The sequence below is a fragment of the Syzygium oleosum genome, unplaced genomic scaffold (assembly GCF_021117445.2).
Source record: "Syzygium oleosum isolate NSW1041296 unplaced genomic scaffold, Sole_v2.1 Sole_v2.01, whole genome shotgun sequence".
NCBI classification, from domain to species: domain Eukaryota; kingdom Viridiplantae; phylum Streptophyta; class Magnoliopsida; order Myrtales; family Myrtaceae; genus Syzygium; species Syzygium oleosum.
Window position 1 is genome coordinate 18,942,568 of NW_026607485.1, and position 72,089 is coordinate 19,014,656.

General features: G+C 39.7%; 2 protein-coding genes, 1 long non-coding RNA gene and 2 pseudogenes across 3 annotated transcripts; 3 read left to right on the forward strand and 2 right to left on the reverse strand.

Annotated features, from left to right (window-relative positions):
- Window positions 1–8,922: 8,922 nt before the first annotated feature.
- On the reverse strand, window positions 8,923–32,097 carry LOC115666070 (wax ester synthase/diacylglycerol acyltransferase 4-like; annotated as a pseudogene).
- LOC130137614 (uncharacterized) lies at window positions 21,572–22,150 on the forward strand. Its single transcript, XM_056309299.1, has one exon. The coding sequence runs from the start codon at window positions 21,572–21,574 to the stop codon at window positions 22,148–22,150; it is 579 nt and encodes a 192-aa protein (XP_056165274.1).
- Window positions 32,098–37,385: 5,288 nt separating the features above from the next.
- LOC115683512 (uncharacterized) lies at window positions 37,386–45,449 on the forward strand. Its single transcript, XM_056320963.1, has 9 exons — window positions 37,386–37,404; window positions 41,271–41,460; window positions 41,560–41,622; window positions 41,853–41,919; window positions 42,057–42,157; window positions 44,056–44,100; window positions 44,199–44,501; window positions 44,582–44,684; window positions 45,076–45,449. The coding sequence occupies exons 2-9, from the start codon at window positions 41,326–41,328 to the stop codon at window positions 45,156–45,158; spliced, it is 900 nt and encodes a 299-aa protein (XP_056176938.1). The 5' UTR covers window positions 37,386–37,404; window positions 41,271–41,325; the 3' UTR covers window positions 45,159–45,449.
- Window positions 45,450–59,148: 13,699 nt separating this feature from the next.
- LOC130139884 (uncharacterized) lies at window positions 59,149–60,004 on the reverse strand. Its single transcript, XR_008817937.1, has 2 exons — window positions 59,750–60,004; window positions 59,149–59,619 (listed from the first exon to the last, which is right to left on the reverse strand). It is a non-coding gene; the product is annotated as an uncharacterized LOC130139884 (long non-coding RNA).
- Window positions 60,005–62,858: 2,854 nt separating this feature from the next.
- On the forward strand, window positions 62,859–66,898 carry LOC115662595 (wax ester synthase/diacylglycerol acyltransferase 7-like; annotated as a pseudogene).
- The last annotated feature ends 5,191 nt before the right edge of the window (window positions 66,899–72,089 follow it).

Below are 72,089 nucleotides of genomic sequence, written 5' to 3' on the forward strand. Positions count from 1 at the left end.
CTCATGAATATCACCAGAATTGCATCCACAAGGTCATCCCATTTCCTCATCCATTTCTCATCCAAGTACGACCAACCATACCTCATTTGAAAGTTCATGATATGCACATCATATTCTCAAAAGGCATCGAACCACAATTTACACATTCTCAAGTAGAAAAAGAGGGATTTTCACAACTGTACAGAATCGACCAGTTTTGCACTCCCGACGAATTTAAGATACCAGGTACAATAAATCACCTTAAAAAATTCTGAGATTTAAATATGTGTTAGGAGAGACCCAAATGAACAACTTTCATGAAGGACTCGAAGACTAAAAACCTTGGTAAGTATTTATTTACTGCAGTTCAAGACGGAACAAAAACCGTTCACTGAACCAGAATTATTGTCTCCCAAAGGTGGCTTTATCCAAAGTTCAAATCACCTCTAAAAATTTTGGATTTAAAATATGTTGTAGAGAAGGATGTATCTAAGAAGTTTTATGAAGAAAGTTTCCTCATAATTGTTCTAAAATTTTGTGTAGAAAATCGAGAAATAGAAAGGTCACTGAAATCGTATAGAAAACAGCTTGAGCACGGTGAGGAAAATGGACTATCGTCCTATCCAAATCACCTTAGAAAAATCTGAAATTAAGATATGTTATAAAGGGAAGGATTTCAAACAACTTTTGTGAAGGACTCAACTTAAGATTTCGACTTTTCAAAATGGAACAAAAATGAAGAAGATCGAAGCTCCAGGCGACCAGATCTGCCCTTCCTAGCTCCTCATGCACTTTTCACTCCTTTTTGCATTCACAAGGCTCACGAATCTGTCTTCTCTTCCACAGTAAACCAACAGCCAACTAACAAGCACATAGAAATCCTAAGCTCATCGCCATTTTGCACCTACTTGGTTTGAGAGATTCGAAACTCACATGCAAGGCTCACCGAGCTTAGATCTATGGTTAACACACCCTTTGGACTCTAGAATCACACATGCATCAGCACTACCATGCTCGATTCTTTCCATGCAAGCTCAAACAGCAACTTCCATTCATGTACCAGCCATAAAACTTGCAGAAACACACATGCACACACCAAGGAATACCAGAATACGGGTAGATGGAAAGGCTTAAAATCAAGCCCAAAATTTCCTTGCCTTGTTCTATGACTTTGGGGGATCCACGTGTGGTATTAAACACAGCTCAGGGGCTGTTCTTGGTGAGACAAAATGGTGAAATGAGGCTGTGAGGAAGAACAACAGCTGCTGGTCTGGTGAGGGGAAGGCGACAAAGGAGGAACGGTAGAGGATGAAGGTGAGTCTTGAGAGAATGAGAGCAAAGTGAGCTAAAGAAGATGGAAATGAGGTAATAAGAGGGAGTGAGGGGCGTGGGAAATGAAGAGTCACCGGTGGGGGGTCTAGAGAAGTATAATCATGGGGAAAAAGGGTTATATCTAGGTTTAGGTAATGATTATGGGGTTTCTTGTAAGACCATTTCTGTTAAAAATTCTGATTGGGTAAGTGTGAGTAGCATACTTGAGTGTCTAGGCTGCCCATAGCTTACAAATAAATAGGACAAAAGGATAGGACAAATGAATAAGACGAAATAGCGGCCCGGTAGTGAAAGCAAGAAAAAGACCACATCTTCCCCTCCTTTCATGCAGATCACGTCCAGCCATGCAATAGGGTGTTTTATATTTTAATACCTCTAATTAGATCATTTAATAAAATTTCCATACCCATAACTTTTTATTAAATCAATCTAATACGAGCGGTGCCTCTAGTATGTGCCAATTAAAGTTCCTTCGAGTAATCCCATGAATTTAAATAACTTTGGTGTCCCAAGGATCTTAAATCAAGGTCCCTCGATTAATCTAACACGTCGAAAAGATTGTGCTTTGTTTATCACTAATTCCACTCCATATAGCACCTTAATCAATTAAACAAAATTCGGGATGTCACAAGGAACCCCTAGGCAAATTCAAAGTCCTACAGGCGAGGAGACCCTAGGCAAATTCAAAGTCCTACAGGCGAGGAGCCCCTAGGCAAATTCAAAGTCCTACTGGTGAGGAACCACTAGGCAAATTCAAGTCCTACAGGCGAGAAGCCCCTAGGCAAATTCAAAGTCTTACAGGCGATGAGCCCTTAGGCAAATTCAAAGTCTTACTGGTGAAGAGCAACTAGGCAAATTCAAGTCCTATAGGTAAGGAATCACTAGGCAAATTCAAGTCCTACAGGGGAGGAGCTCCTAGGCAAATTCAAAGTCCTACAGGCAAGGAGCCCCTAGGCAAATTCAAATCCTACAGGCGAGGAGCCCCTAGGCAAATTCAAGTCCTACTGGTGAGGAACCACTGGGCAAATCCAAAGTCTTACAGGCGAGGAGCCCCTAGGCAAATTCAAAGCCCTACTGGTGAGGAACCACTAGGCAAATTTCCAAATCCTCAGGCGAGGAGCCTCAGGTGTTCATGGTTCGTGGGTTCGTCCTTAAACCACGAAATCAGAATAACCATCACAATCATCACCACCATCAATTCATGCCCTTGGATAAATAACAAAGAGATGCTCACAAACAGGTAAGTTTCTTTCGCTCAATCATTAAGAACCTTTTAAAATATGTTCTGAAAAGAGAACCTTTGGATTAGATCACGAATTTCAAAAGCAAGATCCCTAATCAGTTGTTGTGAAATTTCCACCTTATCTTGTTCATTGAGTCAACTGAAAACTCAGGTGTCACATTGTCTTAGAAATTAACCTCTAACGAGCTCAATCTCAAAGAGGGGCAGCTGTTAACACTTGATTTTTAGCTTATTTTTTTTCATATTTTCAAAAGTCTCAAAATTAAGACTAGGAATCTTGGCCAAGCATAGAAACCTATTTCTAAACAAAAAATATTTTGTTAGTATTTTCCTGCATTTTTCATTAATTTCTTTTAGTCAAAATAAGTGAGAAAATCAAGAAAAATAGCAAATGGAATCAGAAAATTCCATAAAAATAGTCATTAGTCTTCTTTTAAATCCAATTTCATTAATACATCATCAATTTTGAAAAATCTCAATCAAGTATATGTTTTTCCCAAAATTAGGCAAAATTAAACCCGAATTGAACCAAAAATGCAATCAAATCTTTTCTAGTCATTTTTAAGTCATGGTGTCTTCACAAGAAATGATTCTGAGACCTTGAATTACATAATGATCGGTCCAATTGCACAATTTTTCAAAGAAATCAGAAAGCCCCAAAATTCAATTGAAAATTAAGAATTTTGAGCCCAAATTGGGAATCGTGCCCAAAATGAAATTGTCAAACCATGAGATCATCATTTTTAGGGTTAATCAGATGTGGGTAATTCAATTTTGGCATCAATTTTTTCCTAATCAGGTCATTAGGACATCAAATTGAACAAAACCCTATTAACCCAAATACAAAAATGAAAAAATCTTGGACACGATTATCACAAAAATTGGAAAAAAATCACATGTTTGGGTTCAAAATGTGATGAGGAATTCAATTTTGGGGTTTAATTTTGAAAATTGAGTCAAAATTGAGCTTAATTAGCGAATTTAGACCAACCCGGGTCTGCCGGGTCGACCCGACCCGACCCGGGTTGTTCATCTTCTTCGCCCGACTCATTCAAAGACCCATTAAACCCAGAAAAAAACATTTCAAGCCCGCGACTTCACCAGCCTTAATCCCACCACAAAAACGTGCGAAATACCGATTTGATAACTAGATAATCCCCAGCTGTCATCGGTTATTCGGTCTAACCGATTCAAAGTCGGTTCTAACCGATTCAAAGTCGGTTCTAACCGATTCAAAGTCGGTTCTAACCGAATTTGGGCGGGATTTTTTATCAACAAAAAGTTGAAAAAACTGAAGATGGTAGAGAGAACGTGTTCGAAGATTTGCCAGAGAGAGAGAGAGAGAGAGAAAACTGGCGAAACCAAAGAGAAAAAGTTAGAGAGAAAGGGTCTGAGATTTCCACTCGAGCGTCTGGTGCCGCCCTAGAAGGTGGAGCACCGGCGAATCGGGGTTTGGCTATAACTTCTCCTCCTTGTTCCAGTCAGATCGACTGGTCCTGAAGGTCTAAAACCGAGACTTTTTCGATCAATCCAGAACCTTCCTGGCGAGACCGAAGCCACCAGCATGAAGATCAAATGTCAAAGAAGACATCCACGAGCGCTAATTAGCTCGGGAACTCTATTTTGATCCTCATTGAAGCAGGTAAACATTACTCACTGTCACAGTTTTTTCCAGAAATTCCAGAAAATATGATATGACTCAATCTTGATATTCATGTTATTTTAATCATGATTTTGTATTTCTGGATGTTCAAAACTTGTTTCTAATCACGTTTTATGTCGTTCGATTGCATTTTGTTGGATAAACTTGCATAAACCGAACCGGTTGTCCATGAACCATCTCGCCGGAGTTCATCCAATCCTCACCGGAGCATTGCCGTGGCCGTAGGGCCATTCAAGTTAGCTTCCTTGACCTTGTTTGATGTTTTGTTAGTGATTAGAATCGAGTTAGATGGCTAGGGCGTTCTATATTGCAATTTGAAGGTTCGGCTAGTAAGTTTAGAACAAATTGCGAGTAAGGTTTTTCTGACTAGTTGTTCGCCGACCGGCGAAGGTCCGACGGTTATTTGGTTAGTCTAGTTTGGTAGAGGTTGACATGAGCTTAACACAGAACCAAAAAATTAGTCATAAAGGTCACCGGAGGCTCGTCGGCGATGAGCTCAAACCGACGGTCTCGAAAACAACAAGCCCAGAATCATGCCACTAGGTGTTCGGGGAAATGCCCCAAAGAGATCAAGTCAAAGCGGTGCCGTTTTGGGTACCGTATTCGCTGGAGAAGGTGACCAACGACCGTGGAATCGTGGTATTTCTCGCATACCCCGATTAGGTTTCTAGTCTACCTACCAACAATGATTAATGGCGACTCCAAAATCACAAACTTAGACTAAATAGGAAATTACCATCCGTTGTCACGTGAGGTATGATCTGAGAAAGACCCTTACACGGAAATACCTCCTTAGCGCGCAAATCCTGAAAGTCCAAAAAAAAGCGCGGCGCGACAGAAAGCACGGATAAGTTGTCCTCTGCCTTTCTTTTCCAGTTTGCCCCCACTACAAGAATAGTGATTGACCATGATTATATGATCATCAAGATGCAGTCACATGATTACATAATGTAATCTTACCATAAAACAACAAGAGAACCACCTCATAATAGCAAAAATCTCGGAGGATCAAAGTAAATGGAGAAAATATAAGACAATCAAAAGATTTTTTCCCTTCAACACATGAAGAAAAAGAAAAGGTTGACTGAAACCTAATTCTTGTTATCTCTCTTCTTCTTTTTCTTGCAGTTAGGAATTCAGTAAGAGTACCAAGGCTTGTGCCAGGTCCACAGAAAGGTCAGGATACTAAATAGGCCACTCATCATCAATTGCTATGTCAAGCGACTGGAGAAAGGTTCGGGTCCTAGGCAGGTAATCTTTACTGCTATGTCAGGCAATCAAAAATAGGTCCAGGTCCTAGACAAACAACTTATTACTCTAATAGGCAATCAAAAGGTTTGGTCCTAGACAAGCAATTTTCCCATCAAGGCGACCGAAGAAAGGTTCAGATCCTAAATAGACAATTTGTTGCTCTGACAGACGACCGGAGATAGGTTCAGTTCATGAATAGGCAATTTCTCCCATCAAGGCAACTGAAGAAAGGTTCGGATCCTAGACAAAAAATTTGTTACTCCGACAGGCAATCGGAGATAGGTATAGGTCCTGAAAGGCAATATTCACCATCAAGGCGACTGGAGATAGGTCCGAGCTCCAGACAAACAATTCATTGCTCTCATAGGCGACTGGAGATAGGTCTGGGTCTTGAATAAATAATTTTCAATGTCAAGGTAACCGAAGATAGGTTCGGATGCCAGTTCATGCCTCAAGTTATTCTACCAATTCCGTAAGGTAAGTGATCCCAAGTCTGTTTTATTCGGTTAAACATGCATTATCCAAAAATGGGTTCCATGTTTCCGACAAAATATCATTCATTACATTTACATGGTCAAAATTTAGGTATCAGTTTGTTTTTTAATACAATTCACCTTCAAATAGGGAGAGCTATTGACACGTCAATTTTGACTACCCATTTAGTAATAAATTGTATAGATAATTATGGGTTAAACTTTAGCTCCCTAAACACAAAAATAGTATAATTAAATTGCATAACATATAGACATTAGAATCATTTGCATTAATAGCAATAGAATTTATTAAAATATATTTTCCTTAAAAAACAAAAAGGAGAAGAAAATAATTATTAAAAAAAAATTAAAAAGGGCCGGTTCGAACCGGCCCACCTGGGTCCAGCCTTTTCCTTTTTCTCGGGAAAAGTAACAAAAAAGTCATAAATATATTGCATTGGTACCAATTCAGTCCTAAACTTTTCAATTTGAACAATTTAGTCCTAAACCTTTTTACACTAGTACAAATTCAGTGCATCCAGCCAATTTAGGCCAAAAATCATTGACGTAGACGTCAGCTGTCCTACATAGCACGGCCGGCTTTGACGTGGACAATTTTTAATATTTTTTGAATTTTTAATACTTTTTTCCTTTATTCTTTTTTTTTTCTTTTTATTTTTTCTATGCATTCTCCTTCCTTGGGCCTGTGGCTGGTGGCAAGCGAGGGCCGTTAAAGGCATCACGGGCCTTGCCGACCACAAGGGAGGGCTGCTCTCACCAGATCCAACGAGAGTTGCCCTCGCCCAGGCGCGAGGGTCCAGCTCTTGCCCTTTCCGGCAAGGGCCGCCGTCCCCTGTGGCCGGCCGGCCACCAAGGGTTGGTCTTTCTTTCTTTCTTTCCGCGGCCCAGCCCTTTTTGTCCTCTCCTTTTTCCTTCTCAACCCAGCCCTCCCACACGCTTGCCTCTCTCTCGTCTTCTCTCCCTCGCGAGAACAACAAATAGAAGGAAAAGGTTACGACAAAGCAGATGACAGCTGCGATTCAGAGAAGTGGAAGCAATGACACATTGCCACGGAAAACTTACAACCATTTTAGCCAGAAATAGACCTAACTCAGCCACAAGAAATGGATTGGCTGCAGGCGTGTACAGAGGCAAGGATGGTGCGCTGATCGGTGGCATTTTCGAGCTGAAAATGGAAGGGAGAGGTAGCTGGCTTCGTTGACCATCTAGAACCGCTCTGGAAGGATGGTAGAGAGAGGACTAGTGACAATTTTTAAAGAGAGAGGAGGGGGGTCGAGGAGGGGGGAAGCCATGGGAGAGAGAACAACAGAGAGAGAGAGAGAGAGAGAGAGAGAGAGAGAGAGAGAGAGGGTGAGACGGGGAGTGAGAGTAAAACTAGAGAGTGAAATACGTAGCTCGGTGTTACTGGAGCCTCATCCGACGAACGCCGGCACCCGTGGCTCCCTTGTCCTGGGGTTCACACCTTCGGTAAGCCTGTTCGCTTCGTTTGAGACTCAATCGCATTTTACCCCAAGGATCCTAGCTCAGCGACACCACAATGGCCACGAGTCAGACTCGCTTCCTAGCCACTGTCGCGAGCCAGGTAGGGCCTCTTTACCCGAGCGCGCAAATGTGCTCTATTCTGCCCTGTTTGGGGCTCGCCGGACCAAAACCTGCAGTTCTCCGACTTGCGCGAGTTCCGACCCCAACAACATCGTGCTTTGCTATTGTCAAATCTTTGTTTATTCTTTACTGTCTATCTCAGTCCTCGTCTGGGGCTTTTGTTCGTTTCTTAGACGGTGCACGCCACCTGCTCGACGGAATGTCTAAACGAGATGCTTGTTTGTGTTTTTCATTTACGGCCGGGACTCACTGTTTTTCATTTATGCCTTTGCTCAGCCCGAGCTGAGTTCTTGTCCTTGTTGTTAATTTTAGGTGTGGGCTCAGCTTTATTTTAGTATTGGGTTTTATTAATTTTGGGTTGGGCCGGCTCGAGGTCCGACCCAAGTCTGTTTATTTTATATATTATATTATTATTTTAATATAAAAAAATTTTAAAATTAAAAAATTGAAAATTAAAGAATAATTCCGAAAAAAAATTATTTTTCTAAAATTAGAAAATTGCTAAGAAATTAGGTTTTGGTAGATTTCCTTAAAAACGTGCGAAAATCTATGATCGAAAATATTGTGCTCAAATTGAACAAGCTCTTAGGGTTTTACAATAGGATTTTGGGTGTTCTTAGGAACGAATGATATATTGTTGTTTGCGCATTTCTATTTTGATTATTGCTTGACTACACACTTTCGATACATTGATTGTTGTTTCCCTTTAGCCTAGCTAGGAATAGGACTTTAGGATTCACAACTGGTAAGATTGTTGCATGAACACTTCAGTTAGTGATTGAATAAGGTTAGGTACTGAAAGGGCACTAGTTAGATAATTAGTGTAACCAAGTCTCCGAACTTATTGAATTTTCGATTGATAAGAGTAAAGTAATTTTCTCGTTACTTTACTTGGATATCTAATTGACCCATCAAAAACTGATTAGTGACGACTCCTAATTGAAAATCGTTTGTATGTTAAAAACTTAAACCTTAAATCATGAATTGGTATGGGCTTGGGAGAGCCCAAGTTAAGTTTAACCTTAATAATTCATTAGCCAAACCCCTAGGCAGTGCACCGATCCTACAGATCCAGATTAATTGGATGGACTTCCTCGGCCACATAGAATTCACTATAAAGATAAGAACCACTTGGTCACAAAAGAGTAAAAGACCAACCCTTGGTGAAATGTATTTCGCTTATTCCCAACGAAACAGACTATATTGAGTTCCCACCATAGAACTCAACAGTTACATTTATTTGCAGTTGTCTTATAATTTGGCCCCTCAAGACTCGATTTCTTGATTCGTCCCGTTAACAAGATCTTCATAACGAAAGATAAGGGAAAAAATCGTGTTTCATCATAAGGCGTTGAACAGTGGAACGATGGGAATGGGAATGGCTTCTACTGCTTCCCACATGCATCGTGAAGGATCATGTCCAAAGCATCATGCAGCGAGCGGGTGTACAATTCAGAATCTATGAACCCTTGCTCAGCTCGCACGACTACTCTCAGATTTCCTGCATAGCTGATCATCGTTATTTGGAGACTCTGCAAAAACAAAGCACGAAGAAAGTATTTCATGTATTCGTTACATCGTTGGTACGAAGAAGCAAGCCACTCACGATTCAGTCCAGCGAGTATGTGCTGTGGAAAATAAAAAGAATCAATTTTTTGAATTCAAAATTTTGTCGACTCTTAAAGATGGGATAGGAGCGTAACTGTTGCATAAAATGTTACACATTCGTCTTTAAATCCATATGTGTCCTTAATATCGAAATCTGTATCAATACTTCGGAAGATGATGCATGTAACGACCGTAAAATTGAGGCCTAGTACCAATAAACCCTAGGTAATTTTGTGCTCCTGGGTAGAAAATCAAAATTTGCAATAATTACATAAATACCTCGGGTGAGCCGACGACTGTGAAGTACATGCCTTTTGACGGGATGATTAGCCAGAGACAATTTCTCCATTGGCCCTGTAACGTTGGAGATGATCAAGCTCGAGTTTCTCATTGTCCTGTTAATGTGCCTTGCTACTTCCTGCAATGATTAAACACATTTCTTACATGCAAACAAGCATAAATTTTTGTTAACAATAATAACAATAAGGGGTAACGCTAGGTACACTTAAAACCAATTTACAAAATATATGACAGACTGCAAGAAATTATACAACGAGATTGTGCTATGTTCAATACTTTTAATAACTTGTCACATCACTTACCATATCATTATTGTAAATTAGACTTAGTCTCCGTTTGTTTTACAGAAAATATTTTCCTCAATTTCAACGTTTGGTTCGCTTAAAAAAATTAGTCAATGGAAAATGTTTTCCAAGTAAACGGAAATCCTATGCTTAAATTCAGGAAAATGATTTTCTCTTTTGAAAAATCAAAAAACATTTTCCAAAATATGACTAAGTATCGGCGCATAGACCCGAAACTCTACACTTGGGCATGAAAACCCCAACGTTGGTTCTCGGGTCCCGACTTTCATGACCAAGTCTCTAACGGTTGGGCCCAAGTACATCGAGGCCGAGTACAGGCCCCCAACAACCACTCCCAGGTCCATCGAGGCTGAGCCTGAACCCTTGGTGCCTGTGCCCGATTCCCTAACACCCGAGCCCGAGCCCATAAAGGCCGTTCTTAAATCCCCGACACTCGAGCTCTAGTCCACAAAGGCCATGCATAGGTGTTGACACCTAAATTTTAACTAGTCATTTAAGAACAATCGCATAGAAAATTAGGGATTGATTTTTTAACCCCTAAACAAAAAATATAATTAGATGGCATTGCATATAGATATTAGGAGCGTTTCATTAATAGTTAATTAGGCCCATATAGTTTGCACATTTATCGGACATACGGCAGATGGACTCGAGCGAATGATTCTGAGCTTAATTCAATCAAGCCCATGACCAAAAGTCACATGTTTTGCACATGTGATCTTCGGTTGCAAGAGATCTTCTGTATATATATATTTTCTGCCACTTGGAGGACTGAGAAGGAAAGGAGATTCATTATATTTGGCCATATTGTCAGAAGATAGGAGGGGGTAATATCTTATCCGCACGTATCTTTAATCCATGGACAGTAATTGGCAATATATCTTTTGGAAATTCCATTAAAAAATCTTGGGCATCACGAAAAGATAAGGGGGAAACATTCTTCACCAAGGCGAGGGCAATATATCAGCAGATTTTGTTTCTTGGTATCTTTGTGCAAAGAAAAAATATATGAAGGATACAAGAAGAGGAAAGCAGAATCGGTCAACGTGGGGATATATAGTTGGAATTACGTTCTGGCGTCATAGGCGCAAGCGAAAAGGAAAGAAGCCAAACGTAATATGCTTTAAATATTCTTGAGTGGGTCTCTTTCTAAAAAGGCATAGGCATTCTCACTTATAAAAGGATCACGTACAGACAAGAATGGGGGCTTTTTCTTTTGGAGAGTTGGACATACGAGAAAAACACAGGTGAGATTGAGAGAAAGAGTTCGCTGCGTACGCGTGCTGCCGCTATGCCACGCTGCCCTTCCGCTGCGTCCGCGACGCCTTGCTGCCGCACCCGCGTCACCTGACGCCCACCGCCTCGCCGCCGCTGCTTCTGGAGCTACTGTGGCTCCTGCACCGATCTCCACCTACCGCCGCTACCACCCAACCATGGTGAAGAGCCGTTGTTGTTAGCTCGACGACGCTGCCGTCTCGAAGCCCTGCTGCCCCAATCCGACGATTCACTTTCGCTGTTGCTGTTCTTCGTGAGTCGTCCCTGTTGCTGTTCTTCGATCAGTGACGCTCTGCTTGTCACCGACACGTCAAGCAAGCCCTGACATTCCACGGTCAAATATCTGAGGAGTCAACCTACAAACAAATCATTCACTTTCTTGCGAAGCATCATCGCTGGTCATCCTCACCGCGATTTTTGACGTGAGCCACTCGAGTATCACCTGCCTTGACCGAGCATCAACGTGACCTTCGAGTAGCATATCGAGAAGACGAGCCCACTGTGAGCCGTGCCGTGTCCTCACCAAAACAGACCAGCAAAGTTTCTGTTTTTGCAGGTTGTTGATCGTCGAACCGAGCCACCACAACTTGTTGCCTTTGCTAAACACCACTGCGACACCGTTGCCGGTCCGTCCCACCGCCGCTCGTCCCGATCCGCAATCCCGATCCGCGAGTCCAAATTTGGAAATATCTCGAAATTAGGTAAGAATGTTATCCAATATTTCCAGAATATTTGGTTTCTTAATTTTCGGATGTTTGAATATTTCGTAAATAGTGCGTGGATTGCTAGATATCTTATGATAATATTTGCGATATCCGCAATATTCGAAAACACCCAAAATTAGGAATCATTCCTAATTTGGCAGCGTATCTGGACGACTATCCGACCTTATCCCTAAGGTACGATACGCGGCGATACGGAAAATCATTATCTTGTCCATAATCACTTGGATACAATAATAGATTTAATTTGCTTTCCAAATTTAAACAATCAACTTTCTGTCGATATCTATAACCCTATAGATATGACTGTTAGTTTGATTTCTTTGCCTTATATGAATTTGAAGAATCTTGCGAATTGCGTGGATTGTTTGAATGTGATTGGTATCTTTGTTTGATTGTTTTCCTTTTAAATAAAGAAAACCAAAAAAATTTGTTAGTTAGATTTAAATTAGAAATTTTGCATGCTTAGGGAATCTTAAATATATCCAAAAGAATAAGATAATTATTTGATTTAAATTGGGATTTAGGGTGGCATATTTCCTAGTTTAAATTAGAAATTGTTTTAATCTTAGTGGATTATTTAGGATATTTAATAATTTCGAATTTTGATAAAAATCCCAAAAAAAGAAGAATCACTTTAGGATAGATTGCATGTTAATTTGAGTAATTTTTAATTCCGAATTTCATTTGAAAATACCAAAAAATAAATCAATTGTCCGTCATTAGAATTAGGTCACGTCGTCGTATGACATATAGTTTGCATGTTAGGCTGCATTAATCGCATGTTAATTTTTGCACGTCATTACATATAGGTTAGCTTTCATTTAAATAAGCGAAAATCCTAAAAAATATTGAGTGAACTGCTTGTTAATTAGAAATCATATTAGGATTGTTGATGTGATTTTCTAGCTAACAATGCAGATGCTTACGTTGCTTCGAGGTAAGTAATTCTCCCAATCTTGCAATTTATTTAATGTTTTGATTATTGGGTGTTACTTTGGTGGTTTGCGCACCCGCATGATCACCTCACATGCTAGTGACTAAGTTAAAATGGATCCAGACTGCATGCATAAATATTTTTTGAAAAGAAAAGGTACCGAAAGGGCGTTAGACTAGATCTAGCGTAATCAAGTCCCCAAGCTTAGAATCTCTGGTTCGTAGGAATAAAACATATCTCCCTATGTTTTATTTAGGTTTCTAATCGACCTACCACAAATAGATTAGTAGTGACTCCAAGCATGAAAATATTTCCATGTTAAAAACTTAAATCCTAAGTTGCGAATTAGTAGGGCTTGGGAGGGCCCGAGTTAGGCTTAGTCCTAATAATCCATTAGCCTGAGAAATTTTAGGTCGCGACAGCTTGGCGACTCCGCTGGGGACTTGAGTTAAAACTCTTAGTGGACTTAGGCCAATTTTTCTTTTCAAAAAAAAATATTTTTTTGCTTGGCAGCGAGGATCCCAGGTACGTCCCTAACATTTTAGGTGTTAAATGTTTTTGCAGAATGGGAGGTATAAGGGGAGGCGTGATTGTTAACCTTTGTTTTGCAGCGTGGTGTTGGATGTATGATTTATTTTATGCACGAAGCGCTGTTTGATATAACTTGCTGTGCATGCCTTGCATTTACACTACACCGCACACACTACCCGCTGCCGGACCTGGGCGGCACAAGTTTAGGATGGTACTGAGACAGCGGACACCCCGACCATACCCGCGTGGTACGGGTCACCCTCCTTGGTCCCGAAAGTTCTTTCACGGTGTCATTGAGTTCCCACCACGGTTGCACCCTTTGCAACCCGGGTCGGCTCTTTGACTAAGCCGGAGTAAGGGGAACCCCGGCCTAACCACAACCATGATTGGTTTAGCCCGGTAATCCTCGTGTCTCCATTTTGCAAGCCAGAGTCTAGATAGAAATCGAACCTCACATTTCATGCGCATGTCTATGTGATTGCTATGGTCTTATCGGGTGAAGTAAGTTTTCTGAACCTTTATTTCGCAATTTATTTATGTTCCGTATTTTCTTTGGTCGGTCCATGACATTAGGTCGGTCGTGAGTCTTGGTCTATATACTATGGGAGGGGCAGACATCCGGATTCTTGATGCTCCTAAGAACGAGCTCCGTGCCTGGTGGAATCTACTCAGTCCAATAAACCGTAAGCTGATTGAAGGCCACATCGGAAGGCTACTTCCCTTATTGGAAGTCAAAGTCTGTACCGGCCTCGTTCGAGCATTAGCACATTTCTGGTGTCCCAAGACGTCTACCTTTATAGTCGGTAAGCATGAGCTCACCCCGACTTTGGAAGAATATAGCGTGATCATTGGAAAACCTTTAGGGTTGGAATTAGTTACACCACCTCTAGGAATCGATTCCACCTTAATGTTGTCTGAATTTTTGGGTGTCGGAAAAGATGAATTGGGAAAAGTCTTAAAAGAAAATCGTGGGACATGTTCCTTTTCGTACCTTAGTCAATGTTTTGATAAAGCCACATCTTTTCAAAAAGGCAGAATATTTTTGTTAGCATTTTTCGGGTTCGTGATTTTTCCCCACCGTAAGAATGCATGTAGTTCGTCAATTGTATGGTTGGTCCAACAAATCTGTCTTTGAAAGAATTTTGTCAACACCATTTTAGCCGAGACTTTCATTTCCCTCACTAAATTTAAGCAACATGTTGACAAAACGTTTCATGCCCTCCTTGAACTGTTGTAAATTTGGTTTTTGTCTCACATAAAAGGGTGCGGCGATTTACTCACAATATCTAAGCTTAGTGATTCTAGCCATCCAGTCTTGAGGTATAAAGAAAAACAAGGGGATGCACCCGATTATCATTACTCTGAGTGGATCATTTTCATGAAAAACGCTAGACCCCAAGGTTTCCAATGGCATGCTAACTGGTTCCAAGTCGAGGAAGCTCGGCTTACGTGTAATGGTATTGGACCGGTTCCACTCTTGGGTTTCACCGGTGCGATCGAATACTACCACGCCAGAGTGTCTCGTCAGTACCAGATTCTCCAAGGAATCCCTCCAGCACTACAACCAGAACTCCTCCAAGTCGACTTCACCAATGGCGATGAAAACCACGAAGGGACAGTAGCTCAGCTTAAGAAGATGTGGAAGAAGTGTCGCCTCCTAAGGATAGCCCGACCCCAAAAGGAGCTCAAGGGGGAACAAAAGTCCTACTTCGCGACGATCGAGTATATTCGACAGCACAAAGTCCCACAAGAACTACTCCCGAAGATACCCAAGGTGCCTCTCAAGCCCGCCACTCGCTCAGAGAACAACTGTCTCAAAAGGAAGGCCGAAGAAGCTCAAGAGAAAGCATCCAAGATAGCTCAAGCTTATGAGCAATTGAAGAAGGAAGTCGCCGCCCATATGTCTATGGATCAAGTCAAATAGAATAGCTTGAATTTTTATTCTCTTTTCAGTTCTAGTCTTTAGTCTTGTTTAGGAATTGAGTTTTTTTTTTAAGAGATTTTAAGTCATTGTCGTTGTAAAAACACAAAAAAAAAAATTCAATAAAAAGGTCATTTTTAATTAAAGCGTTCAGACCAATGTCATGGATCGGCATGTGATTCTTCTTGACACTTATGTATGCCTGTTTTATCCGTGAATTAGGTAATTACGGACCGATCACGATCGCCTATTCGTACGCGGTCGAGAACTAGAATGGCAGATCAAACTGACTTACGAGATCGTGTCGTTGGCATTGAGGACCAAATGAAGCAACTCCTCGTCGCAATGCAACAGATGTCCGCTGAGATCAAAACCCTTCGGCTGCCTCCCGTTCCTGCATCCCCTGAGGCATCAGTCCTAAAGCATAAAGGTGGAAAAAATGTCGATAGTGAGGAAGATGACGACCTTCCCGATTTAGTAGATGACCCCGTCCAGATTATCGTCAACAAGGACAAACCTGATGAACGGGTTAACATACTTGAAGAGAGAGTGAAGCAGTTGGAAGGCTCACATGATTCACCCTCAATTGACTTGTCTCTGTACTCACAGATCAAAATCCCGAAGAAGTTCAAGATGCCAGACTTTGACAAGTACAATGGCACCTCCTGCCCAAAAGCCCACCTGCAGCTATATCACGTACAAATGACACCGTACGTTGATAATGAACTCCTGATGATTCATGCATTTCAGGCAAGTCTGACGGGTCCTGCCTTGAACTGGTATCTCATGAAGAAGATAAATGGCCTCAAAACCTGGAAGGAAGTTAGCGAAGCATTCCTAAAGCAGTACAGGTTCATAACGGACATCATTCCCACCCGTGATGACCTCGAGCGTGCTCAGATGAAGAAGAATGAGTCATTTAACGATTATGCTATCAGATGGAGAAACATAGCCGCACAGATTATCCCAGAACCCATAGATAGTGAATTGAAGAGGATGTTTATTAAAACTCTACCGTTCGAATACCGTAATCGGATGGTAGCCACTCCGGCTGACAACTTCAATCAACTCATCCCTATAGGTGAACAGATTGAGATAGGGCTGAAAGATGGGTGGTTTGTGGAGCCGTCTTTCTCGACCAAAAGATTTGGTGCAAGAAAGGAGAAAGAGCCGGCAGCTGAAGTGAATGTGACTTATACCCAACCGGGCCGGCAGAATGCTAACCATGTCCCAGGAATCCAAGTAGCAGAAGCTCGACAACAAAATATGGGTCGTCAACCCTTTCAGAAGAAGAACAACAAGAGGTAATTCACCCCCCTCCCCGGGTCGTTGTCTTAAGTATTGGCGGTCCTCCGAAAGAAAGGCTTGCTTACCACTGAGCCAAAGCGGCCCAATCCTGAGCAATTCTATAACTATGACCCGTCTAAGAAATGCGATTATCATATGGGCGAGGTGGGGCACTCAACTGACGATTGTTTTACCCTCAAGCACAGAATCCAGAACCTCCTGGACACGAAGGCTTTCTCGTTTCAACTCGCTAAGCCGAATGTTCAGAGCAACCCACTCCCTGATCACGCGAGTAATGTGAATGCTATATTTAGTTTCGATGCTGGTCGAATAAAAAATGTCAAGCTGTACACCGCCGACGTCTACGGTGGAAGCCGAGTGATGAGGCGCCTCCTCTAACCGTCATGAAGAAAAGAATCTCTGAAATGGTGGAAGCCGGGATGATTGTTTATGCTGACCACACTGGCATCGTTTCCACTATTTCTGAAGTGGTTATTAATTGGGAAGAAGAGTTTACTACATTGAACACCGGGAAGGACAAGTTCGACCCTTTGCTTGAAGACATGCCTCCGCTCGAAGACGCATCCGATGATGAAGAGATCGTAGTAAGCACGCCTATAGCTGATGAAGGGATAGTGATCGAGATACCTCAACCATATGAATACAGTGATAATAAGGCAGTCCCTTGGTCTTACAGTCTCGATGTCGACTTGGTTACCAGATCTGGGCGTACCTATGGCCAAGCTAATGCTCAACCTGCAAAACCTGTTACTGATGAAGAAGTCAAAGAGTTTCTAGTTGTGATTAAGGCTAGCGAACACAACATAGTTGAACAATTGCGCAAGATGCCCACGCAAATCTCTCTCCTTGAACTACTCCAGACATCTGTCTAGCATCAGAAGGCCCTAATGAAGGTGTTAAGTGAAGTCCACGTGCCAGAAACGATCGATCATGACAAATTGGAGGAGTTTGTGGGTTCTATACTCCTCAAAGACCTCATAGCCTTCTCAGATGAAGAGTTCCCTCTGGAAGGGAGGGGACATACCAAAGCACTTTATATTTCTGTTAAATACAAGGCCTCACATGTAGCCCGGGTACTCATTGACAACGGATCAGCCTTGAACATCTGTCCTTTGGCGACTTTACACCGCCTCAAGATAGATCCTTCTAGGATAAATTTTGCGAAGACCTCTGTGCGAGCTTTTGACGGAACGAAAAAAGAAGTGATGGGAGAAATCCACCTTGACATACAGATAGGACCAACAATGTTCAACACCCTATTTCAAGTTATGGACATTCCCACTGCATTCAATTTTCTATTGGGTCGTCCATGGATTCATACTGCCGGAGCTGTGCCATCCAGTCTGCATCAGAAGGTGAAGTTCATTGTGGAGAGAAAGTTAGTCACAGTCCACGGTGAAGAAGAACACCCAATTTACCACGCGACTGCTATCCCTTATGTTGAGCCGGATTGCAAAATTGAATCGAGCTATCAGTCGCTCGAGCTCGTGTCGACCATACATGCGTCTAGAGGATCATCACCGCCCATTCCTGAGGTGTCAAATGCTGCAGTCATGGTTGGAAGAGTAATGGTGTCCCATGGCTTTACTCCGGGTGAAGGCCTTGGTAGGAATGATCAAGGTATCCGCCAACCGGTGGAAGTCTCTCAGAGGCCCCACACTACTGGGTTGGGATACCAGGGGTCAAACGAGCCAAATAATGGGGGACGTGGATGTGGACGTGGATGTGGACGTGGACGCAGTCGAGGTCGAGGTCGAGGAGATGGACAGAATAGTCAGCGATCCGAAGAAGAGCCGAATGGTGAAGTACGTGGGCGTGGTAGGTTGCTTCCACACATCCGTGCCACATTCCTAGGCCCTGCAAGAATGATGCATGAAGAGAAAGAGGTGATCGACACTTTGGGGCAACCGAGCGGCAAGTTTGATTATTATGTGAAATACTCGGCGCCCCCGAGCTTCTATGTTGACCCCTGTGACATTGTCCCGGATGGATGGGGAGGTATGGATGATCCAACACCTCTAATGACAGAAGATCCTGATGATGCAATAGATGGAATCACTACCTTGTTCGATGATCTCTTCATTGGAACTATCGAAGAAGGACCGCTGGAGGGAATGGGCACTGGCCCGCAAGAGTAACACCTTTACTTTTTTTTCGCACACTCCCCTGCGTGGGAATTTTTACTGCTTTCTAGGACTTGCCCTATTTCGGGAGCTGCTTTTTAGGATTTTTCATTTCTAGGTCTCACCGTTGCAATTTCCATTCAATAAATGTAATTCATTTGGAGATAATCAATGAAATTACAAATTATTTTCATTTTTGAGGGCATGTTGAGGTACATCAAACCAGCCCGGTGATGATATCCAACCGATAAAAGAAAAATATAGTCCAAGGAGAATTCTGAGGCCTGGGCTTCTTCATGCTTCCTCGTGTTAAAACTTTTTTGAAAAGAATTTCGAAAACAAGTCAAAAAAAAAATCAAAAGAAATGAAAATACACAGTTTAGCCCTGTTTGTCCTTCTGAACCCCCTACTTTATGTTTCAGGGGCAATCTTGTGACACATGAGGGTATGGAAACGATCCAATCTGATGAATTATGTGCCACCGAGCCTGATCTCGATGACACCAATGAACTCGAAGATTCCTCGGACCTTCAGCGTGATCTAGAGCATCATGAAAGACCTAAAGTCCTAACGGTAGACCAAACTATCACTGTCAACTTGAGTGATTCCGGAGAACCCAAAGAGGTGAAGGTAGGGGCAACCCTTCCCGAAGGTGAAGCGAAACGCTTGGTCCAACTGCTGAAGGATTACCAGGATATCTTTGCCTGGTCGTATACCGATATGCCGGGTTTAGACCCTTCTATTGTGGAGCATAGTCTACCTACTAATCCGGACATGCCGCCCAAGAAACAGAAGCTGCAAAGAACCAAACCTGAACTTTCAAAGAAGATAGAGGAGGAGGTCATGAAACTTTTGAAAGTAGGGTTTATTGAAGTCACCCGATACCCCAGTTGGGTGGCCAACATCGTGCCAGTCATGAAGAAAGATAGCCGAGTTCGAGTTTGCATCGACTATCGTGATCTAAACAAGGCCAGTCCTAAAGACGATTTCCCATTGCCACATATAGACGTTTTGGTGGACAGTACTGCTGGTTCGAGCTGTTTTCCTTCATAGATGGTTTCTCGGGTTATAATCAGATAAAAATGAAGGACGATGATAAGGAGAAAACAGCGTTCATCACTCCATGGGGGACATTCCACTATAAGGTCATGCCCTTCAGCCTTAAAAATGCCGGGGCAACATATCAACGGGCAATGGTGACGCTTTTCCATGATATGATGCATAAGGAAATCGAGGTCTATGTCGATGACATGATCGCCAAGTCTCAATCTGGGAAGAGTCACGTCGATACCTTGAAGAAATTATTCGAGAGACTTCGTGAGTTTAAGCTTCGTCTCAACCCAACGAAGTGCATGTTTGGAGCAACCTCGGGCAAATTACTCAGATTCATAGTAAGCAGTAAGGGCATTGAAGTTGACCCCTCCAAAGTGAAGGCTATATGTGAGTTACAACCTCCATCGACCGTGAAAGAAGTGCGAAGCCTCCTGGGTAGATTGAACTACATAGCCCGTTTTATTTCTCAGCTCTCCGAAACCGCTAAGCCATTCTTCAAACTTCTAAGGAAGAATGCTCAAGTGGAATGGGACGATGATTGTCGGGAAGCGTTTAACGAACTAAAGCAGTACCTGATGAAATCACCGGTGCTAGTCCCACCAATGTCGGGCCAGCCTTTGATCCTTTACCTCACAATTCATAGCGAATCTCTAGGTGCGATGCTGCCCAGAAAAATCCTGAAGATGGAAAAGAGCGAGCCATTTATTACCTAAGTAAGAAGTTCACCGTTTCGGAGTTGAATTATCCTGAAGCCGATAAGACTTGCGTTGCACTAGTATGGGTGCTCCATAGGCTGCGACAATATACACTGCATCATCAGACTTTGCTTGTGGCTGAGAACGATCCCATCAAGTATTTACTTGATCAACCGGCTTTGGTAGGGAAGTTAGCCAAATGGCAGATTTTAATTTCAGAGTTTGATGTCCAGACGATGCCACAGAAGTCAGTTAAAGGTCGAGTAATTGCTGATGTGTTAGCTGAAAATCCTGGAATCCCTGATGATGATAGATATTCTCCAGAAGATCGCATTTTGGTAATAAAGAAAGACACATGGACCATGTTTTTCGATGGAGCTGTAAACTTGGCTGGTTCCAGCACTGGGGCAGTTTTAATATCCCCAAATGGGCAACATTATCCAGTAGCAGCAAAGTTGGTGTTCCCCTGTACCAACAACATAGCCGAGTACGAAGCTTGCATCCTCGGACTCCAAGCCGCAGTAGAAATGGGGATAACCAAGTTGAAAGTGTTTGGTGATTCCGCTCTGATTATTCTCCAAATTGTAGGAGAGTGGAAGACGAGAGACACCAAACTAGTGCCGTACCATGAATACCTCGAAGAAATCATGGAGGAATTCGAGGATATCTCCTTTGAATACTTATCAAGATCCCATAATCAGTTCGCTGATGCACTAGCTACATTATCATCCATGCTGCAAGTGACTGGTGGATTAGAGGTAGAACCCTTGAAGATCGAAGTCCTGACAAAACCAGCCTACTGTATGATTGTGACCGAAGAACCTGACGAAAAGCCATGGTATTACGATATCATGAATTACATCCAGAGACAAGAATTTCCTGAGGGAAGCACCCCAGCCGACAGGAAGTACATAATGAAAATGGCTTCAAAATTCTTTGCCAGTAGAGAAAAGCTGTACAAAAGATCCTATAATTCGATCCTGCTGAGGTGTGTGGACGTAGCTGAAGCCACTAGAATCATGCAAGAACTACACGAGGGGATATGTGGTCCACACATGAATGGCCACATGTTAGCTAAGAAGATCATGAGGTTGGGTTATTATTGGCTCAGTCTTGAAAGTGACTGCATCCAGCATGTTCGAAGATGTCATTGCTGTCAGGTTCACGGGGATAAAATAAATGTTCCCCCGACGTAATTACATCAGTTGTCTGAGCCATGGCCCTTTTCAATGTGGGGCATCGATGTGATTGGCCCAATTAATCCCAAGGCATCAAATGGACACCGATTTATCTTGGTCGCGATTGATTATTTCTCCAAGTGGATTGAGGCGGCATCTTATGCAAACGTCACTGCAAGGAATGTTGTAAGATTCATCAGGCGAGACATAGTCGCTCGTTATGGTGTCCCCGAGGCTATTGTCACCGACAATGGGACAAATTTGAACAACAAGTTCATAGATCAGTTGTTCAACGAGTTCAAAATCCGGCACCTAAATTCATCTCCCTATCGTCCACAGATGAATGGAGCAGTTGAAGCCGCTAACAAAAACATCAAGAAGATCCTGGCCAAAACGGCTGAAAACTATCGTGACTGGCATGAAAGGTTGCCATTTGCACTAATGGCGTATCGGACTTCGATCCGAACCTCTGTCGGGGCAACCCCTTTTTCTTTGGTGTATGGCATGGAAGCAGTCCTGCCCGTCGAAGTAGAGATCCCTTCCCTGCGAGTCTTGTCTCAAGTGGAGTTGTCCGAGGCGGAATGGATGCGACAAAGGCATGAGCAGTTGAACTTAATTGATGAGAAGTGATTGAAAGCCATTTGCCACGGTCAAACCTATCAGCAGAGGATAGCTAGATCCTTCAACCAAAAGGTGCGTCCAAGACACTTCGAGGTAAATGATCTAGTCCTAAGGAAGGTACTGCCAGTCTTTCCTATTCCTGGGGGTAAATTTGCCCCAAACTACATTGGTCCATATGTGGTTAAAAAGGTGCTTCCCGGAGGTGCCTTGATTCTCGCAGAAATGGATGGTCGTGAGTTCTCCACTCCTGTTAATTCTGATGCTGTGAAGATGTATTACCCCTGATAAAATCTAACATTTTACAGCAAAAGTTTTCAAGTGTTTGGTTTTATATTCTGAATTGCAAACATTTCACTGATGAATAAATGGTTTCAGTTAAGAAGTATGCATTGGCTTTAAATTCTTCTTGATCATTTTGTCAGTCTGCATCATTGATTTCAAAAGGGGAATCTATTTGGACAATCCGATAACTCATTGAATGTGTTGAATGAGGTACATCGGGATGATGAAAGGCAAGCCCTATCCTATATACAGTCCCATGCACTAATCCCCAGTGAGTTGAGTGGAAAAATTCCATGTCTGCAAGGTAAAGGGTTCTCTCGCGAAAGGTACGGCGACCAAAACGTCAAGAGGCATTTCATTTCTCTATCCTAAACAATACAGGTTATCCATTGTTTCGCCACTTTGAGCCCAAACACTTGGTGAAGTTCTTTCAAATTACCCATGTCAAGAACCACCCCAAATCGGGGCAAACTGGAGGTAAGCTGACATCGCGAGGTGAGAAAAATGGATAGAAATTTTTTTTGCTCACACTTGCATCAATCTTCAAGTGTTGCTATTGCAAATGAACTCAAACATTAATTCAAGTGCCTTAGGCTGATGAAGAGCGGTTCTTTCTCTATCCTACACACTTTATCCATTGCTTAGCCCACTTGAGCCTGCAATTTCATTTCATAAAAACCCAGTTGGTGATCATCCCCCACACTTCGGCAAGGCAAAAGTCATCACTATCCACGCAGCATATCCGAAGCGCCGATAGAAGACAAAGACCCTGAAAGTCCAGATGTTAATCATTCGGTCAAAACAAGCCAAAGGGTGGTTGGCCAATATATGCATTGTAGACAGTGTGTGTCAAAAGTCAAAAATAAAAAAAATAAAAAAAAACTAGGGGGCATGAAAAAGCAGTGTGCCTGATAAAAGCAAGGCCAATGCCCATGAAAAAAAAATGAAGGAAAAGGAGAGAACTTCGGAGTAGAAAATGTTAAGATGTGTCAAAGTCATCCACAGTCTTAAGGAGTCAAGTGATAAGCTCTCGAGGCCAATGGAGCATCTACCGAGAAGACAATCCCTGGCAAAAAGAGGACCGGTGATAATGCCTAGATGATCACCAACTCTCACCCCAATTATACACATTTTGAGCCTAATGATCCATTCATTTCTCAACTCATGAGCCTAGCCTACGTTACGTCCCTTGTAAAGTCTCTTCAGATTAGGGCACTTGAACTAATGTAGGATTCAGATGTTTATAAGCTTAGCTCGAAGAAGTGCGAGCAAGTCCATTTCTATCTCATTTTGCAGGGTTCTTGACTTGTAAACCCGGAGACGATTGCGGAGTATTGTTCTTTCAATAGCCTTGACTCAAAAAGTCCCCTTTTGCTAAGCCATTGACCAAGCCCATGTTACGATCCTGACAAAGACCTCTCAGATTGGTAAGGTTGTACCGCTTGCGAGAATACTCGGACCCTTGTCCACATGATAAAGGTGAGATGGAGTGATTCTCATAAATTAGCCGCTTTTCGATGAAAGTGAGTGAAAACCCTTTCAGACCGGAAGTCCCTCATTTGACATTTTTAAGACACCCACTTGTGAGTTCGGATTGTCTTATCATGATTTTCCTCAGTGAAATTTAGTAATGCTGATTTGACAAAATCGTCATGCATGAAAACCAGTTGAATCTATAGTACATGAGCATATGCGTCCTTGATTATCCATGAATGCATATTACATGTTGCCCAAAACCGTGTCCAGCAGGAGACACGCCCTCAAGAGTCGGAGATTTCACCAGGTAAGTATATCTCTATCCCTTGGATGTTTGCGACTATCCAGGTATCCCTAACCTGTTCGAGCAATTGTTAGGTCCCATATTTGATCGTTTTGTTGCGATCTCTAGACGCCTCTAACGATATCTAGGCATCTATTGATCAAGTCTTTTTAGGTACCTATGATGATATCCAAGTACTTTGTCAAGAAACCCCTGAACATTCGGGCTAGCCCCTGGTTCAGCAATTGTTAAGTACCCGCTAAGTACCCGCGACAATATCCAGGTATTTATCGATCAAGTCCTTTCAAATATCTTAGATGATAACTAGATATTTTGTTAGGCACACTTTTCACATAGTCTCAGAAGATATTCCCCCGTGACGTGCCTATGAGGGAAGGTATAGGCACAGCGGCCAAATCTTTACAAATGCCTATGGCGATGTATAGGTATCTCGTAAAGGTCGGAATATTCTCCCAATCTCAGAAGATGTTCCCCCGTGACATGCCTATGAGGAAAGGTATAGGCGCAGCGGCCAAATCTTTACAAATGCCTATGGCGATGTATAGGTATCTCGTAAAGGTCGGAATATTCTTCCAATCTCAGAAGATGTTCCCCCGTGACATGCCTATGAGGAAAGGTATAGGCGTAGTGGCCAAATCTTTACAAATGCCTATGACGATATATAGGTATCTCGTAAAGGTCGGAATATTCTCCCAATCTCAGAAGATGTTCCCCCGTGACATGCCTATGAGGAAAGGTATAGGCGCAGCGGCCAAATCTTTACAAGTGCCTATGGCGATGTATAGGTATCTCGTAAAGGTCGGAATGTTCTCTCAATCCCAGATGTTCCCCCGCGGCTCACCTATGAGGAAGGTATAGGTGAAACGGCCAAATCTTTACGAATACCTATGGTGATGTATAGGTATCTCGTAAAGGTCGGAATATCCTCTCGATCTCGGAAAGTTCCCCCGTGTCGCACCTACGATGATAATTAGGTGCAGCGGCCAAATCTTTACGAATACCTATGGCGATGTATAGGTAGTTTGTAAAGGTCGGAACATGTTCCATTTTGCTAAATCTTTCTCTCGAGAACCCCAGATGATAACTGGATATGTCGAGCTTTCTTCGTGTGTCTTGACTGAATTGTAGGTCACCGGAGTTCATCAACGTTCATCAGGCAATACCTTTGGGATAGGGTCCAAACATTTGCCAAACAATCTCAAGGATCATGGCAATGCCTCAAATTACTTCACCACTCAAGTTAGGTAAGTAATTCCAGATATGTTTTCTATTTTACGCCATTATCCATCATGACATATTGCATTTCAAAATGGGACTCATATTCCCACCAAAAACAACATTCATTGCATGGTCAAAATTTAGGTATCATTTAGTCTTTGAATGCAACCTCTTTGAGCTCACCTTCAAAGAGGAGTAGCTGTTGACACCTAAATTTTAACTAGTCATTTAAGAACAATCGCATAGAAAATTAGGGATTGATTTTTTAACTCCTAAACAAAAAATATAATTAGATGGCATTGCATATAGATATTAGGAGCGTTTCATTAATAGTTAATTAGGCCCATATAGTTTGCACATTTATCGGACATACGGCAGATGGACTCGAGCGAATGGTTCTGATCTTAATTCAATCAAGCCCATGACCAAAAGTCACATGTTTTGCACGTGTGATCTTCGGTTGCAAGAGATCTTCTGTATATATATTTTTCTGCCACTTGGAGGACCGAGAAGGAAGGGAGATTCATTATATTTGGCCATATTGTCAGAAGATAGGAGGGGATAATATCCTATCCGCACGTATCTTTAATCCATGGACAGTAATTGGCAATATATCTTTTGGAAATTCCATTAAAAAATCTTGGGCATCACGAAAAGATAAGTGGGAAACATTCTTCACCAAGGCGAGGGCAATATATCAGCAGATTTTGTTTCTTGGTATCTTTGTGCAAAGAAAAAATATATGAAGGATACAAGAAGAGGAAAGCAGAATCGGTCAACGTGGGGATATATAGTTGGAATTACGTTCTGGCGTCATAGGCGCAAGCGAAAAGGAAAGAAGCCAAACGTAATATGCTTTAAATATTCTTGAGTGGGTCTCTTTCTAAAAAGGCATAGGCATTCTCACTTATAAAAGGATCACGTACAGACAAGAATGGGGGCTTTTTCTTTTGGAGAGTTGGACATACGAGAAAAACACAGGTGAGATTGAGAGAAAGAGTTCGCTGCGTACGCGTGCTACCGCTATGCCACGCTGCCCTTCCGCTGCGTCCGCGACGCCCTACTGCCGAACCCGCGTCACCTGACGCCCACCGCCTCGCCGCCGCTGCTTCTGGAGCTACTGTGGCTCCTGCACCGATCTCCACCTACCGCTGCTACCACCCAACCACGGTGAAGAGCCGTTGTTGTTAGCTCAACGACGCTGCTGTCCCGAAGCCCTGCCGACGACCTGCTGCCCCAATCCGACGATTCACTTTTGCTGTTGCTATTCTTCGTGAATCGTCCCTGTTGCTGTTCTTCGATCAGTGACGCTCTGCTTGTCACCGACACGTCAAGCAAGCCCTGACATTCCACGGTCAAATATCTGAGGAGTCAACCTACAAACAAATCATTCACTTTCTTGCGAAGCATCGTCACTGGTCATCCTCACCGCGATTTTTGACATGAGCCGCTCGAGTATCACCTGCCTTGACCGAGCATCAACGTGACCTTCGAGCAGCATATCGAGAAGACGAGCCCACTGTGAGCCGTGCCGTGTCCTCACCAAAACAGACCAGCAAAGTTTCTGTTTTTGCAGGTTGTTGATCGTCGAACCGAGCCACCACAACTTGTTGCCTTTGCCAAACACCACTGCGACACCGTTGCCGGTCCGTCCCACCGCCGCTCGTCCCGATCCGCAATCCCGATCCGCGAGTCCAAATTTGGAAATATCTCGAAATTAGGTAAGAATGTTATCCAATATTTCCAGAATATTTGGTTTCTTAATTTTCGGATGTTTGAATATTTCGTAAATAGTGCGTGGATTGCTAGATATCTTAGGATAATATTTGCGATATCCGCAATATTCGAAAACACCCAAAATTAGGAATCATTCCTAATTTGACAGCGTATCTGGACGACTATCCGACCTTATCCCTAAGGTACGATACGCGGCGATACGGAAAATCGTTATCTTGTCCATAATCACTTGGATACGATAATATATTTAATTTGCTTTCCAAATTTAAACAATCAACTTTCTGTCGATATCTATAACCCTATAGATATGACCGTTAGTTTGATTTCTTTGCCTTATATGAATTTGAAGAATCTTGCGGATTGCGTGGATTGTTTGAATGTGATTGGTATCTTTGTTTGATTGTTTTCCTTTTAAATAAAGAAAACCAAAAAAATTTGTTAGTTAGATTTAAATTAGAAATTTTGCATGCTTAGGGAATCTTAAATATATCCAAAAGAATAAGATAATTATTTGATTTAAATTGGGATTTAGGGTGGCATATTTCCTAGTTTAAATTAGAAATTGTTTTAATCTTAGTGGATTATTTAGGATATTTAATAATTTCGAATTTTGATAAAAATCCCAAAAAAAGAAGAATCACTTTAGGATAGATTGCATGTTAATTTGAGTAATTTTTAATTCCGAATTTCATTTGAAAATACCAAAAAATAAATCATTTTTCCGTCATTAGAATTAGGTCACGTCGTCGTATGACATATAGTTTGCATGTTAGGCTGCATTAATCGCATGTTAATTTTTGCACGTCATTACATATAGGTTAGCTTTCATTTAAATAAGCGAAAATCCTAAAAAATATTGAGTGAACTGCTTGTTAATTAGAAATCATATTAGGATTGTTGATGTGATTTTCTAGCTAACAATGCAGATGCTTACGTTGCTTCGAGGTAAGTAATTCTCCCAATCTTGCAATTTATTTAATGTTTTGATTATTGGGTGTTACTTTGGTGGTTTGCGCACCCGCATGATCACCTCACATGCTAGTGACTAAGTTAAAATGGATCCAGACTGCATGCATAAATATTTTTTTGAAAAGAAAAGGTACCGAAAGGGCGTTAGACTAGATCTAGCGTAATCAAGTCCCCGAGCTTAGAATCTCTGGTTCGTAGGAATAAAACATATCTCCCTATGTTTTATTTAGGTTTCTAATCGACCTACCACAAATAGATTAGTGGCGACTCTAAGCATGAAAACATTTGCATGTTAAAAACTTAAATTCTAAGTTGCGAATTGGTAGGGCTTGGGAGGGCTCGAGTTAGGCTTAGTCCTAATAATCCATTAGCCTGAGAAATTTTAGGTCGCGACAATAGGTCCTCGGTGCTCGGGCTCAGGTCCGCGATTAATTAAATGTATGTTCTAATTTTAAAACAGAAATTTGTATTTTAATTATTTTTTAAACTCGAATTTTTAATTATTCTTTTTTTTCTCTTTTTCTTTTTTTCTTTTCTTTCTTTTTCTTTGTCCTTCTCCCTCGACCAGTGGTTGACCATGGCGACGGCAATGGCTGGCAACTGACCATAGGTGAGGCCAAGGCCTCGCCAGCGATCGCAGTGGCCGGCCATCAATCGAGAAAGAAGGAAAAGGAAAGAAAAGAAAAAAAGAAAAAAGTTGAAAATTCGATTTTTTAGGAAGCTTTTAGATTTTCCCTGCCAAGTAGCGAAAAATATTTTCTAGTTCATTTTTAGGCTTCACCCAAACACCAGAAAATATTGTCATTTTCTTGAAAAATGACTTCCTGAAAAATATTTTTCAGAAACGTCACATTTTTTTGCGAAACAAACAGAGTATTAGAAGACCTAGCATTTCTGACTAGCTAATCGTCGCGATGTGTACATACCTCTGGGTTTCTGCATTTCTTCATAATCTCTAGCAGCATCTCTGTGAGGACTACACCGAAGGAGCTCCGTTTCCTCTTGATCACCTCACAAGCATTGTGGACAAACTTCAAAGGATCAGAGAACTGAGAATCGTCTGGTTTCACCTTTGGTATTGGCACATGCAAGAATGCAAAATTGTTTCCCCATGGTGACTTGGAATTAGGTCGGACCATGTCTCTCACCGACTTGTAATATCGCAAATTCCTCGTATTCGGCAACACCAGCGCTGTGGAGTTGGTGTTCGGATTTGAGTTTGGGCTCGCTCTTTCCATGTACAATCGAGTCCCAGGAAGATTACTCCTGCAATCATGTCGTTGACGGTCTATTTTATTAAATAGAAAGGTTAATACCATGAAAAACTCCAAACTGGTACACCTATGACAAATTTACCCCAAACTAATTTTTTGACCACCAAAAACCCCAAACCGGTACACTTGTGACAAATTTACTCTCCGTTAAATTGGATTAATACAAAAAAAAAAACCACAAACTCATATATATGAGGTAAACGGAGGGTAAAACCCCAAACTAGTACATCCATCGACTGCCACTTGTCATTTAACTCAGTAATTTGACGGTAAAATTTAATGAAAACTAATGGAGGGTAAATTTGTCATAGGTATACTAGTTTGTTTTTGGTGATTAAAAAATTAGTTTTTGGTAAATGTGTCACAAGTGTACCAGTTTTGGGTTTTTCACGATATTAACCCTAAAGAGAAAATTCAAGTGAAAAGGACGATGATACGTAAGTATTTTTCCCTCAAAGTGATAGCATAATTGATTGATTTTTTTTTTTGGTCAAGGCATAATTGATTGATTCAAAGCCTTAGGATTATGGGTTAATACCACGAAAAACCCCAAACTAGTACATCTGTGACAATTTTACCCCGAACTAATTTTTTGACCACCAAAAACCCCAAATTGGTATACCTGTGACAAATTTACCCCGAACTATTTTTTTTTATCAACAAAAACCCCACACTGGTACACTTGTGACAATTTTCTCCCGAACTAATTTTTTTACCACAAAAAACTCCAAACCGGTACACCTGTGATAATTTTACCCCAAACTAATTTTTTATCACTAAAAATCCCAAACTGGTACATTTGTGACAAATTTACCCTCCGTTAGTGTCCATTAAATTGGATTAATATCACGAAAAATCATAAATTGGTAAACTTGTGATAAACGAAGGGGTAAAATCCCAACCTGGTACACACGTCAACTACCATGTGTCATCAAACTTAGCAATTCGATAATAAAATTTAATGAAAACTAGTGAAGGGTAAATTTGTCTCAAATGTACCAGTTTAGGGTTTTTTGTAGTAAAAAAATTAGTTCGGGGTAAAATTATCATAGGTGTACCAGTGTGGAGTTTTTGGTGGTAAAAAAAATAGTTCGGGGTAAAATTATCACAAGTGTACCAATTTGGGGTTTTTTGTGATCAAAAAAATAGTTTAAGGTAAATTTGTCACGGGTGTACCAGTTTGTGATTTTTTGGGGTATCAACCCTAGAATTATTAATCAACTTCTGTATAATGAAAGAGTAAAAATGCCTACAGTTCCAACTTGACCCTATTTCAAGAAATAATGTTGCATTTGCATCGTCAAATGCTACTAAAGATCTTATCATTTGAGGTTGATTCCCGTCCACTAATGTAATATTGATATATTAGTCCGTCAAATGTCTTACTCGTGCTTGTTAAATGTGAATAAAGTCCAAGAGAGATTTAACGTTGGATCAAGAAACATCCCTTTATTGTATTAATTGTCATGGATAATGCAAGGAAATGCCCAATATGGCGACTTAATTTTAAAAGAGACATAATTTGAAGCTGAAAAATGTAAGTGAACTAATCAAGCTGATAAAGACTTTTTCTGATTGGTGGGTTTGTTTAAAAAAAAATCAATGGTGCACCTAGACATATATTTCTAAAATCAAGTAATTAAATGCTAAATTATCTTTGGAAGAATAAATTAAGTAGTTTTCCAGAAGTTATCTTCTATATATTAAAAAAAGAAACCAGTTTCTAGCTCAATTGTCCTTTTGTTCTCAAGGATGTGATGTTGTGCGCCTGTGGCTTGGAAAATCGTCACACACGAAAATTTAAAAAATATATATTATGCGCATTAAATGCTTAAATCCATGTTATTTTCCTCGGTCAAACCTTGTACACCCGGAATACTAGCTATATCCTAATTAACTGACTGAATATACAATATAGTAAACGTCTAAAATAAATATCACCTAAACTACGTATATTTTGCGAATACTTTAGAAAACATAGTAACTTTTGAGCTAGCTATATGAAGGCAACCATTATAATGCAAAAGATTAGTGACAAAAAGTGTACCATAAAAAGTAAAATGCTCAAAATCAAGTTAAGCATGTGTGATGCAAGAAGCTAGAGTTAGTCTAGTCTTCAAAATGATATTTGTTACCACTCGAAGGCGAGACTTGATCTCTTTTATGCGATCCAATGAGAACGTGATCGTTGACACCGAAAATGGCTGGAATCTTTCCGAGCCACACCTAATCAGCGACAAATTTTCTTCGACACAAGTGCTTTTCAAGACGCTCCAACAGAAATCTCTTATAGTGTCGACGAACGGGCAGAAACATCTGCTAACCACCTTCCGAAGTCCAATGTTTTTGTCATCTTTATTGGCTGAGCTGAAGTTATGGGCTGAGGGAAAGGTTACTGGAAGAGAAGGATCGTCAGCTCTTTGAAGGCAAGACAAAAGAGCACCCACAGGAGAATAGCCATCCCCGAGCGCATGGTGAAGCTTGAAAATTATGGTTCCTTGTGCTTCACTGGTTGGACTCTTGATAATATGTATTTCCCACAATGGTTGGCCTTCTGGACATAGATGCCTAGCTATTTGCAAAATGTAGCTTTTAAGGAGACTGTCGGATGGAGATGATGAGCCCATTGGAGAGAAAAAACTGGGGAAGTGTACGTGGTTTTCCACATTCACTTCCCCTTCTTCCATTTTCTTCCTCCCTTCACTACAAAAAAACAAAGATTTAGCCACGGACAATTAGCGACGAAAAATTATTCGTCACTAATTTGCGACGGAATTTGCGATGAAAACTAAATTCGTCGCTAATTGCGACGAAAAAAAAAATTCGTCGCTAATTTGTGATGAAAAAAAATTCGTCGCTAATTTGCGATAGAATTTGAGATGAAAAATTTTTCGTCGCTAATTTAAGACGGAATTTGCAACGAAATATTTTCCGTGGTTAATTTGCGACGAAAATTTTTCGTCACTAATTTGTGACGGAATTTGCGACGAAAAATTTTCCGTGGCTAATTTGCAACGGAATTAGCGACAAAAAAAATTCGTCGCTAATTTTGCGACGAATACACTTCGTGGCAAATTAGCCACGAATTTTGCCACGAATTTTTTTTTTGTTTTTTCGGGGCAAATTAGCGACGAATACACTTCGTGGCAAATTAGCCACGAATTTTTTTTTTATAAAAAAATAGAATTTTTTTTTGTTTTTTCGGGGCAAATTAGCGACGAATACACTTCGTGGCAAATTAGCCACGAATTTTGCCACGAATTTTTTTATAAAAAAATAGAATATTTTTTTTGTTTTTTCGGGGCAAATTAGCGACGAATTTTGCGACGAATACACTTCGTGGCAAATTAGCCACGAATTTTTTTTTTATAAAAAAATAGAATATATTTTTTTGTTTTTTCGGGGCAAATTAGCGACGAATTTTGTGACGAATACACATCGTGGCAAATTAGCCACGAATTTTTTTTATAATAAAAATAGAATATTTTTTTTTGTTTTTTCGGGGCAAATTAGCTACAAATTTTGCGACGAATACACCTCGTGGCAAATTAGCCACGAATTTTGCCACGAATTTTTTTTATAAAAAAATAGAATATTTTTTTTGGTTTTTTGGGGCAAATTAGCGACGAATTTTGCAACGAATACACTTCGTGGCAAATTAGCCACGAATTTTGCCACGATTTTTTTTTATAAAAAAATAGAATGTATATTTTTTTTTCAGGGCAAATTAGCGACGAATACACTTCGTGGCAAATTAGCCACGAATTTTTTTTATAAAAAAATAGAGTATTTTTTTTGTTTTTTTGGGGCAAATTAGCGACGAATTTTGCGACGAATACACTTCGTGGCAAATTAGCCATGAATTTTGCCACGATTTTTTTTTATAAAAAAATAGAATGTGTTTTTTTTTTCGGGGCAAATTAGCGACAAATACACTTCGTGGCAAATTAGCCACGATTTTTGCCACGATTTTTTTTATAAAAAAACAGAATATTTTTTTTGTTTTTTCGGGGCAAATTAGCGACGAATCGACTATTACACTACGTGGCAAATTAGCAACGAATTTTGCCACGAATTTTTTTTTATAAAAAAATAAATCCCGTTTTGACCCGGTCCATTTTATTTGAATTGAATAATGGTTAATGAATCTATTTTGCCAGCTTTTATCCTAACTACCAAATGTACTCATTGAGTTTGGAGGGGAGCAACTTCATGAAATCTCAATTTTTATTTAATTTTAATTATCAAAATAGAGAATTTTCTTTTACACATCGTTATTATGACTCCACAAGAGTCGTGGGATTCCGACCAAAAAAAGAAAGGAACAAGAGTCGTTGGATCATTTTCAAGTGGACGTGAGAGCCCGTGTTTTATAGTCATTTAACTCTCCAATCGGTTCTAAGATTTTAATCATAAAAGTCCATCGATGCCTTTCTATATATATATATTAAATACTCAATTGAAATAAGGGATTATTTTTATAAATTAATTGAAATGAAATGACGCTTTGGAATAGATAAAGCTTCACAAAATAAGACATGTGGAATTAGGGAAAACGTAAGTGGACTTGTAGTCGAGAGCCACCCGGAATATCAAGGCATTCATTTCGCATTTTTTTGTCCAAAAAATTTAGACCTAAAATAATTAAGGGGTAATTCTAAAATTTATTCTTCTAACTTGTGCACTCTTTTGTAATTGGATTCTTGACCTACTTTTTAGTGCGAGTCAGGCCCTCTAACTTGATTTTCTGAACTCAAGTCCTTAATCGAATTATTACATTTAATTTTGTTAATGTGCTTTTTTTCACGTGCCTAATAGAAGAAAATTTAGAATTCCTAAATTTAGTCTAATTGAGGGAAAAATATATTTTCTCCGAATGATGTTCCTAGTATTCTAAATTGAATTTAGACTAGTGATGGCCCTGTTTTTTCTTTATTAAACTAAATTTTAGAATTTTAGAAGTATTTTTCTCACTTCTTTTACAATGCTAAAAATAGGCATATAAAATAACCATATGAATCATAACTAAAAATTAAAGGATGACTTGATTGAAAGATTAAGGGGATAATTACACAAAAGATCCTTGAACTTTGGCTTAATGTGCAATGTAATCCCTGAACTTTTATTTTGCTCAATGTGATCCTTAAACTTTAGCCAAAATGTATAAAATTTGTTCATTGTGGTCCATAAACTTTTCGTAAATGTGCAATCTAGTCCATGGAAAATTATATCGATGGATTCAATTTAACCCCTAGATTGTCTAATCTAGAGACTAAATTAAAAGTTTAGGGACGACATTACACATTGAGTTAAACTTCAAGGATCATATTGAAAAAATTAAAAATTTAGGGGTTATATTGCACATTAAGTAAAGTTCAAGAACCATTTGTGTCACTTTTCCAAAGATTAATTCGTTTGTTTTGTGGGAAATATTTTCCTCATTTTCTGGCTTCACTTAGGAAAATTAGTCGATAAAAAATGTTTTCCTAATCTATGGAAAACCTATACCTAAATTTAGGAAAATAATTTCCTCTTTAAAAAATCGAAAATCATTTTCCAAAATATGACTATACATTAGCATTTGGGCCCAAAGCTATATGCTTGAGCACGCAAACCCCAATGCTGGTTCTGGGTCCCCTTTATCCAAGATTAGGTCTCCGACGCTCGATCCCATGTCCATCAAGATTGCGCCTGTGACCTCGATGCCTATACACAGATCTTCGGTGCCCTTGCCCCGGTCCATCGAGGTAGAGCCCCGGACCTCAGTTTCTGTGCCCGAGCCCCTGATACCTGTGCTTGGGTCCATTGAGGCTGAGCCCAAAAAACCTGATGCTCGTACTCGATGACCCAACACTCGGGTTTGGGTCCATAAAGGCCGAACGCAGGATCTTGGTACATAAGTTCAGATCCCCAATACTTGGGCCCGTGTCCACAAAGGTCGTGCTTGGGTCCATCAAGGTCGGACACCGGAAGTTGGGCTTGGGATCTTGGCTTGGGTCCGTCGACCTAGGTGCTTGTGCCTTGATCCCTGGCACCTAGGTCGGGGTCCATCGCGGTCGGACCCTAGACTCTAGTGCTCATAATTGATTCCCTAGCAACCCCTGCGCAAGTTACTAGCGCTTAGATAGTGTATATCTATTTATAAAAATCAAATCGGATTTTCCATACCAAACAATGGAAAATATTTTCTAATTATTTGAAGGTTTTAGTTAAACAACATAAAATATTGTCATTTTCCTGAAAAATGACTTTATGGAAAATATTTTCTAGAGATGTTACATTTTCCGCGAAACTAACCAATTGTGACAAAAAAAGGGTTAATATCACGAAAAACTCTAAATTGGTACACCTGTGACGAATTCACCCTGGACTAATATTTGATTACTAAAAACCTCAAATTGGTATATTCGTGATAAATTTACCCCAAACTAATTTTTTGACCACCAAAAATCCTTAATTGGTACATTTGTGATAAATTTACCTTCCGTTAAATTGGATTAATATCGCGAAAAGTCATAAATTGGTAAACCAGTGATAAATAGAGAAGTAAAACCCCAAACTAATACACTCATCAACTGTCACGTGTCATCCAACTCAGCAATTTGACGGTCAAATTTAACGGAAACTAACGGAGGGTAAATTTGTCATAGGAGTATCTATTTGAGATTTTTTGTAATAAAAAAATTAATTTAGGATAAATTTATCACATATGTATCAGTTTGAGATTTTTCTTGGTAGCAATTAAAAAAAAAAGAAGAGGGGGCTAAGGCTGCGCATGACAACTTGCAAAACAGTGTTTGATTCTGTTCTTTTGTTCCCAGAATCAGTTTGGGAACAGAAATGCGTTTGTTTAATTTTTTGATTCTGGGCACAATTTTGTCAAAAATTGTTCCCAGAATCAGTTTTCAAGAATAAAAAAAAAGTAGCTTCTTGATTCTGGGAACAATTTTGAGAATCAATTTTTTTTTCTTCTTCCTTTTCTTGGTTTTTAATGCAGCTTCTAATGTCCGGCCCGAGGACTGCCCTCGCCGGATTTGACGAGAATAAAATATTTTAATAAAAAAATATTATTAAAATAAAAAATATTTTACCGGCTATGGCCGACGACCAGGCCATGGCCCAAAAAAAGAAAAAATATATATTTTTAATAAAATAAATTATTAATAAAAAAATATTTTACCTGCCATGGCCGGTGACCAGGCCATGGCAAAAAAAGAAAAAATATATATTTTTAATAAAAATATTATTAATAAAAAAAATATTTTACCGGCCATGGCCAGCGACCAGGCCATGGCCAAAAAAAATAAAAATGTATATTTTTAATAAAAAATATTATTAATAAAAAAAATATTTTACAGGCCATGGCCGGCGATCAGGCCATGGCCAAAAAAAAGAAAAAAAAATATATTTTTAATAAAAATATTTTACCAGCCATGGCCGACGACCAGGCCATGGCCAAAAAAAATAAAAATATATATTTTTAATAAAAAATATTATTAATAAAAAAAATATTTTACCATCCATGGCTAAAAAAAGTAAAAATATATATTTTTAATAAAAAATATTATTAATAAAAAAATATTTTACCGGTCATGGCCGGCGACCAGGCTATGGCCAAAAAAAATACTTTTAATAAAAATATTATTAATAAAAAAATATTTTACCGGTCATGGCCGGCGAGCAGGCCATGGCCAAAAAGGAGGAAAAGAAAAAAAGAAAAGAAAAAAAAGAAAGAAATATTAAAATGTTTAAAAATATCATTAATAAAAAGAAATTTTATGGCGTTACCAAACGCATTTCTGTTCTTTTTCTATTCCAGGGATAGAATTTTGGGCCGTTAACAAAAGCCTAAAAATGCTCAGAATCAATTCCGGACACAGAATAAAAAAGAATCATTTCTGAGCAGAATCTATTCTCGGGCAAAGAATCGTTGTCATGCGCAGCCTAAGTAATATTACACAGTCTACCCAAAAACTCCCCATGAGCACAGTCAAGGAGTCGTTCTCTTGAGTAGAGGTGGCCACAGTTCGGAACCGACCGGTTCCGGTTCATGGCCAAGTGTGAACCGGAACTGCCGGAGGCGGTTCCGGTTCCGGGCCGGTTCCTATTTTTTACTGTTTTTTTTCTTTTCCTTTTCCTTTTCTTTTTTTTCTCTTCCTCCGCGGTCGGCCATAGCCGGGGCCGGCGCGGAGGTCGCCGCCTCTAGGCGGCGGCCCCGCCGGTGTCGGGCGAGGCCGGCCCCTCGCCCGGGCCGGGCGAGGTCGGCCTCGCCCGCGCCGGCAAGGTCGAGCCTCGCCGGAGGGCCGGCCTCGCCCACGCCGGCGAGGTCGAGCCTCGCCGGTTGCGAGGCGAGGCCGACCCTTGCCGCGCCGGGCGAGGCCGGCCTCGCCCGGCCCGGGCGAGGGCCGGCCTCGCCCGACGCCGGCGAGGTTGAGCCTCGCCGGTTGTAGGTGAGGCCGAGCCTCGCCTCGCCGGCGTCGGGCGAGGCCGGCCTCGCCCGGCCTAGGCGAGGGCCGCCTCGCCCGACACCGGCGAGGGCCCCCTCGCCCGACGCCGGCGACCTCCGCGCGGCCCCGACCGGCGGCCGCGGAGGAAGAAAAAAAAATTAAAATATAAATTATAATTTTAAAAACAGAAACAAGGAAAAAAGACAAAAGAGAAAAAGGAAAAACAGAAAAGGAAAAGGAAAAGAAAAAGAAGAAAAACAGAAAAGGAAAAACAGAAATGAAAATAAAAAAAATACTATTCTTGTGATAGAACATTATTCAATATAAATTGTGATTAAAATGTAAATTGTACTCAAATTTGGGGACAAAAAGACAAGAGAGAAAGAGATGGCTTCAACTTAATAAATTATCATTAAGCACATTACAATTCGTTACAACGATCTTAAAAAAAAAGGAGTACAATATATATACCCTAAAATTATCCCAAAACCTAAGCATTCCGTGCGCAGGGGACCAGAGGTCACATATCGTCGGATTATATTTCGGTTTCCCTAAGCTCACGTGGGCGTACCCGGTATGAGAAACAAGAGTTCCCGAAATATTTGCCAACTCCAATAGTTCTTTTACCCTCAATCGTCACTACCCGTTCCAGTACCGATAGTGGTAGCGGTAGTATCTCCGTCGTTAAAGAATTCGGATTCATTATTCCGATCTATCTCTTATTGCCGGTATTGAGCCTTCGTCCAATCAGCAACATAAGCTTGCATCTCCACTGATTCTGGATCTAATCTTGAACAATGTTCGTTCAAAATATTACCTCCGGCACTGAATGCTTGTTCGACCGCAACTGTGGAACAAGGGGTTGAAAAAATCTGTTTTGCAATAAGAGAAAGGATTGGGTATTGGCTTGCGTGCCTCTTCCACCAATCCAAAATAAAAAAATCTGTACCACCTTCGGTTTCAGTAAACTCAAATAAAATGGTTAGATAACTCTCTAATTCAGAAATATTTCCTATTACTCCCTTTTGTTTTTTTTGTCTATGTAATAAAAGTTGGTACCCTCTACTAATTTTACTGTCTTGTCATTTTGTATCTCCGTAGATTGAGAAGATCTAATATCACCTAAATTATATTTAGTATAAAATTCATTATATAATTCTATTACTACGTTTTTAACCTCACGTACTATGGTTGTAACATTTGTCACATCATAATGTAAACATTGATAATACGCATGCAAAAAATCATTTAAGCCATCCAATTTGCAACGCGGATCAAAAACACAAGCAACTAAATAAATCATGGGAATTTCACTATAATAATGAAGCCATTTCATTTTCATTGCAACTATAGTATGTTGTAATTCAACATCATTTTCATATTCATCAAAAGTTCCGACAATATTAGTACACTCTACTAAAAATAAATGTGTAGTAGGATAATAAACACCAGACAAAGTATAAGTTGCATCATTAAAAACCTTTAAAAGATCTAAAAAATTTTGGCAAATATGCCACTCTTGTGGGTATAAATTAATCTCAGGTATATTATTAGAAATGAATGCACATAATAAATCTTTATATGCTAAAGATTCACTAAGCAAGTGGAAAGTAGAATTCCAACGAGTTGGAACATCTCTTGGAAATCTTTTTGGCTTTTTGCCATTATCTCTACAAAATCTACCCCATTCTTTCATTTTTTTGGGATGTTTCCATAAAAATTGAATCGCCGTTTTTATTGGTTGAAGAAAAATATCAAGAGTTTTCAAGCCATCTTGTACACATAAATTTAAAACATGACAAGCACATCTAATGTGAAAAAATTTTCCGCCAAAAGCGGGTTTACAAATATTTTCTAACTCGGCAATTGAAGCGGTATTTGCTGCGGCATTATCAAAACCAATTGAAAAAATTTTGTTAAGCAAATAATATTCTTCTAAAACTTGCCTAATTAGTCTATAAATATTATTTGCCGTATGATGATCATCGAAAACTCTAAATGCAATAACTCTTTTTTGAATAGTCCACTCGTCATCTATCCAATGACATGTTATGTCCATGTAAGAATGATTTTGCCAATGATCACTCCAAATATCACTACCTATATGCACGCATCCATTAAATTGCATAAAAAAAATTTGTAAATCATTTTTTCCATTTTTGTAAAGATCTTTAATTACTCATTTAATTGTATTTCTAGAAACACGTTTTGCTTGTGGAGCACATGCTTTTTGTACAAATTCATTAAAACCAAATCTTTCTCCAAAATTAAATGCTAAATGCTCAACGGAAATAAATTTGCCTAATTCTTCCTTATAAGTTTTTTCATTAAAACGAAATAAAGGGGAAGTGTTAGGATTGACGTACCCGGAAATTTATTGTTGCCCGATATCGATTCCCGTTTCGGTTGGATGTTTGCTCATAAGATGTCGTTTAAATGTTCCATATCCTTGTCCACCTGTATATTTATATATTTTTCCACAATATTTACAAATTATATCATACCTTTTTTGACCGATATCAAACCTTTCCATTTTCGTGAAGTGATTCCAAATGTCAGATGTAAATTCCCGTTCCGCTTCCTTTGTTGTAGATATTTCAGCAGGAGGATGAAAACTTTATTGCGTCGGGACGCGCTCCAGATTGTGAAAAATGTTGATTTCATCATCTTGAAAATCTGCATATTCACGAGGATCAAAAGAATGATGGGATTCCGTTGCGATATTCTTACCTTTGCCAGTTGGCACTCGACTTCCACTTGCCATTTTTCGAATGGATTGAGAGAATTGAGCGGATTAATTGGGAGAATTAAGAAAGAATTGCGTGGATTGAGAAAATTGAGAGAATTTCAGATAATTTGAGAGAATTTCGAGTATTGAGAAAATTTGAGACTTGAGAGAAGAGAATTGAAGAGAATTTGAGAGAATTGTGTGTGTATTGTGAGAATTTGAGAGAATTTATAGGAAAAAAATAGAAGAAAATTTAGAATTAAAAAAAATAAAACATAACCGTTGCAAAATTGCAACGGTTATGTGTTTTTTTTTTATTATTATAAAAACGCCCGTTGGGGCGTAGCCGTTGCCCCAACGGGCCGCAAGGTGCTGCGGATAAAATTTTTTTTTTTTTTTTTTTTTTTGGGTTGGCCCGTTCTGCAGGCTGCTGCAGCGCTGCAACATGGCCTGCACTGCAGGCTGTGCTGCAGCCTGCAGTTTTTTTTTTTAAATTTTTTTTTTCGCAGAACCGGCCCGGAACCGGCGGTTCCGGGCCGGTTCAAATTTTTCTGGAACCGGAACCGGGACCGTATGCCACGGGCCGGTTCCGGTTCCGTTCCGAACCGCGGGCCCGGTCAACGGGCCGGGCCCGGGTTTGACCGGGCCGGTTCCGGTCCGGTTCCGGGCCAAAACCGGCCCGTGGCCACCTCTACTCTTGAGCATTTGAGAGAGAGAGATGGAGAGAGAAAGAGAGCTCTGAAGCTTTAATGGCGGCGAACTCGGGCTTCCAGTTGTTCTCATCATCCGGCGATTTCGCCAGTTTCGGGTTCGGGTTCGCCGGCGATTCTCCACAGGAGGCGCTTCACCCACCTCCTCCTTCCGTTGAAGTGCTTCCCTCGGAGGTCCGAATCGTTTCCCATCAAAAATCGATCGATGGTGTTTCCCAAGATCGAACCTTTTCTAGGGTTTCGTTGATATTGATGTTATTTTGTGTCGCCTAGGTTTCGGAGAATGTCAAGTACACTGTGGAGCCCGTCAATCTGGGAGAACTCACGTTGCTCAAGGTAAGCTTGCCTGCGGTCTTCTTTAGTTGCTCGGAGAGTGAGAAGACTTGTTTCGTTTTGAAGTGATTGGAGAGCATGAGAATGGAAATAAAATGACTTTTTTGAGCTTGGTAGTCGTGAATGATCAATCTGAATATTGAAAGGTTTGCTTATTTTGCTGGGCAAAGTAATTGAAGATGTTAATGCTTGTAAAATTGGTGGTCTGAGCGCTGTATTGTTGTCTGTGCTAGGGCCGGGTCAGCACCCAAGAGGTCTTTTGCTTGTCCAATTCGGACTTGGTGCCCGGGAAATATGAAGGTGCGTAAAACCCGCAATTCTTCACTTTTGTCTTTGCAGATGAAAGATCAAATTCTGTTATTCACGCACATTCTAGTTCCTGTGCTTGGTTGACTGGAGTGTTGCACGTAAACATGACTAGTGGATTTGGTGTGTAGGAGGACTGAAGCTATGGGAAGGCTCGATAGATTTGGTTAAAGCCCTCCAGTCAGAAATCCAAGCTGGGCATCTATCATTTAGTGGAAAGAGAGTGCTAGAGGTGGGCTTATAATTTCAGGTGATTCACTTTGTAGCCATTGTGGAACGTGGATGGAAAAGCTAGTAGTAAGAGTAGTAATAGCTTGCTTCTTGCTAATACATCACCCATATTTGGAATTTTTAGAAGCCCATGCCTGCATTTCTTGTTTTTTTTTATGTGCACAATGACGGATGAAAGAAAATTCTTGTTTGTTCTTTTCACAAACAGTAGTGTGTGTAGGAGGCCAACTAAATCTGGTGCTTGGACTGGAGGCTTGTATATTGTTAATTTTAGGTGCTAGGGGATAGAAGGAAATGCTACTAGTGCTGATAAATTTTATTGTTCTTAAGAGTGTTGCATGTCAGAGTTTGAGTGTTATATTTAGGACGTACAAAATGCTGCTTTGTCATTGCACGTTGGGAATTTGTGTTCCTCCGTAGGAAAGAGATCACTGGAGTATAGCACAAGTTTGCGTTTTCTTGCAGCCATGGGATATCCAGCTTTTGAACTTTTTTGCTTAGGAAACTGATATGGTTGCTGATTTTACAGAGTGTCGAATGAAAAATTTCTGCACATTAAAATTCTGCTTTGCCAGTGGGGAAGTGTGCTGCGCTTTTGGTCTAGAGGTGCTAGGATTACATAACTCTAAGCAGTCTCAATGATCCAAATATTTACTCTGTATTAAGCAGTGTTGAAGCTTGGAATTTAGACACGAGGTTAATACTTTTTTAACAACCTTCAAGTTTCGCATCAGTTGTGATTTTTGTGCATCATGTGATTAGCTTCTTAGGTACCCATATGTAGGTATTGTCTCTCTGCATAATACCCTGGGTATTTTTACCATCTTTGACACTTCCATGACTTTTCCTAGTGGTTTGGACTTTGGAGTAACTATTTCTTGCTTTTTTCCTCTATAAATATATTTCAATCTACCCACCGGTGGGTGGCTGAGATGGTTTGCGCTCTACTACCTCATCGCCGAGGGAACGAGTTCAAATCTTCCAGTTGCTAGCGTCTTAAGTGGGGAGCCCTGGTTGTGGGTTCCTGGGCTAGCTCCCCTCCAGGTATAGTCGGTGGTCGTCGTTGGGCCTGTCGGGCCCGCAGTGGCCATGAGCACCCGAAGGGTGCCAAGCTGGATCCTGGGTATCAAAAAAAAAAATATATATATATTTCAATCTATCTGAAGCTCAAAAGTTTGTAGTCCCTAAGAATTGTTCAAATCTGTTCTTTGAGCCCTTTGTGCTTTAACTGGGAATAGAAATGATGTAGATGAAAGTTGTTGCAGAGTATGTTGATCAATGGTTGTTTGCCTACTTTATACAAGCAGTTTGCTCACTGACTTGCAATGCAGGATTTGTAACAAATCTAACTTCAAGTCTTCAACCACTTCGCCCCGAAAGATTAGCCTCCAAATGTAATCTTAATTGCTTCAAATGGAATGCCTTCCTATGCTAAGATGATGATCTTATTCCAAATGACCGTTTTGGTGGCTATTGGCTAGCGATGCTTTAAGATGATCTTAATCAAGTTCCTCTGTTTTGCATGTTTATGTTTGTTCATTCATGAATCGACTAATTTTAGTCTTTTTACAAGGAGGCTGAATGAAACGTAGGTGTGCAATGTTGAGTGGTTTATTTTGCGTTTGTCTGCACTGATTTCTATAGGCTGCCATGACCTTCTGGTGGTTGCTTTTTGGTTGTCACGAGGGTAAGGATATTAAGTTGTATACTGGGTTAAGTTCCAAAACAGCTAGTTGCACTGTGATCTGATTTATGTTAAGTTCCAATTGTAGTAATATTTTCCTTCCATGTCATTTACCAATCCAACTTCCCTTTTATATTGATCGTTACTGATCTAAGTCAAGCGAACAATTCTTCTCTCTTCTGTTGCTTTCATTAATGAAATTGCATTATTTTTAGCTTGGATGCGGTCATGGACTTCCGGCAATCTTTGCATGCCTTGAGGTAAAGTATTCATCTTATATTTCACCTAGTCATGGCCAAGTTGATGCTTGTCATGGATTAGCTGAATCTCATACAATGACTTCGATTCGCTGTAGTAGGGTGCTCCTACCGTTCACCTACAAGACTTCAATGCAGAGGTACTGCGATGTCTAACCGTTCCAAATGTGGATGCAAATTTGAAGAAATCCCAACCTCCTGAATGTAGCCTAGCAGAAAGAGATATTCGTTTCTTTGGTGGTGACTGGAGCAGTGTCCATCAAATACTTCCATATGTAAAAGATAATGAAGAGCACACAAATGGAGATAATGGCTCGGCCTCAGGGGGTTATGATGTTATATTAATGGCCGAGACAGTGTATTCAGTGTCCTCTCTCCAAAATCTCTATGAACTTGTAAAGAAGGTTAGTTTGGATCTGTGCATAGTGTGCCTTCTGCAATGACGCAGTTCTCATTTCTTCTTGTATTGGCTTTTTGCAAACAGTGCATGAGTCGTCCTCATGGAGTTACTTACATGGCTGGTAAGAAGCATTACTTTGGAGTTGGAGGGGGAACACGGAGATTTCTGTCTCTGGTGGAGAAAGATGGTAAGTCTTGGAAAATTGAACACCCTGACTGAAGCTGCCTTTATGGACTGAATTTTAATTTTAATTTTTGCTTTGTGTTTTGTAGATAATGTGCATCGTGTAGAAAATGGTTTGGTACTCATTGGCAGAATCCTTTGAGTTTAATAAAGTTACATGGACACTCCTTGAGCTTTGATACCTTTTTCTAGCGAATTATGCCTTTAGATGGAATCACGCGACGTGTACCACAATAGCTAGTGCTGCTCACATTTTTTTATCTACGGGATCATGTTTTCCTTACCTGGAAATACTGTTTTCCAAGCAAAACCTTCCCAAGAATCTTCCTTTTTATTCAAGATAGTCTCCAGCAATGACGAAATCTGCTACTGTTTGTGTTTCATTCTTTGGCCAGGCGTAATGGCAAGCAGCATAGTAGCTGAAGTGGCTGATGGTTCATCCAACCTTCGTGAGATTTGGAGGCTTTCATTCAAGTAACTTTGGGCTGAGTCAACTAGAAGTCGATATCTATCAAAAGAGAAGGTTAACGGGATTCGTCACACAATGTTTCATTCCATTGGCAAATTTTAGTCGTTGGCGCTAAACTATTTTCTTGTTTCTTATCTCGTTACCCATGGTTTGGAATATGTCATTGTGCGTGGAACTTTTGAAAACATGGCTCACGAAGGCGACGTTCAAAGGTTGGGGTTGGAACTATCTCACTTCTTTTGTTAAATGTTTGACCTTGTACTTCATTTTTTTTTTTAAGTTATGATGGTTTTAAGAGTATGGCACCAGATCTTTTCTTTGGAGCGAAATTGTGGTCAACTTGCTGCTAATACTCATCTCTAATGGATGAGAAGTTACAGTTGTATTAGCAAACATTTGTCACGGATAAGCTCCGGTCAACTTGCAGATCAACATCAACACTTTTCTGCGGTCTTCTATATCTTTTCTATCTCTTTCACACGCATCGAACTGAAGCGGGCCTTCTGCTTACTCTACACGCTTGCAGAAGGATGCAGAATCATATTAATTGATAGCAATCAAACCACACGTGCCTCGGAACCAACCCTCTCGTGGCAATAAGCCTTGTGTGCTGGGGACACCCCTTTTTATGTGAATCTACAAAATCGTCAACATTGTTGCGATCGTCATCGAAGTTAGTTCAATCTTTTCAAAATACGCTTCACTTCGTCGTTGTTGGAATTTGTGATCCCATTTCTGACATAGGGATCTCTAGTCCAATCTAGACAACTCTAATGAACGTGAGAGACAAACAAAGAAGAGACCGAGGAGGGGCTGCTCGGTGGTGCTCACGGCGGTGATGTTACTAACGGTGGTTCACGGTTTCCGCGGAGACAAACCCTGACTGTTAAGATTGTTGCAAGGGGAGTCGTCATTGCTGCAGAGGGCTCGCCAGATTGTTGGGATTAACTGCAATTCTCGATGTAGGCGAGACAGCAACGGCGAGGCTGGGTGCTAGGCTCTTGGCTGGAAGCAGCTCTGTCGTCGGGACTGGTCTGCAACATCACAGCGGTGGACTGAGGCATCTCGACTCGCAGGTGGAAGGTGTGGTGCAGATGAGACAACAACAGCGAGGCTGAGTGCTAGGCTCTCGGCTGAAAGCAGCTCCGACTGGTCTGCAGCGTCGGACCAAAGTGGCACGAACTCGGACACCGTTGGGCGTGGCCTGATTATTTTTTAGAGAGAGGAAATCATTTTCCATTCTCTTTCCTCTCTACGCTCCTTCACATTCCTTTTCTTTTGATTATTTTTCTTTTTATTTTTCTATTATTTTCTTCTTTTCTCTGTCGGTCGCTGGCCGGCGATTCTAAAATTAAGTAATATTCTAATTAAGTACATGATTCCTAAATATTCAATTCTAAATTAGGAAAATAATATGAATGCAATATATCTCAATATGTAATGCAATTTTTTTCTTGTACTTTTCATAATATGAAACTTCATTTAATTAGCAACATGCAATATAACGAGCCCCACATAATCGAATATTCACTATGACCCAAATTAGGAAATAAAGATAACCGGGGATCCGATCTTAAGTCTTAAAGATCGAAACCTCGACTATATGCAATTCAAACGAGGAATTTCCTATTCTGGAATCATCTAAAATTTCAAGCCAAATCAAGATTGGAATCAATATAATCCAATTTAGGAACCTAAATATTCAGATTGAGCTTGAGAAATTACCTAATTTGGAACTTTGACTCTAACGAGACCCGTGGCGAAAGTTTGACAACGACAACCGGAGAAGGGCAGGCGGTGATACCGTGGTGAGGGAATGACAGTTAAGGCAGTGACGGCGAGGACATCATTGTGGCAGTTGGGCACGTCGAAAGAGCTGATCACTGTAGTCAGTGTGAATCATGACCAAGGATCGGGCTTGGTGAGAGTTGGTAGCTCTTGGCTAAGTAGCACGGAGACGCGACAAGCGACACGCGACACGACACGCGACACGTCATTTCTAAAAAATAGAGAATTCCGACACGTTGGGACACGTTGTATATTAAATATATATATTTTTATATATATGATAAATTATTATTTTTAAATTTGATTCAAATAAGTAAATAAATAATAATAAAAAGCTTAGAGTGAACTTACCCTAAAAAATTATACACATAAGTTTTCAAAAAATAATTATATATAAATAAATATATTAGTTAAGAAACTAAAAGTAAATAATTAAATTTGAAAAAAGAAAAGTACAAGATAAAAAATAAAAATAAAAAGCAGCCAGCCCACTTTCCTTTTCTTTCCCTAGATTTTCTTGTCTTTTGACTTTCTCTCTATCTCTCATCTCTGTATCAATCTCTCGCGCTCTCTCTCTCTCTCCCTCCCTCTTCTCCGATCAGATCTCCGGCAGTTCTCGCCGCGAAAACTCCGATTCGCTCAGCTCGCTCATCCATGACGCTCGGCTCGGGAGGATTGGGGGTCGTTGGTGAGTTCTCAAAACCCTTCCCGACCTCGTTGTTCGACCTAGATTTCCAGATCCTCCCTGCCCCGGGCAAATTCTCTCCCCCCATCCTGACCGATTCTCAGATCCCCCACCTCCCCATTCCCCATTTCTCCGAGAGGATTCGTGGTGGGGTTCGCAGCATCCGAGCCTCGATTTGGCGAGCGAGAGATCTGACGAGAGGGGGCTTTTCTTTCTTCTATCTCCCTTTTGCTCCGGACTCGCGTGTCGCCGGCGTGTCCGGCGCGTTGACCGCGTGTCGGATCTCCAACACGCGTTGACTGCGTGTCGAAGCGTGTCGGACACGCGACACGTGTCGGACACCGATTCGGAAGCACAAATAACGTGTCCGTGCTACTTAGGCTCTTGGTTGAATCCCTGGGTCTCTATTTCTTTGATGCTCGATTCCTTTGGTGGGGTTGAAGAACTATGTAGTCTCCTCAAAATTTCAACACATTCCGACCTTAAAAAAATGCGTGCTCACCATTTTTGCGGGACCGTACGTTGAGCTCTCTTGTCTTGATCTAGCAGGCCGACCGGTTCAGTTTTCAATGTCAAAGACATACTTTCACATATTTTCTCACCCATCCCACTGAACAAACTCAAGAACAATTTTATAAGCTTAATTAATATACTCTTCATATTTATAAGCAATTTAACTAATATTTTGTTTATGGATTAAGATTGGCTCCTAATATACTATGCAATTAATGATTAAGTTAGGTCATCTAAATTTAGATGTCAATACTACTTTTTTCCTAATTATACGAAGTCTGGAAAGTTATTGACTATGGTGAAAACTTAACAAGAGTAAATGATATAAAGTAATGGATCTTTATCGTAACACTTGAGCATTCTTTTTAGGGTCACCCCTTAAGAGTTCAAATAGGAATAGATTCATAAAGTTTTGCGGGGCAAGCTCAGTAAGTATTACAAATAATAAATCGTATGAATTTCTATAATTGAAGTACTGCTTTCTGACTTAATAATGATGCTTGTCAGTATAGTAAGATTACATTTTACAAACATGAGATTACATCTTCATGATCATGTAGTCATTGTTAGTGACTATGCTCGAATTTGAGGCAAAGTGAAAAAGAAAAGAAAAAACAGAGGACAATAGCTTATCGGAAAAATTATTCAAAAAGTTCTAAGCTTATTGTACGGCGGTTAATTTAATCCTAAACTTTTCAATTGTATCAATTTAGTCTTAAACCTTTTGATAATTTGTTAATTTAGTTCTAAATCTTTTAATGATTTGCCAATTTAGTCCTTCAAACTAATTTTGCTTGGAAATTGCTGACGTAACAACCTAGTTAATGCCGGCCGTCCTACGTGGCACGGCCGGAACTGACGTGGGCAATTTTTCCAATTTTTTTTTCTTTTTTTCCCTTTTCTTTTATTTTCCTTTTTTTGTTTTTGTTTTTCCTTTTTTCCCTCCGTTGGCCATCGCTAGGCCTCGTCGATGGTTGGCAGAGGTTGTCGACCTTAAGCGAGAGCCACCCTCGGGCGAGGGATTCTCGGGCCTGAGCTAGCGAGGGTTGCCCTTGCTTGCATTGACGAGGGAAACCCTTTGCTAGATTGGGCGAGGGCAAGGGTTGCCCTCGCCAACCTAGGTGTGGGCGTCCCTCACTTGAGGCAAGGCCCAACATATGGAAAAAGGGGAAAAAAAAAAAGACAAGAAAAAAGAAAGAAAAAATAATTTTTTAAAAAAAATTATCCATGTCAGTGTCGGCTAAACCATGCCTTGTAGGATGTCCGGCGTTGACTAGACCACCACGTCAGCGATTGGCCAAAACTAGCAGGAATGACTAAATTGACAAATCGTTAAAAAGTTAAGGACTAAATTGACAAATCATTAATTTGTTATGTTAGTCGCGATAAGACGACACCCAATATCTCCATAACTAGAATCTAGAACACAGTAATAGAGTAAAAGGAATTTGTGCACCTGATTTGAAATCCGTCGTTCTTGATGCGGAATAGCGACGATGCTCAGCGAAAGTTTTCTCCTCTATTACTCTCTGTATCACTGGCTCGATGAGACTACCTCTTACAGTTGGCGTTTTCCCCTTATGTGAGATAATTTGTACGTTAGGGTTAGAGGAGGGACTTGAGCACTATTATAGAGTTTTAAGCCAAGCCCTCTCATCACGGGTCAGGCCCACATTAGCCAGTCCTATATTAGACTAATTAAGAAACTTTATATCTTATATTATTAGACCAACCCCGTAAAATCGTAAATTACAATATCAATGAATGTAGCCCACATCAGAACTATGTACTACATGTGTGCACCTTTATGTTGATCTAGTGATAATTCTTAGTAGTCAATCCGATCCCATAAAGTCTCAAACACCGAATTATGGCGAAAACTGCATGTATACACACAGAGCCTTCCATGGTCACAAACGTTATTAACTCTAATGATATGGATTCAATATGGTAATGTGGTAATTGGATAACACCTCAAAAAGAGTAATACTTTATGTGTCATCCCCTTGTCGGTCCATATTCTCTTTCCTTAAGTGTTACAAAACCAAATGTGTCACTAGAGAATATCGTTATGGTTCAAATGAACCTACATATGTCTTATCATTATAGTTAACTTTACTTTATGTGTAACAAGACATATCCTTAAGGCTAATAACCAGATGCCCCTAGCCTTTACTCAAGGTTTACACATTACCTTGAGATTTTTACTGGATATATGTATTCAACATGATAACAAAGCATTCATAGACACCTTATTGAATGCAAATGAGTTGATACATATCAAAACATGTTACTAAATGTAACAAAACATATATGTAAACTTTATTAGAGCAAAGACAAAATCAGCTCCCACTAAACAACATGATCCCTTGATGCTCCTAAGCCCATGTTAATGATATATCGTTCAAATACACAAGGGTGAAGACCTTTAATTAGTGGATTTGTAACCATATCATCTGTGAGAATATGCTCTACTTTAATGTCACCATTCTGAACTATTTTCTTTATGGTCAAAAACTTGACTGCCATCTACTTAGACCCCTCGAGACTTCTGTTGTTGTTTATAAACAACACTGCAGAGTTATTGTCACAATATAACTTTATAGGCCTATCCACAAAGTCAAATACGATCAACTCCCTAATGAGGTTCCTGAGCCAAATTGCCTGAGTAGTTGCTGAAAAGTATGCTATAAACTCCGCTTGCATGGTAGAGGATAATATAGATTTCTATTTCTCGTTTTTCCATGATACTGCACCTCATGCTAACTTAAAAATGTATCCAATTGTCAACTTTGATTCATCTTGACAGCCAACAAAGTTTGCATATGGATACCTTACTAGCTACAGGTCCTGAACATGTCTGTGAATCAGTATATAGTCTCTTGTCCTCTTTATGTATCTCAAAACCTTCTGGTAGCAACCCAGTGATCGTGTCCTAGATTTGATTGATATCTGCCTAGAAGTCCTATTGCGAAAGCAATATCTGGTCTAGTGCAAACTTGAGCATACATAACACTTCCAAGTGCACTAGCATAAGGTACATCCTTCATTTTGGCTTTCTCAATATTTGAATGGGGATAATGTGACAGATTCCATTCATCACCCGAAATGACATGAGCAATTCCTAGCTTGCAATGTGCATTCTGAATCTTTCTAAAATATGATCAACATATGTCCTCTGAGATAAATCCAATATACGGCGAGAATGATCCCTATGGATCTCAATGCCAAGGACAAAAGATGCCTCACCAAGGCCAATCATGTCAAAATTCTTCGACAACATCCACTTTGTTTCTTGCAGTAAACCAAGATCACTACTCGTAGCAAGATATTGTCTACATAGAGTATGAGAAGAATAAATTTCCTCCCACTGACCTTACAGTATATGCATTGATCAACTTTATTCTCAACAAAACCAATTGAAGCGACAATACTATGAAACTTTAAGTACCATTGTCTAGAAAATTGCTTAAGGCCATAAATTGACTTTTTTTAGTCTACACACAAGCTTACCTGAACATCTGCTGCAAAGCCTTTGGGTTGCTCCATATAAACCTCCTCATCAAAGATCTCCATTCAGAAAAGCAGTTTTAACATCCATTTGCAGCCGACGAGCTTGTGACCTTTAAGCAATTCAACAAACTCCCAAACACCATTATGTTTTATAGATTGCGTCTCATCTTTCATCGCATCCAACTTCAGATCCAACTGAGGACAAGAAACAACACCTGTATAAGTCACTGGATCAATTACACAGCTAATACCATAGTCATGCTCTCCCAAATAGACTATATAGTTTGGTGGTGCAGTTGATCGTCTCTGCCTGATTGATCTTCTGAGTTGAGCTACTTCAACCTCATGCTACACCTTAGAGGTTTGAAGAACTTCATTAAGAACTGCCTCAATAACATAATCTTGAACCTCAACAGGCTCAGTTTGTGGTGTAGGAGGCTTAATAACTGTCTATATAGGTAGAGAAATAAGTACAACGTCCCCCACCATACTATTATCCTTAATAGTTTATGAGCAGCTATCCTCTTTGACCGCGTCAAATTTCAGAAACTTTGCTGTATGTGATTCCACAATTCTTGTGCCTCCATTGGGATTATAACATTGATATCCCTTTAATTGATCTAGGTAAGATATAAAGTAACATCGGGTGGTTCTGGAATCCAACTTATTTAACGTTGGATTATATAATTTGACTTCTGCAGGACATCCCCAAACTTTAAAATGATTTAAGCTAGGCTTATGCCCAGTCCATAACTCAAAAGGAGTTAATAGAATAGCCTTAGTAGGAACACGATTTAATATGTATATAGCTATTTTTAAAGTTTCACCCCACAAAAAATCAGGTAAGTTGGTCCTACTAATCATACTTCTCATCATATCTATAAGAGTGAGATTGTGCCTTTCGGCCACTCCATTTTGTTCAGGACTCCCAGGCATAGTAAATTGAGCTACTATTCCAGAATCCTCTAAGTATTTCGCAAATGGTCCTTTAAGCTGTCTAGCATCGCCATACTTGCCTTAGTCAAATCTGACAACCTTTATGACTTTTCCCAACTGTTTCTCGACTTCAGTCCGAAAAAACTTGAACTTGTCCAGAGAGTTAGAGTTTTTCTTAATCAAGTACAGATGACCATATCGGGAATAGTCGTCAATAAATGTAATAAAATAAAAATTTCTACACAAGATTGCCGTATAGGGTCTACTAATATCTATATGAATGACATCTAACGGATTCGAACTATAGACTGCAATTTTCCTCTTTATCTTGGTCATTTTACTTTCACAACAGTTTATGCAAGTCTCTAGGTCGCTTTTTAAAAGCCAGCATAATATCGGCCTTTATCAACCTTTCCATTCTTTCCCTAGAGATGTAATCAAGCAATTTATGCCAAACGCATAAGATTGTTCCTTAGGCAGAGGTTTTTTGGAAACAACCTTTTCAACCGTATAAGCGACGTATATATCATTGGGAGTTAAAAACAATCTGTACAATCCATTGGATATATTGTAGCACTCAATCTTATTTGAATTAAAGAACATAGAAATAATATATTTTTTATTATTTCAAAAGAGTAGCTACGCATGTCCAAACTTGATACGGAAACTAAGTTTCGTCTTAAGGAAGGTACAAAAATGTGTTTCTTAACATAAAATTAAAAGCAGTATCTAGAATTAAAATGATATCTTCCACGAACTTGACGTCAACTTTATTGTTGTTTCCCACAATGAGCTTTGATTCATCCTTATTTGGCTTTCTTCAGTTTATGAATCCCTGTATGGTAAACGCAACATGATTTATTGCACCGCTATCTTGCCACCAAGAATTGGACGAGGCTTTTGATAGGTTGGATTTACAAACAAATGCCAAAAAATCATTACCTACATGCTCACGTTTGGACAACTAAGTTTTATATTTATTGCAATATTTCTTTATGTGACCTCTTTTCTTACAAAAGTAGTGGCGATCACCATCCTTCTTGAAGGATGCTTTTTTAGGACTTAGATAGTCAGAATGATCGGTGGTTTCATGAGTTCCTTTAAGAGTATAATTATGGACCTATTACTCTTCTTGTCTCTAACCTTAGCAGAACCATCAAATTTCATGTTGAAGAGTCCTTGAAGATATGTTCCAATCTTAGCATTAGACGAGACACGGTTCCAAATTTCCAAAGCTTTCATCATTTATTTAGCAATGCAATCAGCTGGCAAATTACTCTTCGAGTGTTCTCGAATGGATTGCTTCATTGATAGTAAGCAAACCCTATTACTCGTTTCCCAAGTAGTAAAATGTGCTTTCTTAGGATATGTACCGATGGCCTTAGTAAGAGCAATATAAACATCTGCTAGCTCCGTTCCAAATAGAAAATCCTCTTACCATTTCTTAAAGTCTAAATCAGAAAAAACCTTAATTCTAATGGAGTTGTCGTTTTATAGAGAAGGTGACTAATTTGTAAGCAATGCATACAATTAGCATTATATGTGAGATAGTGTAACTTAAAACCGTATAAGTACATATCCTGAGAGTTACATACATCATCATACAAACACTTTTGGGCATAATATATGACATGTAGTTGTATACTCTCTACATGACAGCGGCTATGAGAATATATTCCAACCTTCGTGAATTCACTACCTTTTGGTGTATGAACCACTAGGATCAGTCACTCCTCAAGCATTTACTGCACATGTATCCCTCCATAAATTAATACACGGTCACCTCCTTTGGGAGTATAACCACGTATTAGAATAGGAGAAATCCCACCACAACATGAGACCGTTATTTCTCAAACTCAATCAAGTATGCCACTTTGGCGGTCACAACCCAATTGAATCCTTGAAACTCTCTCATACCAGGGATATAAATTTTATGTCTCACATTTACCATATACATGTGATTTTCTTGAAGATAGAGGCAATTTGTCACTGAAATCACATGCCATGCCAATTACATTGCTCCATTCATTGATAGACAATGAATTACACTCTATACATTCCTTATGTGATGATATACATGTGAGCTACTATGTATTTCCAAAACCATAGAGAAATACAAGAAAATACACAAAAATACCTTTAAAATACGCTTATATAAGGTTCTATACGTATTTTCACATCATTAAAATCCTCAAACATGCAAAATAAATATACCGCAGTGTAAAGAATTTTGATACGAGCGTGACGGTACCAAGAACGTCCAAATCGGACGTTGGACGCTCTCTTACACACCATCGAAATGCGCAGCACGCGTGCGCGTTCAGCTAGTCAAACTGGTCTGAACCTCCGGTCCGACTGGTTGACTGGACCGATCAATCGGGTCGGGTCTTGGATTGGGTCAGATAACCCGATCAACGGGAAGTCAATGGGTCGGGTCATATTTCGGGTTGACCCGCGTCGCTGGTTGCTGACGTCAACCCTGGTGCATGTAACACACGCGCTAGCCACTCCCGCACGTGGAGGCGCGTGGCGGCACGTGGGCGTCGCACACCGTCGCCTAGCGGCACGTGGCCGCACGTGTGGCATCCCCCCCGTGGCGTGCCACCACTCAGAACGCTTGTCTCGTCAAGCCAGTTCTGATTATGTGATCAAAATCAAATTTTGACAATCAAAAAATCATGAAAACAAGCCAAATCCATACGTTGTACATCTAGTCTATGGTTGCTCTAATACCATATGTTAGTCGCGATAATACGACACCCAAGATCTCCATAATTAGAATCTAGAACACAGTAATAAAGTAAAAGTAATTTGTGCACCTGATTTGGAATCTGTTGTTCTTGATGCGGAATAACGACGATCCTTAGCGCAAGTCTTCTCCTTTATTACCCTCTGTATCACTGGCTCGATGAGATTGCCTCTCACAGTTGGCGTTTGCTCCTTATGTGAGATAATTTGTGCGTTAGGGTTAGAGGATGAACTTAAGCATTATTTATAGAGTTTCAACCCAAGCCCTCTCATCACAGGTCGGGCCTTGCTTGGCCTACACTAGCCAGTCCCATATTAGACTAATTAAGAAACTTTATATCTTACCTTATTAGACCAACTCCGTAAAACGGTAAATTACAATATCAATTAATGTTGGCCACATCAGAAAAACTCTTACATTAGGACTAATTTGGCATAATTGAAAGATTTATGATTGAATTGGTCGATGTACAATAGGTTTAGGACTTTTTGGATAATTTTCCCATAGCTTATCAATGCTTTCCTAGAAGCTTTATGGGAGCACAGTTGATGATGATCTTTGAAATCTCCAAAGCATATTAGCATAGATATTTTGTTGAATTCCACAACACTTATTGTGATATTCTGAAATCCACATAACTGATTAGTGATGGCTATGGTTTAATTATATAATTGTCGAAACACTTATAGAATTTCGGTAAATACACACTTGGTATAATTGCGATCCGAAGATTTTGGAAATTCATTGGACAATTGAGGAGGCTTATTTTTGGCTATATATGTACACAATATACATGTATAGTTCCCAAGCCACCCATGACCCTATGTGGACATCACCTTGTCCTTGTTGGGTCAAGGGTTGGTGTTGGTTTTAGGTTGTATTTGGTGTTTTGAAAAGTTATACATATTATTACCTTTACCAAAAAAAATATATATATACATGTATAGTGATTATTTAAGATGATTAGGGATAATGGCCATTAATGTATATTGTATGTGGATATTATGTGCACTTAAATTGGACATTTTAGGACACAAATTTGTGCTCCTAATACCCCACGTGCAACCGACCACCTAGAATAAATTTTGCATGAAAATTAAGTCAATTTTTTGGGTATAATCATGCTTGATTTCCCCTTAACCAATAAGACTTCATGCAATATGACAAAGCTTGCATGACACTCTTCTTTGGGGTTAATGATGAAGCTTGCTGGTCACTCGTCCTTTCCCCCTTATTTTCAGCGGACCACTCTCTCTCTCTCCTCATTTTTTTTCACTTTCACTCTCACCTTTCACTCTCTCTCGGTAGCTCACTCTCCCTCTCTCTCGGTAGCTCACTCTCCCTCTCATCTTCACTTTCTTCCATTTTTCTTCCCTTGAAAGCATGGCCAGTAGCTCAAAAGGAAGGATCGTGGGTCTAGAAGCGTTAAGGCAAGGAGGCCATTTACTATGGTTTTAGCTTTGATTTCATTTACCGTACAAAACTGCCCGGTTTCAACTATTTGCAAAGATTCACTATTTTCTAAGTGAAAATGTTTAAATCATGATTCAATGTCTTCTAGAGATAAAACCCACACACTTTGGGCTATCCAATGAGGCATGAATGGCCTTGATATGATGTCATATGGTGGTGCAAATTAGGTCACCTTTGTGATGACAAATTTTGGAAATTTTGGATATGAATGACTAGTGTGTGATACTAAGGTGTTAAATCACTTTTATGGCACATGCTATTCAATGTATTTGCTGGATATAATGAAATGTATTGCGTGAAATGGTTTTGTTGCTGCATGTATAAAAGAAAGTGCTTGAGTTATGTGATATGAATCCACCATAAGAGATGTCCATCTGGCTTGATGCCGATGATGCCCCATAGGAGGTTAGGATGCCCCTGAGCTGAGTGCGGGGATACCATGATTAGCAAATTATGATGCCTTGGAGTAGAGATACTTGTGGTTGATAAACCACAGAAGCGGGATTGATTAGTAAATCGGCGTAATACGGAGTGCCTTGCGCTGACCGGTGGATAACCGGCGTAATCCGTGAGTCGGGCGTGAGACTAAACAAGTGAAACATTGAAATAATGTGGCATGTACTTGTGGTATTATTGCAAATTGTTAAGTTGTTATTTATAGATTACTATTATATGTGTTAACAATGATCTGTAAATGAGTTTGATTGAGGACATTTGATATGGTTAGTGCCATGATGCATTCTGGCATGATACATGTGATTACGGATATTGCTTTCGGGTGGTGTGCGTTCATGATAGGATACATTAATTATGTCATATTAGATGTGTCCTAGGAATCGAAAGTTAGTAGGATAGGTCGGTTTATAAGCTAGTCTTATCTCTTGTTGAGCATTAGCTCACTCCCGTTGATATCTATTTTTATAGATCTTTAGTTATGCCTCCGATCCCAGCATCACCTATCGCTCGTTACGGTGCTCCCGTTGATTTTGAGGGGGAGCTATACCAGTTTCCAGACCCTGATTTCCCTTCGGTTATGTTCGTGTGCTACACCACGACGTTATGGGCTGATGTTGGAGTCCCGAGAGGTCATGTCCCATATTGTTTCATTTCGATCTTCATGCTTGTGGACGGTCAGCTAGTTGGACCGATCCCCTACCCTGATGGTGACAGTTAAGATGACGGAGGTGATGGATGGGAGTAGTTGTTTAGGGACGACGTAAGCTGATAGGGAGCCATTTCATAGTTTCCGCAGTCGCTTCTTTTTTATCTAAACTGCAATGACGGGTGTTGGTGGTAGTGATGGATGTATAGGTAGCGAATGATAACCATTCTGTTCCGGAATGAGTTCCTGAACCAGAAATAGATTTTTCTATTTCTGGTTCCTGGATGAGTTTCTGGGAAAAAAAACCCGTTTGATAACGACAAAAAATTTATGTTTCTAGAACAGAAACCCGTTTGATAACAGCACGAAATTTCTATTTCCTGAAACAAAAACCCGTTTGATAAACAACATAAAATTTCCAGGAACAGAAATCCATTTTTTTAGAAATGGAATAAAAATAATAATAAAAAATCTGAAAAATTCATCGAAATCTTTAAAAAAATTCAGAAAATCCCAAAAATTTGAAAAATTCCAGAAAAAATCATCAAAATGTCGAGAAAATAAAAAAAAATTCAGATTTCGGGAAAATAGGAAATTTGTTGAAATTTTTCAATAAAAAATCAAGAAATAAAAAATTTCAAAACTTCACAGAATTGCTTAGAATACCTGTGGTCATCCACTTTTAGTGAAATTTAAATTTTTTTAGGTTCCCAAAAAAAATCAAAAATTTCAAAACTTCATAGAATATTTTAGAATACATGTGGCCACCCACTTTGAGTGAAATTTAAATTTTTTGAGTTACCCAATAAAATTAAAAATAAAAAATAAAAAAAAATGCAAAAATTCACAAAATGGCTTAGAATAGCTGTGGCCACCCACTTTTTGAGTAAATTTTAATTTTTTTTAGATGCCCTAAAACAATTTAAAAAAATTAAAAATTTCAAAACTTTACAGAATGGCTTAGAATACACGTGGCCAACCATTTCAAGAGAAATTTAATTTTTTTGACATTTCCAAAAAAAATTAAAAATTTTAGAAATTTCAAAACTTCAGATAACGGCTTATAGAATACCTGTGGCCACCCACTTTGAGCGAAATTTAAATTTTTTTACATCAATCTCAATTGTACCTAAACCTGCTTATGCTTCACTTCACTTTCAGAAAAGAAGGTGCATATATGCATCGTTACAATCGACTCAAACTTACACGGCAAACATCGCTAATTATTTGCAAATGAAACTTTGTTTTGTAGCAAAGAGACTTTATATTAATTAACATGAACTGATTACATCAAGGGCCAAGAAACAGAAGGTTCAACTTCTATGATCAAAATATACCAGAACATTACAAATCCAATGTATATACACCCTTTAAAATCTAAAAGCTCCTGCATAATGGACACTACTGATCTAGAGGTCCATAAATATAAGGTTGCTCTCCTCCACTGAACCACTTCTCCGCAGCAGGTAATCTCCATTGCAACACAGAGATGATCCTACTTCAAAAGTCCCTACATTCTTCGAAGTAGTGTTTGACTGTGAATCTCACAATTTGAATCACAGCATCAACAAGAGGAAGAGACTCAATGCAGCTTGGAGTTCCTGGCTCTCCACTGATAAAAGAGACATGCACAATCACTTCCTTTAGCGGTTTGCTTCAACAAAGACAGTCCGACATTCCAATTGCCAATGCTTCGATGAACGAAACACATCTGCAAAATGCGAACCTAAGTCCAATGAGAACAACCGCACTTGATGAAGTTGCCATCAACTAGTAAAGTGACAAGAACAAATTTGAATGGACATATACACTTCTTAACACACAAACAAAATGCTACCCACTTGCACAATCATCTATATCCTGCAAGAACATCACCAAGTTTATTTCAACAAGACTCAAGTATTTTCTAGTGAGTTTCAACAATTTTGAACAAATTACAGCCAATTCAAGTAAACTTTAGTGAATTTTAGCAATCTACAATAAACTCCCAACATCATTTCAACAACAGTAAATTCTAAAGGACCACGAAGAGAGAGCATCATGCCAAAGACAAACAACCAACACAGAATCAGGACATCGGCAGCATTAGCACGTCCAGGCACCTATCCAGAACAAACCGGATCCTAACCAATTGTTCTTTCTCTATGGACAATCGCTACTTAGAAATCAGGCGATGTGACGAATCCAGATAACCTAATTTTTAGTGGGGCTACATACAATGAATAGAGGGACAGGAGTAGAGATAGTCCTAAGAGAATGACTTCAACCTAAGATTGAGAGGCATAAAAGAATGTGAAGTTGCAGATCCAACCTAAAATTAATATAAAGTCTCTTTGCTACAAAACAAAGTTTCATTTGCAAATAATTAGCGATGTTTGCTGTGTAAGTTTGAGTCGATTGTAACGATGCATATATGCACCTTCTTTTCTGAAAGTGAAGTGAAGCATAAGCAGGTTTAGGTACAATTGAGATTGATGTAAAACATGGGCAGTTTTGCAGCTTGACATAGAAATTAGGCTGAAATGCCAGCGGTCGAGGGGGAGGCCGAGCGGCCCCGCCGTGGGCGGCGGTTGAGCTCGCGGTCGCCCAGATCTGGGCGACGGCGAGCTCAACTGCCGGCCCTGGGCGAGGCTGCTCGGCCTCCCCCAGAGCTCGCCGTCGCCCAGATCTAGGCGACGGCGAGCTCGAGCGCCGCCCACGGCGAGCTCGACCGCCGCCCACGGCGAGGCCGAAGCTGACCCCCTCGATCACGGCGACTTTCAAATCCAGAAAAGAGAGAGATGAGAGGAGATTTGCGCACGATCGGAGCTTACGTGGAGCAGGAGCGAGCGGCCTTGGCTTCCTCTCGACGGCGACAAAAGAGAGTAGAGAGAGAGACGAGCAGAAGAGAGAGCTCGAAGGAGACGAGAGAGCTCTCGCAGAAGAGAGAGCTCGAAGGAGACGAGAGAGAGATGTGTTAAAGAAAAACGATTTCCTCGGGAATGAGTTCTCACTTTTGGTCCAGAAACGAAAAACCTGGTTTTTTCTGATTCTCATTTCTGGTCCAAAACGAGTTCTGGGACAAAAACTTGTCCCGGAAATAGAAAAATTAAATTGCGTTAACAAACGGGTTTCTGGTCCAAAACTGATTTCGGGAGCAAAAAACCAGTTCTGGATAGAACCAGAATGGTTATCATGCAGTACCATAGTGTCACTTGGTTGTCGACGGGGAGTTTTATATCTTTTTGATCCTCCTAGTGGTAGTTTTTGATTGGTGTCACTCGTGTACGTAAATAAGATAACGAAATGGAAGTAAGATATCCCTATTCAGCTACATTGTATGTGTTTGCTTATGTCTAATTCATGTTATAAATGCTGAACTTAAATGTTATCTTCCGCTTCTGCTATAGGTGAAAAGACTAAAGAATGCCTTAGTATGTGACGTTCTGGGATGTCGCACTTATTAAATAATTTAATAAAATATATATTGTTATCTTCAATGCATTGACCATTAAGTGATATCCACAATTTATATTTTGAAAACCCAGTATCTCCTCAGCATGTGTGATAAGTGTAACGGAGCACCAACTAATAAAACCATTTACATGAAAGTCAGTCGGGCAATTGCTCGCACCACTCATAACACATATTTGTCTTGAGCGCGACCATGTGTGCTCCGAGAACTGTGCCATATATATTAGGCACAGGGGCATGCAGTCAGATGCCTGAAGAGCCTTAAGCACCCAATTGTTGGAAAAAAGCGTAACACTCATAGTCTCACAGTAGATAGGACATGCCCTGTGAACTGATTCGTAAATGATGATCTACCTTTAAATGGCCATCCTTTCGAGTACTCATTTTGATTAACGTGGATTGAATTTGGTAGTTAGAAAAACTCAGTCTTTATGATATTTTCAATACAATCCAAATAAAATATGTCCTCTGTAAAGCAACTTGTAACTACCAACGCTTCATTATCCCAACTAATACGAATAATTTACCGAGAGTCATAGTACACAAAGTCACAAGGATGGCCAGAAACATAAGAACCATCGATGGACATATATATGTGTGTATGTGTCAATGATATCCAAAACTTTCAATGACATCCGATTCTTTCATGGACTTGTCTATGAATTCTCAACCTGTTACTCTTAGGCTCCGTTCGTTTCGTGGAAAATGTTGTGTTTCTGGAAAACATTTTCCAGAAAGCCATTTTCCTAGAAAATAGCATAATTTTCTGGTGTTGAGCTGAAATTTGAAAAAGTCTCGGATAATATTTTCCTTTATTCGGTATGAAAAGGATTTTCCTCTTTGCAATACTTTTGATAATTTTTTATTTTTATTATTTTATTATTTCTGTTTCTTCTTTTCCTTCCTCTTCTTCTCTGGCGATCATCAGCCACGACGGTAGCCGGCGACCGGCCACAGGCGAGCCCGAGCCTCACCACAGGCTGGCGAGGCTCGATCTCGCCCAAGACCGGTCGGGCAAGGCCCGAGCTCGCCGGCCTTGGGAGAGCTCGACCTCGTTAGATTAGGCTAGGCTTCGCCTCGCCATAGGTCAGCGAGGCTCGACCTCGCCGGAATCTGGCGAGCTCGAGCCACGCCGGCCTGTGGTGACGCTTGAGCTCTCCTGTGGCCGGCCGCCGCCATGGCCGGCGACCGGCCGGAGAAGAAGATGAAGGAAAAAGAAGAAAAAGAAAAAAGAAAAAGAAAAAGAAAAAGAAATAAAAAATGATAATTAAAAATAATAAAAAATAGAATTTTAAAAAAAGAAAATAAAATTAATTATAATGAATGATGAAAGAAGGAGGGGGGAAAATGTTTTTCTCTTTTCAAAAAGTGGAAAACATTTTCCTCACTTTTGAAGGTGTTTTGTTGGGAAAATGTTTTCTGCGTGTTAGTTTATTTTTTGCCCCCCGAACACCGAAAAATCCGGAAAATTTTCTGCGAAACGAACGAAGCCTTAGATTGGGTTTACATACAAGTCCAATGGAGCAGATAAAGGAGGACGAAGGTCTTGAGCCGGTTAGCCCTACAGGACAATACTTCAACTGTAAAGTGTTGTCGGTTGCTGTTCTTGGCATGTTGGAATCCGAAATTCCAATTGACGACTCCCAAACTATGTCTCTGATCAAAGATGTTTTCCTCCCAATCAACCCACACTTCTCTTCTTTCATGGTATGTATGTCTGTACCCTTTGTATTGATATTCACCACGGGTGGGATTGACATATGGGTAATTAGTGTTTATCAAGTCACTGCGTGCATGGTCATATCTTGAATGAATAAACCCTAATTCACTGTGCACAATTTTTTTTATTTTGTTTTTCTTTTGTCTTGGATAGGTGATGGGAAAGAAGGGAGGAAAAAAATGGAAGAAGGTGGAAGTGAATGTGGAAAACCATGTACACTTCCCCTGTTTTTCTTCTCCAAAGGGCTCATCATCTCCATCCGAGAATGACAGTCTCCTCAAAAGTTACATTTCGCAAGTAGCTATGCAACCATATCCAGAAGGCCAACCATTGTGGGAAATACATATTATCCAGTGTCCAACCAGTGAAGCACAAGGAACCCTAATTTTCAAGCTTCACCATGCTCTCGGGGATGGCTATTCTCTTGTGGGTGCTCTCTTGTCTTGCCTTCAAAGAGATGACGATCCTTCTCTTACAGTAACCTTTCCCTCACTCAATAACTTCAGTTCAGCCAATAAAGATGACAAAAACATTGGACTTCGGAAGGTGGTTAGCAGATGTTTTCCGTTGCTTGTCGACACCATAAGAGATTTTGGTTGGAGCGCCTTGAAAAGCACTAGTGTCGAAGACGATTTGTCACCGATTCGGTGTGGGTCGGAGAGCTTCCGGCCATTTTCGGTGTCAACAATCATGTTCTCATTGGATCGCATCAAAGAGATCAAGTCTTGCTTTCGAGTGGCAACAAATATCATTTTGAAGACTATACTAAATCTAGCTTCTTGTATGACACATGCATTACTCGATATTATAGCATTTTACTTTTTAGGGTATACTTTCGTCTCTAATCTTTTGCATTATAATGGTCGCCTTCACATAACTAGCTAAAAGTATTTATTTTTTCACTCGTATTCACAAAAAATTCACAAAATATTTGTAGTTTAGGTGATATTTATATTAGACGTTTACTATACTCTGTCTGCAAATTAGTATATAGCTAGTATTCAGGGTGTACAAGGGTTAATCAAGGAAAACGACCTGGAATTGCCCATTTAATGCGCATAATATTTTTTTTTATTTTACGTGTGTGACGATATTCCTAGCCATAGAGCACTACATGAAATCCTTGAAAACAAAAGGACAATTTTTAGGAGAAAATTGTCCAAAAAGTCCTAAACTTATTGCGCTTTTATCAATTAAGTCCTAAACTTTTTAATTATGCCAATTGAGTCTTAAACATTTTCACGTCTTGCCAATTAAGTCTATCTAGCCAATTTTAGCCGAAAATTGCTGACATGAATGCTAGCAGTCTTATGTGGTATGGCCAACGCTGATGTGGACAATTTTAAATAATTTTTTAATATTTTTTCGAATTTTTTTACTGATTTTTTTCTTTTCTTTTCTTTGTTTTTTTACAACTCTACCCAGTGAGGGCGTTGCGGCCCTCACTTGTGGCTGGGTGAGGGCCTTCGTGCCCTCGCTTGTGGTTGGTGAGGGCCGCGACATTGTCAACTAGACCAGGCGAGGACATCGCAGCCCTCGTGTGGATTTGGCGAAGGCCCTCGCCTATGCTCAGCAAGGGTCGCGACGCCCTTGCCTAGCCCAGGGAGGGTTGCTGGCCCTCACTTGTGACCGGCGATGGTCGGGCGACAGAGTTGTAAAACAAAGAACAAATAAAAAGGTAAAAGAAAAGAAAAATAAAAAAATTAAATATAAATTCAAAAAATATTAAAATATTATTAAAATTTGTTCACGTCAATGTTGGCATTGTCACGTAAGATAGCAGACGTTCACGTCAATGATTTCATGCCAAAATTGACTTGATGGACTCAATTGACAAAACGTGAATGTTTAGAATTCAATTGGCATAAATTTCGACCAAAAAAAATTGGCACAAATAACTAGACCAATAAAAAACGGGCACAAATAAAAAGGTTTAAGACTGAATTGGCAAAAGTGCAATAGGTTTAGGACTTTTTGGATAATTTTCCCTTTCTTTGACTTTATTCACATTTAACAAGCATGACTAAGACATTTGACGGAGAAATATATCAACATTTGCATTAGTGGACGGGAATCAACCTCAAATGATAAGATCTTTATTAGCATCCGACGATACAAATGCAAAATTATTTCTTGAACTAGGTCAAGTTGGAACTGTAGGTATATTTGCTTTTTTACTATACAAAAATGGATTAATTATCCTAACGTGTGGAAATAAACGATTATGCATTGACTTCGAGGGCAAAAATTTAGCATACCATCAGTTCTTTTCTCGTAAATTGTCCCTTCTTCATTGAAACAGACCGTCAACGACGTAATGGCCGGAATAATCTTCTTGGCAACCCAATTGTACATGCATAGAGCGAGCCCAAACTCGAAGCTGAGCACCAACTCCACGGCGCTGGTGTTACTGAATACGACGAATTTGCGAGATTACAAGCCAGTGAGAGACATGGTCCAACCTAATTCCAAGTCACCGTGGGGAAACCATTTTGCATTCTTGCATGTGCCGATACCAAAAGTGAAACCGAGCGATTCTGAGTTCTCTGATCCTTTGAAGTTTGTCCACAAAGCTCACGAGGTGATCAAGAGGAAACGGAGCTCCTTTGGTGTAGTCCTCACAGGGAAGCTACTTGAGATCATGATGAAATGTAGAGATGCAGAGGTATGTGCGTAAGATTTTATGGGACCATTGTTAACTGTTCTAAAAGCGTAAGCTGTTAGAGAAAGTCATAGTTTAATATTTAATTATTCTATTACTATTCGAACTAAGGATTTTCCTGCTATAATACCATATAATGTTTTGCGGAACCTCTGTCAACTATTAGATGAAAGTTCAGTTTAATATTTAATTATTCTATCATGCACGTCACGACAATTAATTAATCAAAAATGCTAAATATGTTAAGTCTGATTTACAAAATTGATATGAATGCACTCATGTTTGCTTGTACTTGCAGGCAATAGCAAAGCACATCAGCAAAACATCAAGAAACTCGAGCATGGTCATCTTCAACGTTATAGGGCCAACGGAGAAATTGTCTTAGGGTAATCATCCTATTAGGGGTATGTACTTCACTGTCGCCGGCACACCCGTGGTATTTATCTAGTTATCGTTAATTTTGATATTGGACCCAAGAGCATAAAAGTACCAATGCTGGATTGATAGGTCTAAGTTTTGGTACTAGGCCTCATTTTCCAAGTCGTTACATGCATCTTCTTCCGAAATATTGATATAGATTGCAACTTTTGAGACATCTACGGATCTAAGCACAAACTTTTCTACATGATATCGTACTACATTTTATGCAACAGTTACTCTCCTATGCCATCCGCAAGAAGTCGACAGGATGTCGAATTCAAGAATCAATGTCTTTTTTACCATAACACATAATCAGATTGTGAGCGGCCTTCTTCTCCATAAACGATAACGTGATGAACACATGAAATCTACTCTTGTGATTAACTTTTGCAGAGTCTCGGTGTAACGATCTTCAGCTATGTGGGAATTTGAGAGTGCCTGTGCGAGCTGAGCAAGGCTTCATAGACTCCAAGATGTACACCCGCTCGCTGCTTGATGCTTTCGACATGATCCTTCACGATGCATGTGGGAAGCAGTAGAAGCCATTCCCATTCCTATTATTCCACTGTGCAACGCCTACTATGAAACCCTAATTCTATTTCCCTTGTTTTTGGCAATGATATTGTTCAAGTGGATGAATCCAGAAATCGAGTCTTGGGGGGCCACACTAATCCCAAAACGAGGTCTCAAGTTAAAAATTTAACGCGTGACCTGTTATCGCTTTTCCTATTAAAATGTCTGCTTTTCTTGCTTTTGATTTGCTCTTACATGCAGCTTTTTTTTCCCTCTTTTCACAAACTAACGTCCACTCTTGCTCTCAAAACTGAAGAAGAAGATCCTGATGAAGTAAAATTGCAGTTTGGCCGAACCAGTTTCGATATGGGTAGATCTAGAACTGAACACAGAAAGAACGTAATGTGCTGACATTTCGTGGGCTCCTTAACCAGCTTCTATAACAGCAGATCATTGGTTTTGTGTGATAAAAGAAGGTCCATAATAATCGCTTGTGTATAAACAAAGAAATATAATCCGAACAAATTGCTATATGACGAGATATGTTTAACTTCGAATTTAGAAAACGAGATATGCTACAAGGATTGAAATTTAATCCATGGTCTAATCAAACTCTGGTTTAAGTAACGTAATGAAAATCGAATTGCGAATGATAATAAAGATAAGAAGGGCTGAGCCGATCAAATCATTCACAGTAGAGTTAATTGTGGGGAAATTATAAACATAACTTATCTTTTACGTTGTTTTTTTTTTTTTGGTAAGGCAAAAAAACTATTGGTAAGAATTGTTTATTTATGTAAAAAATAAGTTTTGTCATCTTATTGGAAGAAAAAATCTCGAAATTAGTATTGAACTAGCAAAAGAATAATAACGTTATAGCTACTGCAAACATAAAAGAGATAATCACCGCTGCTAAGGAACGAATAGCTAGAGAGAAAATACTAAAAGAGATGATACATATCTTTCTAGATGTTAATGTCGTGTGACTTTTTTTTTTCTGTCATATTCTAACTCTCAACTTACTCTCGAACTTTTGCTCTGCCTCTTGCAGGGCGTGGGAGTCGAAACCCATATCTGAAACTACACGTCCCCACCCCTAACTCCTTCTGAAAAGGTGGAGATTTGAACTCCTTACCTCTCCCTTCCCAAATAGAAAGGGTGGCCACTGGGGCAAACCCTAGTGGTTTTTGTGACTTGACTTATAAGCAACGATTCTCATTTTTCTATTGATTTGAGTCGGAAACAGAAGCGAATTTATGTGCCATGTGGTTAGATTTACTTTTGTTTTCATTCATAAAGATTAAAATCATAGACTTCGAGTCGTGCACTCACCTCGTTGCTCGATGCTTTTGACATGATCCTTCACGATGCACGCGGGAAGCCATAGAACACGCATGTCGATTAGTATTATATACAATGCGAAGCCTTAGGATCAAGCCCTGCCTTTTCTTTTTTAAGTAATTCCTCTGCAATTTATTTCACGAGCTTTTCAATTTTATATGGTCTCTTTTTCTTTATTCTTCGTGTTTATCCCCCATTTGTTTTGGGTATTTTCACAAGAAAATCATAGGCGACAAATACTTCAACAGGGAAAAGCTATTGGCCCCTGAACAAGTGAGTCCTAATTAGAATCATACATACACGACCTTAGTAACACCTCTCCTATGATTTTCTGAATGTTTTCGTAGGATTTGGTTTTTTGGTTTTTTATATATATATATATATATATATATATATATATATATATATATATATATATATATGTCATTGTCAGGTTTCACGACGACGACAACCAGATGGGAAATTTCACGCAAACCAATCATGGTGTTTGGGTAGCTTTAACTCCAGTCCTTTTCACACTACAATCAAAATGAAGAAATAACATAAAAGGAAGACCATAATTACCCGACTTTCGTAATTTAAATCCCGAAAGCATCAACTCATCGCATGAATTGTCTCTTTCCCACAACAACACGGAGAAAAAAAAGAACAGGGAAAGGGGTCCCGCAACATATGCACAGCAATTAATATCATGTTCAATGAAAAGGACCACTCTTTTTCATGCTCCTCTAACATGCCACCCAACTCATGCATCCTCCAAACATATGATTTCAGTTGCAGAGTCTAACCCAACCCAACCACTCTCTCTCTCTCTCTCATCGAGCTTTTGGTCAGTCTTCATTTCTAACATATGAAAAAATGGCCAACTTATTTGCTGGCATGCATCATAATCCAATGACCCACCTAATACATGTTGCACAGGCTGGATTGGAGAATCATCTCAAAAGGACCAGGGCATGATGCTTTTCACAGCGGAAAGCTCAATGAGTACATGAGAGAAGGAAAATCAATGTGATCATTCATAAGGAAAAGGAAGAAAGGAAAAGTTTTCTCAACCCATTACTACATTCAAGTGAAAGCAGTCACTTTCTTTTTGTACAATGTAAAAGAAATATCATACACATATCTACCGTCCTCTTCTCAACTTGGTTTAACCCCCTTTACTTGACCACCGCAAAATCGATGGTCTACATGAAAAAATCGGAACAAGCGAAGATAGAAAAGAACCAGTGAGAGAGGAAAAAGAATAACAGATCAAAGAACATAAAACTAAGTAAGTAGCTTCTATTCACTCAGCTTGAGCAGTATAAATCATCAGAAGGCTGTAAGAAGACCTATTAACTGAAATATATATGACAGAGGCACAATTACTCCTTGGTAAGACACTGTTTTGTTCCCCTCATCGGCAATCCGTGGAATCAACTGTGTCCGCAAAGCATGCTGGTTTTGGAGGGATGCTTGCATGGTTAGGGAGAAGGACCCACCGTTAAGCATTGTGGAAATACCTTCATTCGCTTGCCATCTTTCTAGAGTGTCAATACCGAAGTTGTCCTCTGTGGGGAAATTTAATTGCTAATGAAGATAGAGTAGTAATTATAAATATTTGATGCTTTAATGCGTGATGACGATCACTATTCTTAAGGTATTATTTGCCCCCACTATTATTATTGCCAGGATATACACCAAAGAAACGACTTCAGTAATTACTCAATTTCTCTCTTGAAATTTCACCTTGAATGTGTTATCAAAGTTGTGCGTATGAAAAGAGAAGAAGAGAGTGTTACGAAGAAGATGTTTTGAACATTTGTGATCCTTGAATAGTTATGATGAAAAATGTATGATTTGGTGTAATCTATAGACAACCAATCAACACATCTCTTGAGAATAGGTACCTTGTCCCCACCATCACCACTTTTCTCGTCGATTGTCTCTTCTTTTCATGACCAAGACTCATCTCTTTTCATAATAACAAACTATTTCAACAATCCCCCACTTAATTATTTATTTATACTAATTTACATAAATTTATACATACAAGAAGGTATATGTTAAGATTTAAAACTTCCATTAGTGTAAATAATTTTTAACGACATATGTGGTAGATAAAACTTTGAACCATGATTCCATTTGTTAATTGAATTATCACACGTATGAATTTACACACATTCAATTAGAAATTTCCTATGCCTTAGTACTTTTATGGCCTTGTGCCCTCCCCTGCATTCATGAACATTTATAAAAGTTCATCCGACTTTGGTTAGAAGTAGCACCACTTCTTAAGTTCATATAGGTGAAGTTCTTAACTTATTACCTTAGCATTGCCTTGCTAAAACCTTGAACATCATTAAGAGTGTTTTTTCACACTCATCTTCCTAGCTTTCCATGAGTACTAACCTTGTGTCCTAGTACTCAATCATTGTAAAGATACAATAGCTTGTTGTTACCTATTGAACTTTTGTAATTTTGTTAGAAATTGTAAGGTTGGGTTTTCACTATGCTTGACATCTTTGCTTATATACACTTTCAAAGTGTTAGGATCAAATAATTCATAGGCTTTGGATGAGGATTCATACCCGATAATAATGAGCTTTTTGCTCTTATATTCCAACTTCAATCTTTTCTGGTTCAAGACATGAGCATAGGCAATGCTTCCGTAAATTCTCAAATGTGAAACACTAAGTGTTCTCTCGGGAGAAAAGTGTAAGAAAAATCCTAAACTTATTACATTGGTGCCAATTTACTCCTTAAATTTTGTTGGTGTTAATTCAGTCATAAACCTTTTGACCTAATGCCAATTCAATCCTTCCGGCTGATTTTGGTCGGATATTGCTGACGTGGACGCCGGCCAGCCCACGTGGCATCGCCGACACTGACATGGACAACTTTTAGTAATATTTTAATATTTTTTCATTTATTTTTTAATTTTCTTTATCTTTTTTTGCTTTTCTTTCTTTAACTTTTTTTTCCTTCCCTTTCTTCTTCCTCTAGCCAGTCGCCGAACTAGGGCTGGTGAGGGCAAGGACGAGGGTGAGGCATGACCTCGCCAGCCAAGCATGATCCAGCCATGGCGAGGCTCGCCCTTGCCTTCATCGGTGAGCCTCGAGTCCTTGCCAAAGGCCGTGAGGTCGAAGGCAGCGAGTGGTGTCGCGCCGCGCTTTTTTTTTTTTGGGATTTTCGGGGTTTGCGCGCTAAGGAGGTATTTCCGTGCAAGGGTCTCTCCTAGACCATACCTCACGTGACAACGAATGGTAATTTCCTATTTGATCTAAATTTTCAATTTTAGAGTCGCCACTAGTCATTATTGGTAGGGTGACTAGAAACCTAATCGGGGTATGGGAGAAATTCCACGATTCTACGAATCAGAGATTCTGAGTACGGAGACTTGGTTACGCTAATGATCTCAAATTGAGATCCCTAATGCCCTTTCGGTACCTAAGAACGATATGATGTCTAACGTGTCACGCAAGTTTCCGAGGCTTACCCACTAATCATATCCATTCTAATTGCGAGGAAAATCAATCAAGAATTAAATGCACAATCAATGTCAATCAAATCAATCAATCCTAAATTATCTCTAAAAATTAAAATGCACCCAAAAATATCCAAATCCTAATAAAGCCCTAAAGGCTTGTTCATTTCATGATTTGTGTCTTTTTAGGGTTTTAGGGTTTTGAGGGGTTATAACCCCTGAATTTGAGATTTCTAAAAATGCCACTTGGGTACTTTCAAAAATTCAAATTTCACTTTCCAAGGTTGGCCACAGTGTTTTTAAACCATTCTATGAATTTTTGAAATTTTTGATTTTTTTTTCGGAAATTGAATTTCTGAGAATTTCATTAACCGAGAATTGATTTTTATGAATTTTTGAAAATTTTTATGAATTTTAGAATTTTCTAATTTTTTTAGATTTTCTAAATTTTTCACATTTTTTATTTGTATTTTCTGAATTTTCTGAATTTTTATGGATTTTCTAAAAAAAATTTGAATTTTTTTGAATTTTATAAATTTTCTATTTTTTTATTAATTTTCTATTTTTTAAAAAAATTTCGAATTTCTGAAAAAAAAAATTTAT

Bases quoted from the DNA above. Each gene is read 5' to 3' on its own strand.
- LOC130137614 (XM_056309299.1), top strand. From the start codon at position 21,572: ATGTGGGGCATCGATGTGATTGGCCCAATTAATCCCAAGGCATCAAAT.
- LOC115683512 (XM_056320963.1), top strand. From the start codon at position 41,326: ATGGCGGCGAACTCGGGCTTCCAGTTGTTCTCATCATCCGGCGATTTC. The intron at 41,623-41,852 runs GTAAGCTTGCCT...TGTCTGTGCTAG, and splicing joins GAGAACTCACGTTGCTCAAG to GGCCGGGTCAGCACCCAAGA. The intron at 44,502-44,581 runs GTTAGTTTGGAT...TTTTGCAAACAG, and splicing joins TCTATGAACTTGTAAAGAAG to TGCATGAGTCGTCCTCATGG.